Raw genomic sequence first — 72,089 nt, 5'->3', positions numbered from 1 at the left:
GTGCTTTTCATTACAAAGGAGATTGAAGAATTCAGATTCAAGGTTTCTCACATCATCTGAACCTTATTATGTCGTCAAAATTGGCACCAACGCAGCAGTCGGGAGCTTGAAGCTCTTGAATATCACTGCATCTTAAATTTGTCATTGGTTTGTTTGAAGACAGTTGAAAGGGAGGCAACAACAGACCTATGAAACATTTACGTTTCTGGAGTGACGGGACGAGCCAGGTTCCTCCCATCAGTCATTGTGGTGTTCGGCTCATGCGTCACAGTCAGAACAGATGCAGACAGCCGTGATCTAAGGACTGAGACCCAACTTCATCAATTCTGTTTGTTCAAACCAGCAGTTGAAGTTCCAGATAAAAGTCGAAACTTTAGGAATGCAGCTCTCTCTTCCTCCAAAAGGCTCCACTTAGAGCCTTGTATGTTATATCACTTTGTTTTATTTTTGTGTTTTTCTGATAAACTCCATCTTGGCAGCTGGATTTATATGTGATAAACCGGAGCCATAAGCGGCTCTTTTGACCTTTCACAACGGCTCTTAGTCACGTGGATAAAAATAATAAAGAACCAGTGTTGAGAAATGAATTTAAAATAGGCTAGTTTTAAAACTTAACATGTCTTGATTCAAAAGGCCTAATTGTGGTTTTGAAATTAGTAATGTATTCTGACTTTTTGACCTTTATGTTACCTGTAGTTACAGGAGATGGTTTGCTAGGATCGTTTGAACTGCCTTTTGTCTGTGGGAAAACAATACAGTGGAAGTTCCAGCTTTTCACACTCATCTGTGAAAGGCCGTAAACACGGCAGGGGTTTCTGGCTTGAGAGAGGGTCAGAGATAGCTCCTGGTTGGATGAGCAAAGATACGCCTTATTTGAATAAATTAAATACAAGAGGATAAAACTTTCTACACAGAAGTAACAAATCAGATTTGCTCTTGCAACTCTCCAAAGATGTCTTTGCACGTCTTTGCTTTCTTTCTTTCTTTTCCAAGTCTGTGAGGTAAATGAATGTATGTCTCCGTTGTTCTGCAGTTTCTGGTGTAAGTTTGTGCATTGTCTTACTTCTAGGTTTATGCATTGTCTTATATTGGATTAAACTCTGTAATTCTGTGACGTGTTATTTTCCTTGTGGCCACACGTGGCCTGCCGAGAGGACCTGGGATCCAGAGGAAGAGAGAGAGCCAAACTTTTTTCCAAAGTTAACCTATTTTAAGATTTCTTCCTTAACACCAGCTAATTTTATTTGAACATTTTTAACATTTTTACAGTGCACTTATAAATCATTTAAGATATGTAGCAACCAACCAACACCCTACCACTCTGTCTTTTTTAGGGTTAATATTGAATCTGACACTTTCCAGGGGAATGTAGTTTGATATGAAGATTTTCCACAAATGTTTTGAAGGAGGCTTATCTCCCACCCATTTGGTCATAGCAGCCTACCAGCCTGAAATACGCAAAAAAAAGAAAAAAAAGTAGTGTCTTTTCATGATTTTACTGATTAAAAAACCAGCAAATATTTTAAAATATAGATGCAAGTTTTGTCACAGAGTAATTGCATTGAATTTCAGATTCAACAGAAAGTGACATGCTGTGTATGCTGTATATATATAAAACATGACTTAATTTAACACCTTCAAATTGGGCTTCTATCTCTTTAAGAAGCTCCTGCTCTTTCCGATACTCCGCCTTCAGAAAGTCGTCACAACAACATTCCTCGATCAGGTGTTTACAAACATTCTTCAGAACACTGGACTGAGAAGGAGCTCCTATAATGAGCTCAGCAGATTATCAGTTCCACCAGGTGTTTGCTAATTGCTGCTGGCTAGTCTGAAGGAGCTGAGTGGGGGAGTTATGGGGATTCTGCGAGGCAGAAGCGTTTCCCGGAGCTGTGTCTCAAAGGCGGCACTTGGTTCTTCTACCGTTTTACAAACTTGAATGGTTGCCACGGAGATTAAAGGATTTCTCAAACATGCATGAAAGAATGAAAGCAACACTCCAAGTATGTTTCTGATGAGGGGAATAATGGTATAACATGATGTAAAACTAAAAAAAATATATATTTTACATAATACTTGTCCTTTAATATTTTCCTCAAAATATTCACAACATCCTTCTTTTGCATCTCTTTAAGAATGTCAGCACATCTCCTAGTAGATGTTGATAAAGATTGTAAGTTGTCCTTTTTAAACCGATCATGTTACATTACTGGTTCTAAACAACTTTTATTTAGCTGGACTGAAGGAAAAAAAATGACAGTTTGAATGGTAAAAGTCGCAGACCTCTGGACAAAGCAGTGCTTTAGTGTGAAATAAAACATTTTCTCCACTTAAAACTTAAAAGAAAAGTCAGTAGCCTTTCCCCTGACACTTCTAAATTAAGTCCAGTTGCCCTTTATAGGTCGCATAGTTGGTCAACAAATGGCTGCTATGCCATAGTTGCTCTCCTAAACATCAGAGCAGACCTGCATTTCCGTCCCTTTGTGCGTCTGAGTCTCTGTATTTATTCAGTCGTGACTGAGTGGACTCTCATAATCTACATCTGCATGTGTTTAATCAAGAGCGGCTCTATAAAACAAAGTGATGCTGATGGAGTGTTTCTTTCAACACTGGTTTACATTCAGACTGAGCTTTATGCGCAGCCACACAGAAACACAGAGATAGTCACGGCGATGGCAGGTTAGCAGGAGCTGATGCGGAACAATACACCTGATTGTTACATGTTACGCAATGATTACATGAGTTCATACTATTGTTATGGGAATATGGGACATTTAGATATAGCCGTCATCAGGCGTAACATGTTATTTTAAATAAAGCCCCTTGTGAATGTAGTCATACTCCTAAAGGTCATATTTAGTAACATCATAACCAGGCCCTTCAAGGGGTTTTAATGGGATTTTGTGTGATTGATAAACTTGATAAACTTAAACTGGTAGATTCTGAAACATCCAGAATCTACCAAGAAATGAGCATGATTCTGGAAAGCTGCAAAGATTCACAGGTCAGGTGGGGAAATCTGTGAAGTAGCAGGTCAGAGTTCACAGGAAGATAACTTATTTTCTTCTTATTTACTGGACAATATTCTAAAAGAGAGTTGAGACCGAGTCTACCTTCCAACAGGACAACAACCCTAATCCTAGACATGCACCTAGAGCTACAGCGGATTGTGTTAACCCTAACTCTAGTCATAGTCCAGACTTAAATTCATTTGAGACTGTTGTTAAAAACCTAGTGCTAACTCTGCTAGCAGAAGCTAGTGTCAGATGAAAACAAGGTCTGAAACCCTTTAAATAAAACCATGACAGCAAATCTTAGATACTCAAAGTTTCTGAATCCATCGTATAATTCTGAACAGATAATAATAGCTAAGTGGAGAAGTTTGGTTAACTATCAATTATTCAAGGCTAAAGATGAGCTTCACTGGGATCGCTACTGAGGATTTTCCATGTCAGGCTTGAAAATACTAACCTGAGCCTGTTGTCTAACAGTTTGACATGGAGGATTCAACGATTTTCTCTAAGCTGTTTCATGGAGCAGAGCTTTGGCTGAATTTACTGATACATCAATAAACTCTCCCACTAAATTTCCTCCACTCAACCCCCGCCGACTAAATAGCTGCTCTTTACACTTCTGCCAACCCCACAAAGCGTTCTGCTTAGATTCAGTCATTATGCGATCTCACAGTAGATGAAACGGTGAACGGTGACGATTTAATCAGCTGTTAGCAGGAATGATCAGGCGGCTGAATAATGGAGGAACTGCGTTCTGCTTGTTTGGACAATGATTCTTAGAAAAAAGGCAGCCGTTTCCAGAGCGGGATGGCACTGTCACATATTTCTATTTATACCTAAGAAGATCCATTACTCCTCATACTTTTAATAATAGATTAACTCTAAAACTTTGCTGACATTTGGAGTTTTTTGTTCTTTGTCTGTTACTTGGTATTTCACAATCGTCTTCAGGGGACAAAGAGCGCTTAAATGAGATTTGCTGGAGCAACACAGTGTGAATGAGTTATAGGCAAGGAGACACCTAACAGCATTTTGAACACCTAAGAGCTAAGGTGTTGCAATGGCTGAGAATAAACAGCTCTTAATTTCTCCTCTCAGACCTTTCTGGTTAGCTTTCAATTCCTTACTGTGTCTCTAAGCAGAGACAGAGTCCGGGGCGGTGAAAATTTTTCCAGATTTCTTTGTATTTTGCTTTTTTCTCACAATCTTTTTTATATGTTTCGGATTATCATCAAGTAATTTAATTGATTAAAAGAAGAAGGCTATCCAAACAAACCTGCTTCCATGAGAAAAAGTAATTGCCCTAATTGTTTTCTTTAAAATTATACTTTTTTATAAATTGTTTATTTTGAAAAAAAAAATGCACAGAACTTTTTGTTTTCAATTCCTTCTGCTTAACACGTCAATGTGTTATTAAAGTATTTCATAGACAAATTATCTCTTAGGTTTTAACAAAAATAATTCAAAAAGAAAAAGCACAAAAAATGTAATAGAAGTTTGATGATATAACAAATGATTAAAAAGTATCAGTATCGGTATCGGTATTGCCAATTTGGCCCTTTTATGTACTGATACCAAAATATGTAGTATCGCACACCTCTTCTCAAAAAGCAACAAATGATGTTCTCCTCAAAAAACATTGAAACATTTTTGAAAATGAATAAAAACCTGAAATGTGTTTTTAAATAAAAAGGTAAAAAAAAAAAAAAAGCTCGTTGAAACATCAAATTATAATTCTTTTCTGTTCTTTTATTTTGTTGTTAAGCTCCAAACTGCATGTTATTTCTTCCTTTTCCATATGTTTGGGATTTTCAATTTAAAAAAGTTTTTTTTGTCTTGAAAGTTTACATTTTTCTATATTCCAGTACTTCAATTTAGACATTTTTTGTTGCTTAATTTATCTATATAACAGAGAATTTTTAGAGTGGAGGTTTTTGAATTTTGGAGCTTTACAGCACTAGACAGTTTTTATTAATTAAGAATAAGGGCAACAGCGTCTCTTTGGTTTGTAAATGTCCCTAATCCTTAAACAATAAAAGCAATAAAATAAAGTAAAATTTCCCCTATCCTTGCCCTCCCAATAATAATAATTAAATCACTCTTTAAAAATTGCATTTGGCACTTCATATCTGACTGACTAAAAAAAAAAAGGGAAAAAAAGACATTTGTTTGCTATGACATTTTTAGGTTAGGCAAAGAATCAAAAATGGAGGAAATCTGCAAATACCTTTTCACAAGACGGCTTATTTACATGGGAAAAAATGACATGGCATTTTGGTTTCCATAGAAACGGGCAAAATAGCACACAACATTATAACTTAACATCTGCTGTGTGACTTCAGGTCGTTAAGAATTATCATGAAATTAACATCCACCGAATAAATGTGGAGATTTCAAAGCCATTGCTGATAATCTTCTTAAATGACTTTCTAAATTAACTGAAGCATCAAGAGACGACATTGTTTCCTGTGAAACCATTTTTTTTTCTTTTTTTTTTTTTGGTGAGTTTGTTTGTTTCTTTTCATGCTACATGATGAAATGCTGCAGAGGGCAGTATGCCGGTGCGTTCTTCTCTGAAGAAAAACAACAGAGCAGGAGGTTGAATAGAGGGTGAGCCGTTCTAATCGATAATTACGTGTCATTTTCAGACCAGAGATGAAAGCAAAGATGATCAGCCTGTGGAGAACCAGAGGAGAGATATTTGTGCTTTTGGCATCCATAAAGAAGAAAGCAGCAAACGCAAAAGCATATGTATGTACGTATTCCCATGAACTCTTCCTCCATTTTGTCATGCTGCAACCAAAACTGTCGTTGTGCTATATTGTGATAGACCAAAACAGAATAGTGCATTTTTGTTATGATTAAGGAGAATACTAGATAGTTTTTCTAATTATTTTACAAATATTACCTGAAAAGTGTGGATTTGAACCCTGTATGTTTATACTTTTCAGAACCACCATAAACTGGGCTCACAACTGCAAGTTACCCAGGTTATTTACACTGACCTGAACCAGCGTTCATACCAGATTTTCCATGTTAAAACCGCAAACATGAATATATTTTATTGGAATTGAATGTAAAAGACCAGCATAAACACAAAGCAGTCTACAGTTGTGAAGTGGAAAGAAAATTATAGTTTCCTTTTAACAATGGCTTTCTTCTTACCACTCTTCCATAGAGACCATGTTTACGCAGAGCACAAATACAGTGCAGTCACCAGACTGAAGGCAGAAAAAGGGTCTGAATACTTTCTTTTTGCACACAACAAATGTTAGAAATGCTTTGAATCATTTCTAACAAGAAATCGTTTTCTTTCCACTTAACAAGTGAATACCACTCTGTTGGTCTTTCACGTTAAATTCAATGAAATACATTCATGTTTGTGGTGGTAAAGTGACAACATATGGGGTGTGAATACTTTTGCAAGCCACTGTTTCTGCAAGTTTTCCACATCTAGATACAAAAATGTTTGCCAACTTGGTTAGATTTGGAGGTAGAGGGTCTGCGAAGATCAACTTACAAATTTGCTCATTGGATTTACATCTGGACTTTGAGTGAGCCATTTTAACACGTGGCTATTCTTACTGCTCTGAGTGTGTTATTTTTTCAGGAAACTGCCTATTTTTAGTCTTAAATTAACGATTAATTGATTGCTAAATAAGTTGACAATTCTTTCAGTAATCAGTTCATCACCTTTGATCTGATTAATCGTTTGAGCCCTAATATTGTGTGTGTAATTTTGCAAAGAAGTGTATACTGTACTGTGTATCCCTGGGAAACAGGAAGTCCAATGTAACATAGCAAATGTGACGTTCCTATATCTTCAGATCAATAACGCCCAGTAATGATGACCCTAAGTGCTTTCTGAAAATAGATGTTTTTTGCTGTGCAATTTGTCCCTCACTCAATAGGTGTACTCAAAGTAAAAGTTAGATTTCTTTTTCCATAACTGTTTCAGAGCGAGATACATCAAAGTAAGAATTTATTTTGAGGCTTTTTACCCATTTTGACCAGGAGTAAATGTTTTCTGCTCAAACTGAGGCAGTTAAAGCCGGGCCTCTCTTCTGACTGCACACACAAACCAACAGGGGGCACTGTTGTGTCACGGGCGCATCAGGCGGACGTCTCACCATCCTCGCCATTTTTCACTTAATGCTGCTCTCATCTGAGTTCGTAATTCAGACCAAAATTAAAGCGAAGCCGCTCCTCCGTTCGTTCAGCGCTCTACTTTACACATCAAAGTCAAAACGAGCTGAATGCTCAGGAAGGTCATGGCAAGGCCCGCTCTGCTATCATCCGTCCTCATCTGTGTATGCTATCTGTGCGCCACTCTCTGCCAGGGAAAACACATTCAACGAGGGAAGTGAGGGGGAGAAGCGACTCTCCACTCCCCAGAAAAAAAATAGGGTTCCAGTTTTTTTCCCCCATGGGCAGCGCGAACGATAGGAGTGAAGGGAAAACAGTGGGGCGATGTCACGTTTCACAAAGAGTAACAGTTTCTTATCACAGGAGAGATGAAATCCTGCTTTAAAGGTCTTAATATCAATAAGAAGTAGTGCAGGAACAAAGAGCAAGATGCTAGCAGACATAATAGTCATTAGCCAGAAGGACACTGCTGACCCACACAACTCGTGGGAGGCGACGCTGAAACCCGCTCGGCGAAACCGACGAAGCGGCATCCACTTAACACAAAACGAACGTGTATCACCTTATTAACCAACTATCAAAGCAAGCCAGCGAGAGTCAGGCTAACAGAGGGAGGCTGCATCAAACACTCACACATAAAAGCAAACTGATCATGTTTATTGTCTTGTCTGCACCTATATTGTGTTGTCAAGTGGGAACGCGCAAACCTCATCGCCTTTAACGTCGGAGGCCTCGCCAAAAAAAAAAAGAGCCGACTGCGTTTCAGAGTAGTTGTGATGTCTTATTACAGTTAGTCGCAGTGACAGTCTAAAGCAAATCAATCACTAAACTGAAACACGGCGCTTATTCACGCGGAGAAGCGGCAGCGGCGGGTGCCTTGTCGAAGCGTTTCAAACGTGCGGCACGACGCCATGACCCTAAAAATCTTAAATCAGCCGTCGCTGCTGACAAATGGGATTAGACGTCACGAGTCGGGAGCAGAAAGAGCCGCCGCGCTTGAGGATTGACTGACTGACTGAACGTCTCGCTTTGTAATGTATCAATTCAGGTCAGTGGGAAGAGAACAACAGCTGCATTTCATTATTATTCCCCCGTCACAACGCATCAGTCCTGCAGAGTCTTCAAACAAGTGTTTACTGTAATTTTTATGTTTTTTTACACCATCAGCTCAGAGGTGTGCAGCACTCTGTGGCTCATCCATCACATTTAATGCATGATGAAATTGCTGCTGGCTTGACACAGACATGTGCACGCACACACACATGCACACACACATCAACAGCCTATATTTATATCTGTATTCCTCCTCCTACAGCCTGTCTGATTGAGGCAATCAGTAACAACACGCGGAATCATCTCGAGAAGCTCTGCAGGTGTCGACAAACAAACTTTTCCTCCCTGGAGGGTTTGTCATGTGCGTCTTTAAGCGAGCCATGCAGGACTGGAAATGCTGCAGTCGGATAAAGCTCTGCCAAGAAGGAAGCCTTCCGAGGCCGGATCCGTCTCCGGTTGACGCCGTGATTACTTTATTACTTGGACGACTTGTCTTCCGCTATTGACCCGCTGTTTAATGGCATTTTTTATCATCAGTTAAGCTGCACTTTATTGCTCTTATTGTCAAGGCTTCCAATTAGTTGTCAGACGTCTTATCATTCAAGCTAAAACATTAGCTGTCGGCCTGGAGAATTACCCCCCCTGAATTCAGGAGTCAATTTTGGGAGCCGTTAGCTTCTTCATTAGCCTTCAAAAAACGAACTGTGATAGCTGCGTTCATGAACCGTTTACTTGTCAATATATATTAAGTCTTTCACAAATCATAGTAATGTACAGTTTTATGTAGTGACAGGTTGCTACAGTAATAAAATGCTGGGAAATAGATGGGGTTTGTTTTCTTAGCATTGCTAGTAGCGGTTAGCCTAATAGGGTACAGGTTAGCAGGTGATTCTAACTCTACATGTCAGCAACTTTGAGAATGTAAATGTAGTTAAATAGACAGACTTTATTATAAACTCTTACTTCAAATCACATAAAAATAATCAATAATAAAAAAAGAATAAGAGGACATAAAAATGGATATAGTAATTATTTGTAGAGAAAAACACATGAGTTTGCCACATACCATTGTTTTTATTCATATATTCTGAACAATACCCTTGTGTGTGATATATGTAATTTAAAGTTTTCTTTAGGATTACTCAAAATAATTCTCAAGTTTAACCTGTAAAAGCTAATTTAGTCAATTTACCCCCCACAAGACCACTTTTTTAATAAAGTCATATTCTTATTTCTGGCTACATTCTTACTGTTTCCATTGAAACGAAATATCCTGAAATAAAGACAGAGGGTTTTGTATCATTTGTGCTCGCCTAAGTCAAAAAAAAAATAAATAAATAAAAATAAAAAAATAAAAAAAGGCCTAATTTTCCACACTCTGGCCCATATCTAGCTTGTTAGCTTTGTATCCTGCAAAAATAATTAGCTGCCAAACTGTCCTGATAGCTGTTAGCGGATTCTGTTTCCAGTCCGAAATCTGAATCTTAAAGCTCAAAGTTTGGGGGTGGGGATAAAGTGTCATAGCACTCCATGATTACAAAATCATGACTTGGCAAGGCGGAAGTTCCTCACCAGGCCCTAACTCCAGTAGGTGGAAGAATCAGTGTTTTCCCCCCTTACTTTTAACAGTTTATATCTTGTTAAACTTTCAAAGGCTATAGCTCATGGTGTGTTTTATGGCGTGGTAGTGGTGCTCCATGAACAGTAGCTGTAGGTTGTTGATGCAGCAGTCTGAGGTTTGATTCCTGATGTTGGGAGCTGTGCTGAACATCCTGGTTCCACTGGTATACAAAATCTTTAAAAAAAAGGATTAATTCAGACATTTTTGGCGGGATACTTTGACATGTTTCATTGCTAAGAGGAGTTAGCAAATTTAGGTTTTTCCAACAACTTTAGTTTGGGTTGAGACGTTTCCAGACTTCTGAACTAACCAGAACCCAACATTTCTACTTTGCAAACCATGTAACCAGCTGGCTATTATTTCTTCTGCCCATTAATAAGCAAATACATATTTAGCAACATATGCTTCCTCTAACCCAAACCCCGCTTTCCAAACAGATTTTGACAGATTTTTCCAACACCAAATGTAAAACAAACTGATTAGAACAAATCAGAATGTATTCAGACCTCAATCTGACCAAAGAAAAAATATTTCTTATTGATGTGTTGTTATAATAATAAGTCAAAACTCATACATATTAATGTGCCGTATCTAAAATGGCTAACACATCCAGTTTGCTTGGATATGATCCATGATTGCCTCCCATCTATTTCTTATCATCATTATATTATTAAGGCCAAACTGGATAATTAATAACACTGTAAGTGTCCACATAGTGTTAGATTATGGGTGAATTACCAGCTGCAAAGCTGCCCTGCATTATGCAGAACAACCAACGCGCCATATGGATTTGAATATTGATAGAAAGATGCTCTAAGTGTGACGATGCGGTTAATTAGCCCTTAGTTTGTATTAGACACGAAAATACCAAACACTGCTTAAAGCTGAAGAAAACAGATGTCAGTTGCTGCTTGTCTACATGCTAGAGTATAACTATTGCAATTTAATCCAGTTTATATCCCACCCATTCAAGATCTTTAAGGCACTTTAAACAAAAATCTACATTTGTAAATAGCAATTTATAGTAAATTAAATCCAGTCATACAAAGAGATTCAAAGTCAACTACATAACTTCCATAATGTTCGTTGCTAAACAATGCAGTCAGGTTCAGTTTATTATTTAAATTAGTAAAAAGATTTTGGTCTAAGGAAACCCAGCCGTTTGCATCACAACACTGACTTTATAGGAATCCTCCCCCCTGAGCTAACAGGGTAACATCACATCAATGTGATATTGTTTAGTCACATAAACCCATTTTACCAATTGAGACTTACAGATTCAGAAGGGAAAGCCAATGATTAATTACTGCAAATAGCTACCATTTACTTCAGGGAGCCATATTAAGCCACAGGTTAAAGCAGGTTAAGGTTGGGGTTGAAGAGAAACCCTCTTCAAGAGGCTTTATCACTGGATAGTAATACAGTGGTAGTGTCTTACTGTTTCTGATTCAGTCTGTAGCATTCTTTCATTGTTGATTTTTCAGTCCAAGTCTGAAGAATCAACTACATTTGGACTTCTGGGTACAATCGCAGTGCCCAGTTTGCTCATCTGGGTATTTAATGCAATTAGGATTTATACCTAATTGCATAAAACCTTCAGATTGAAATTTGTTGAGATCTTTGGCTGACAAAAGTAATATTAGGAGGAGTTGAGGTATGGCTTTTAAACCAAGTGTCAACCATCAAGCATGGTGATGGGAACATCACGCTGGAATACTGGAATAACAATTACAGTTATTCCATAAATAGAGTTTTCATACGGGTCAATTTGAGAAGTCCAATGTTAGTTTTATTTTCTTGCTCAAAACCAGTTTGGATGGATTTTGGGAATTGAATTCCTGTCGAAAAGTCCAGTTTTGTCTAATTTCCAATCTCTTAGCTGTTGATTTGAAATGAAGTTGAAATTATTTATGATTTCAACAACCACCTCCATTTATTCCATAAATAGAATAACAAAGAAGAACCACCAAAATATAAAGAATAAGTAAATGTGAAACTGGACCACCTGGATCTTCGATCGGAACCAGAGCATCCAATTGTGTATTAGAAACTGGGTGCAGAAAGCACTGAGCTAAAACATAGCAAACTTTTACTGAGCCAGCAGAAAACGATGCCTTATGTTATAGGGACTTTGCGAAAAAGCCAAAAAAGGAAAACCTAATGTTTGCCTCCCTCTTGAGCCTCGGTGAATACTGCTGCCTCCTTCCTTTGCCGAGTCTTGCTCATAAATTCAAATTCAGGCTTCGTTGCATCCTTTCAGAAACCCTGCAAGGTGAGCTTAGTCCTCATTTATATTTCTATTTCTTCAACATTTAGACACTCCAGTGGCTGTGAGATTGCGTCTGCCGTTTATATAATCATGAAAGACTTGCATCCGGTCTCTCTTCACTCTGAGCTGCAGGTTCTCTTGCTTTCTGCGGCATATATGTAAGCAGGCGCGGCTCCGACCCCGCGGTCCATTCAAGCGCAGTGAACATATAATAGCTCAGAAGTGCCTTGATACAACAGAGAACATTCAAACACGACTGCGTTTTCAACAGCACACGGCCCGAGGGCAAATCATCACGTATTCCCCTTTACCTCTGTTTCCACGAGAACCCGCTCTTATTCTTTTCTCGTATTAAACCTGAGAACACAACAGGAACAGGTTTGGTTTGATAAGAGGCGCAGCCTTGTGTTCGCTTTCTCCTGAGAGGCGGTGACATGATGAATAGACAAAAACGATCGTGTTCCTGGGGCTTAGAGTGGACTATAATCAAGATGAATGTTTGCTTTTGATTGCCCACCGCTGTCGAAAAACTCCGAGACAGAGCAGGGTTTTTGACAGCAGTGGAAATGCTGGGAGAGATGGAACGGCAAAGAGGAGGGTGGGTGGGGGGACGAGAATCAATTGATCATCTATTATGTCCAGTGCTTAATGAAAATGCTGCAGTTGGATAAAGCTCTTCCAAAGGGAAGCTTTCAGAGGCCTTTTCTGTCTTTGGCTTGATGTCATGATCAGTTTAATACCCAGGCTTCCTGTCTTCCAATATTGATCCACTGCTTAATGGCATTTGTTTAACAAGCATCAGCTAAACTACACTTTATTGCTCGTGTTTTCATGGTTTCACGTTTGCTTATTCTTTATACTAAATTATTTGCAAGTATAAAGTGTTTGTTTACACTTTTGATGTTATGTACCTTAGTAAAACTTTCACAGATCGTTTCACTGTACAATCTCTGATAGTGAACATATTGTTACAGTTTCTGAATGTATAAAAGTATTGAGAAATATAGAATTGTTTTCATTGATAATAGCATTTAGCTTAGCTTATCAAGCTAGCTGGTTTATTGAGCTAAGTTATTGTGCTAGCTAGTTAATAGAACCAGTTACTTAAAGAGCTAGTTATCGAACTAGCTAGCTAATAGAGATCGTTAGCTTATTGAGCTAGCTGTTATCGAGAGTACCATGTGTGAATACACTTGTTGAACATTGAAGCAGATGGATTAAAGAACAGCAGACCTCACTAGACCTCCTGTTAGCTAAGAAAAGGAAACTGATTATATAATTCACAGTCGCCAAAATTGAACAAGTTTGAAAAATGCTTTCAGTTGTCATGACTTTCAGATAGAGTCCATATCTGCTGTAACATGAAAACGTTCACCGGCCCTGATTTAAACAGTTCTGTAATGATCAGAGTGTTCTGAGCCACACGCAGAATCAACCACAGAGCCATGGTAAAAGTTAAAAGGTTTATTTACAACAGCAGTAAGGAATGTACACTCGGGAAGAGCGTCAAGACAAGAGACGTATCTGGAGAGAACATAATGGGTCAGGAAAGGGAGCGGTGTTGATGACGTTTCCAAATCTGAGTTGTTTTTCTCATTTTGATCATTTTGGTGAGCAGATAGGCGAAGAGCATGAGGATGGTTGGATCTTGGAGAAGTTGGAAAATTTAATGCAGGTTTTTGGATGATTCACTTGACGTTTGGGGTTAAGAGAATGAATCTAGGAGTGAACCATTGGGGCTGAGATCTGGTGAGGACATCCAGAAGGACAAAGAAATCAAGGAACTCTTAACCTGTGAAGAACAGAGGAAAGTGGTGAGTAACTAGGAAACACTGGAGGAATCAAACAAACTTCAGTAAAAGAACGGATTGTGGCTTGACTCTACCATTGTCATTTAACCATTAAGCACTGATTGATTGTCTGACTGCTCCTTCGGAACCTTAGCAAGTCTCATTTGTTTGTGCTCAAGTGCAGCAGGCGCCACATACTCCATCAGATGTCCTCTGTAGAAAAGACCTCACACTTACACACCACACTTCCAGAAATCCAGATTGCTAACAGGTTCTGGCTAGTGGCAATGTTGTCAGTATAATGGGTATATTTCTATTGCCACTATTTAGTGGGGTCTTTAGTTTAGCTGATACTTTAGTGGCATCAGCTAAACATCATTTAAACACCATAGTTTACCCAAGTATTGCGACTGACCATGCCTGTCTCTTTATGACCAGATTGTACCCATTTTCTGATTCCTGCTTCCAGCAGGATGACGCACAGTGCCATTAAACTCAGATTATATGAATTGGCCTTTTGAATATGGACCTTCAATGGGCTTCACAGTCACCAGACCTCAGCCCACCAGAGCACAATTCACATCACTGATCTACAGCTGGCAAAATCTACAGCAGCTGCATGATGCAACCATGTGCGTATGGTGTAAAGTCTCTAAGGAGTATTTCCTAAAACCTATTCAAGATTGATCTAAACTGGTTTTATAAAAGCGTAACTAGTAAAATAGCTGTTGCGTATCTTCTTTGCTGCTTTACTCAAGGTCCAAATAAAACCTAGTTGATTCAAAGGCTTACTTCTCTGCTTCAACTAGTTGTTGACGAGTTATTAGCTTGAACTTCAGGAGGACATTTAAAGGTCAGGAGTCCCATTTCTCTGAAATAGTACCTTGCTGCACATGATCAGGTAGGTGGAACACCAGTGTTTGTTTGCTGGCTCTTACAGTCCCGATTGTCCCAGCCAGAGCATCTGTGTCAGTTTTGTGGATGACTTGTCCGTCATAATGGCTGCAACATGCTCCCTGGTACAAGTCCAAAGTCACTGATCCAAATAGAATAGAGCCATTTCTACTGATAGCAAAATTCATTTTCAATAAATGTTTATAATAAAACGCTGAGCAATTTCCTGGGTGAGTGGACCAACATTTCTAAGCACTCTGTTTAGTTTAACTAAGACCAACTTTTAAAAAGTCATCAGTTACATTTACTTTGATGGCATTATTAGGTTATTCCAACAATTGTGGCAAATAACTTTTTTAATTTGAAATGCTTCAAGAATACAAGATGAAGTTAGAACATTTTAATCAACTTCATAAGGGTGCGTATAATGGGCTCAGCAGATGATGTTCTATCAGGTGTTTGCTAATTGCTGCTGATTAGTCTGAAGGAGCTGAGTGGGGTGGGGGTGGGGGGGAGGCTGCTCTGTGAGGCAGAAGCTTGGGAACTCCAGCTTTGTTGTCGAAGGCGAGGTTAGGTCCACCCAGGTGTTTTGCACAGCTGAGTGGTTGCCATGGAGATTAAAGGATTTCTCAAACATGCATGACATAATCAAGACAACACTCCAGGTATGTTTTGGATGAGGAAATATCATTATAACATGGTGTAAAGCTGAAAAAAGTACATTTTATATTACTGCCCCTTTAAAAGGAAAATCTCCGCCTTTTCAAGCATATGCCTTTAACTAGCCTCCGCAGGTCCATGAAGACGGTTCTTGTTCTCACATCTTTGGGAAGAACTGGTATATGAAATGGTAGATATGAATTCATATAGATTTTGTGCCAAGCTCCCGCATGCAGGTTCCAGTCTCTTGCCAATAGCAAGAACAGTAAAGTCTGCCGCAATTTACTGTCCTCCCGCGCCTCAGATATACACATGGCCTGATTTGGTACAGTATATGAATATATACGTCTGCCACTACCTGCAGAATGCACGTGTAAATCAGTCATCCTGTGGCTTCACTGGATCTCTAATGCTGTCTCGGGGGTACAGCAAAGTGGAGCGGCACCACCGCGTAGCGTCCTTGTTAAAGAGGTCTCTGCGGTTTATGTGTCCGCTGGCACTGTGAACCATGGCCCAGGGATTTACAGCACCTCATTACCGAGTCATCATAAAACCCTCATGTTTGCAAATGTTAATGCTCGTGATTTATATTTAAATGTCATCTTATATGTCGCAGTTAAAAGGCGAGTTAATGACGCGGCGGGGGCAGGTGACGGAAAGACTGACGGAGCGACGGGATGAGCTGTTGTCGGCGGAATGAAAATGCATTTGCCGGGCCGACTTTTGCTCCTCCATCTTTTTGTTCTCCACTTGATACTCAGCAATTTGTCATGACGGTCGGCTTGTCCCTTGTGGTGTCTCTGCCATCAATTAATTCTGAGCAGCGCTTCTTTGGCCACAGAAAAGGACTGACACTTTCGTTCTCTTTCAGTTTTTTGCTGCTTCTGCTTATTTCTTGTTTTTCTGATTAATAATCTGAAGTGCAGCAGCATGTGTGTGTGTGCGCGCTTTTCAAAGGGCTTGAAAAAGTATACTCTTTTGGCATCTTTAAGATTTAGTTATGTTGCAGCCTTTCCGAACCCATCACTAAATACTCTGTTAGACCAACTTTTCAGGGCAATAAAGGCTAGATGTCTTCCTAACTACTGGACGCAGTTAAAGCTGCGGTATGTAACTTTTACAAAAATTAGTTTTTGTAAAAGTTATTCATCAAATCTGTCACCATGTCTGTGAAACAAAATCTAACTCCTCTACTTCTTCCCGGTGGTACTAGTGAGGTCTGCAAAATTGCATAGGTCAAAAACAGCCAATCAGAGCCAGGAGGAGGGTCTTCGTGCTGTCAATCGGCCTCCTGTACCCTACTGAATGTGCTCGTAGTGAAAAAGGTCTTATGATGCGTTAAAACCAAATGCGTTTTGAACGTCAGGCGCATCTGGTTTATATTCAAAGTCTATTAGAGGTGCGTCGAGGGCCCGTTGCAGCTTGTTTCACACATCTAGCGTGACACCATTTGAACCATTTGGAGTGTTTGACGTGTTGAGAGTGATCAACGCATCCAACGTGTTTGACAAAAGGACCGGGAACTGAAAACAATGGCTAGAGAACATTTGCTGCGTGTGACGCGCTCTCGACGCTCCTCCTCATAGACTTTGAAAGTAAACCGGATGCGCAAAGCGTTAGGTGTAAAGCAAAATGTCAAACTTCTCCATTCAAAGTGCACACAGTCAACACAGTGAAACTGCGAATGGCTCGTTAAGTCATGAAAGACTTAAAGGTTTAATATTGACTGTATGTTTAGGGTTTCTGTCCAACTGGACGTTGAATCTCTTCCACAACTTCAAGTCTTTTCCAGCAGGTTAACCTCTGTTTAGCTCCATCCATCTTTCTGTCAACCAGCTCCTTTTTAAAAAAGTGTGGAAGTCTTGGTTTTTGAGCAGGGTCTCTGAAAAGAAGCAACAGGAATATCACAAATCTCAAGCATTTAGATTAAGTGTTTGTGGAGAGTTTGAATACTGGTACACAGGATAAGGTGGCCTTGGAGAGACTTATGGATAGCAGAGGAGGTGTGGAGGATTCTGTAGAGGGGGGAGTTGCTAATGAGGAGTGGTCAGGGAATTTCAGGATATGCTTGGTTTGGTACCCAGGATTTCCTTTCCATCAGAGATGGAAGGGGAATTTGAAAACTCAATGAAACTCAGAGGAGAGGGAGCATAAAATGTGAAGCCAGAAACATAAAATAAAGAGCACAATAACAACTGGCTTGATGCTGCCAATGTGGGTCAGCACTCAGGCAAAGAGACGCCGTCTGGCTCCACCTGCTGGTCGCCTGATGAGATGTTTGAGCTCAGGTGCTCCAGCTGCTGCTTTAGGGTGGATCTGCATAGGGGAAAAAAAGCAATCCACACTAAGTATGGGTTTTGGCCTCTATTTCAGATTTTTTCATTTTTGGTCTCCATGTTAAATCCTTATGGTTCTTTTCCCAGTTAATATTTACTTCTCATTTCCTGAGAAGTAAATATAAAAATCAGGATGACCAGGCTTTCTCTGTCGTGGCACCCAGACTCGCTGCCACTAGTTTGAAGGAGCTGAGCGGGGGAGGGGTGCTCTGTGAGGCGGTAGTTTGGCTTTGTTGAAATTTCAGCGCTCGGATTGACGACGTGTTTCTACATCCTGAATGGTTGCCAAGGGGAATTTAAGGATTTCTCCAACATGTATGGAAGAATCAAAGCAATACTCCATGTATGTTTAATAACTTTGTAACACGATATAAAGGTTAAAAAGTCAATTTAACACATAATAAGACAACCCTCTAAGACAACTTTATTCTGGAAGACTTTCAATGCTAATTTTTCTAGATTTCTAACTTTTCCTTTTTTTCTCTATGCTTAATTATTTGTGTTTTTGAATTATCTTTAGCTGCATGACTGGCTGTTTTATAAAGGGCTGCATAAATCAATAAACAAAACTAAATAAATAAAAGGGTGGATTGCTTAAATTTCTCCTCATCTTGATTCATGTCCTGTTTGCTGTGTCTCTTCCTCTTCATGGTCAGGGTTTCTTCAGGTTTCACCAACTCAAATTCAAGACTTTTTAAGACCATTACAGGAATTTAAGACCTGTATCTCCACAGAAATGTATGAACTTCGTCCAGCCAAGTAGCAATAAATTCCCACTTACTCATGACAGACGCAAAAATATGTTTTAGTTTTTAAAATATATTAAAGATTAGTCACCATTGTGACTATTACTTCACATAAACCTAACTACATTGTGTTAGTCTATCGTCAAAATCCCACAGGCCCTTGAAGAAAGTTCAAGGGCCTGTGGATGCATTAGCAGGGGTCTTCATCTTCCTTTGGATGAAATGTCTTGTGTACATAGATGTTATCAGTCAGAAACAGGGAAAAAAAAAATACAACAACAGAGTCCCTCCCTCTGCGCCTCTCCTCAGGAGGTGACACACTTCCACATCAAAGTGGAGATGTAGCTTATTAGTGCGGCTGACTGAGACCGGTAGTGCGGTTCAAACGCTGCTGCTCTCTTTCAATTACATTTTTGGAGATAGAATCTTATTTATAACCAGGAGCAACGTGGTTCATCAAACCAAACAAAGCGCAACTCGCTCTCTTCCTCGCTGGTTTAGGGAGGGAGCCTGAACTTTATTGCTTCAGGGTTTAAGTGCAGCACATCTCTGCTTTGGCCACAAGAGTCACTACACATAGGTAAACAATTGTAATGATGACATTCCAGATAGCTGCAGAGAAGAAGCCAAGGTTGACCAAAGTTTAAAACCTGATGGACTTGATAAGAGTGGAAACGAGTTGATTTCCTGGAGGACGGAGGGTTACATGTTCTAGATTTTATTTATTTTTTCATATTTATTTTTTGTTAAGAGATGTCATTTCACTGCTTGAACAAAAACATGACCTTCTGGGCTGTCTTTCTTTCACTTCCTCCAGGTCTGGCTTGACCAGCAGGATTTGCTTTGCGTCTCCCAACACGACTCTGGCTGATCGCTGCAGCTCCCTCTGTGCTGCATTTTTCTGATTCAAGGAAAAACTCAAATTTAGACTAGAGGCTGCACAGAGCTGAGGTCATTATACAGACACTCGCAGGAGAATTACAATTCCTTGAATTATTCTTTTTATTTATTATTTTAACATGTTAATTTTGTTGGGATTTTATGTGATGGGCCTTCCACTCCAATTACAACGGTTTTATAAATCGAGTGCCAGATCCGTCTGTAGATGGACAAAGTCACTTTGTCACGCCAATTCTCTGTTTTCCCACAAACACACACAAACTAAATACAGAGTTTTCTCAAATCTTCACTTTGCCAGAGTTTTTATAATCGTTGTTAATGACTTCAAAGTTTTTGTGTGGCTGAAAGACCAAAACACATAAAAATGTACTTGTTTTCTTAGACGTCTGGCTACTTGTGGACTAGACCTTATTCTGATGCAAAAACACACAAAACTGAGACACGCCACAGAAATCTAAAATCATTTTTAACTAATTCCAGTGTCTGTCCCCTGAAAACACATGAATAAGGGTCAATGTAGGAATTGACCCTTATTATCCCATGCAAGGCATCCCTGTGTAAGAACTGTGAAGCCATATGGGTCGTAGATGTAGGATATTTTATTACCAATTTGAGACCCAGCAAACATAGTGTGCCCAGCTGATTTTTACCAATGCTAGCCATATTCAGTCAAGTGAACCCTGTGCAAGAAGCAAAGTGGCTGAACAAATCCACATCCTACCCACATAAACATGCTAGTTGGATCCTTTGAGCCTTTATTTAGTCTTCATCTACATTTGAAAGCATTATGTGGCTTTTTAGCAACTAAATTCTCCACATCCTTCTTCTTAGCTTAGCCTACAAGGAAATAAACCGTCTTCAAAAACCCTTCCGATTCTCCTTCAACAGAACCGCTGCGCCGTGTGCTAATTGTCTAGACTGCTTCATAAACACAGCCCCCTTCACCACACCCCCTCCATCATTATTCACCGTTATCAGTTATATAAGAGCCTTTATTTGGGGCAGCTTTAGTTTTGGCTTCGATGCTGAGCCATTGTGGTTGGCACTTGGATGAACCGCCTCAGCCTGTCACTCAGACTTTATTTTAAAGTCATTCTCCTGTCTCAATCTGCGAGCCGAGATCCAACAGTCTCCCGCAGTGACTGCATCCCTTCATGATGGTTCCCACACACGCTGAGCTCCTTGACTGCACGTCAAGTTTAAATGGGGAGTGGGGAATGAGACAATCACACCTATAGATTCACTCCGGGGAAAATGTCGTTTTTTGTTTTTTTTTTCTTCAAGAGGAATCTGTTAAAACCGTTTCAACTACGTTACTTCCCCCATAATTCTGTGTTATTGTGGAGCCTGAATCTGTGTGACATGTTCCTGTGGTGTCACCTCATGACAAACCGGGCAGAATAGAGGTGCAGAATGCGGCGTAGACGTTTCCGCTTTTAGCAGTGTGTTTATTCCCTCGCCGCGCGTGGCCGTTTCTCATTCCCTCGGCGCGAGCGGCCCTGCATGTATCTGTTGTTTCCCCCCTCCGAGGCCTCTGTGTTGCCGTCCCGGTACGTTCAAAGTCTTGAAAGTGGTCCGCGCTGGTGGTCCTGTCATGCTGCGCCGGAGCGATTGGCTGAACAGCCGGGAGATGAATTGGCCGGGAAGTCCTGGTGTCAGTATAGACAACCCGCCTGCGGTTCCTTGGAGGCGTCCTTATGAGATTGCCACTGGCGTTGCTGTGTTGCAAAAAACCTTTGTCGGGTTTTTTTTTGCCCTGCTCTGTTCCACTATTGCTTTTTGCATGGCTTTTTTTTTTTTTTTTGGTGGAAACGGGATTGTTTTGGAAGAGCGGGTTTTTCTTTTGTGAAGTGGTAAAGCATGAATTAAAGATGAACTTGGAGTTTTGCTATCACAGTGTGGTTCTGGCACTGAATAATAAAAAGCTGTATTGCTTCACATCTGAACACATCCCATATTCTGGTGCATTTTACAAGAGTCCCAGCTTACATTTTGAGCATTGTTTATGCTGTGGAGCACCCAGACTCCTTAAAGTCCTGGTTATAGGATAAATAGAGTCGATCTATATCACGAACAAGCAAACTTCCAGTGTTCCGGCTGTTGTCATGGCAACTATGACCGGTTGCACCCCTCCAATCTGCTTTCAGAGAGAGTTAAAGAGCCAACAATAAATTTCCCAACTGTTTACCAATTGAAACCCACAAAAATTCAATAAAAAAAAAGGGAGAACAGTCCTCTTTTTTCAATTTTTTTCACCTTTGGATTTTCCTGCATCCCAACAGCACGACCACAGACTCATGAAGCACCATCAGAGGATGTGTGCAGGAGAATATTTCATGGCTAATTGAGCCGGCGTGATGCCGGGCAGTGCCATTGTCGGGGGAGAGATAGGCACCGGGGCTGCAGAGGAGAACAATCAGAGAGGCTTAACAAGCTCTCACCGGCTCTTCTGCTCAGTGTAATTAAAAGCAAGTTGGTGGGAACGGGCAACATCCCACCCACCCCCACCTCTCTGATCCACTCACAGACAGACGAGAGCGGGCACATGTCCATTCACAGGACAGAATTTGATTTCTGCAGGCTTGCTCATTTTCACACTGCTTCACCATGTTCAGTCTCTAGGAAAATAACATTTCCAGAAATCTGTGCGGTCGTGACAAAAAGCTATGTTTATGCCAATTTGGGGACATTGTAGTTGGTGATAATACAGAAGAACCTGCTAAATCCTGTGGTTTTCTTCACTGTCTTTGTCAGTAGCAACATTCTGTTGTTGATCATGTGACTTGTGTGATACGAAAAAGTGTTTCCATTGCAGTTTTGCCAAATACATCTGTTCATTCCAGCAGCAAAAAAAAGGTTTTATTAAAAAACTTAGGGTTTTTCAAAATTGCCGTGTTTCCATTAAAGGAATTTATTTCTGTAATTTCTATTTTAATGCAAACATACCTTGTGAGAGGTTGCTTGAAGTAGATCTGAGGCCTGCAAACTGCCAAACATCCTGCTTTTTACAAAAGTGTTTCCCCTGGAAGATGAATCTCATGGAAGGAGTCGAGGTGTACACAGTTTTTTTTTTCCCTTGACTAAACCAACAGTCAAGAAAACTTTTCTTTCCCCCCGTTGGCTCGCCATTAACACCAGTGTGAATGCACACATAGGTTGTGGTAGCATTGTGTAGCCATCAGCCAGAGTTGCCTGCCCACAGATACAAATTAGCTTCATGAAATAATCATAGCCAACTGTCAGCCCCTGAGGGAAATCACACTATGGGCAGTCAAAATAACTCACCGCCTGTTGAAAATATGTCAAAACAAAACGTTAAAGACTGACAGAGTCAAAATGCACTAGACTCGCCTCCCTTCCTTTATGTTTCATATAGATATAAGTTTTAGTCAACTGACAAGCCCTCTGAGCAGTGTTGCTGCCAGGAATTCATTTAGGTCCAAGGCTGGTTGGATTGTTTCACAACCGAGGGGAGAGAGAGAAAAAAGGGGAAAAGTCTGAGATTTTTGTTTTTCTTTTTCATTTTTGTAATGGTTTCTGGACACAGACTGACAGGAACCCCCCCGACGGATTCCTAACCGAGGCCAATAAACACAATAGATGCATAAATACACACGTATTGACAAGAAACACTCCGGGAGGCGATCCAAAGAGTTAACAAACAGCATACTTTTAGAACACAGGAAACCTTTGTTTTTAAAGATGGTAATGCATACAGTCTCTTTGTAAGTGAGTAGTTTTCCCAGACTCTTGTTCTATTCCCTAGTTCTAATGTTCTTTCTATTTCCACTAATGTATGATGTCAACCATGAGCTTAAAAAACATGTCAGTGCAGCGTTTTGCCAAAGAATTAATTCCCCTTGAAGTTGTACAAAAACAACATTGGTTATAATCTGTAGTGGTTTGTTTGACTTACGTTCCATTTGTGTCTCCATTTAGATTATTTCTTTATGATTTATTTGCTTAGATATTATTATTTTAGATTAGCTGCAGTTCTTATCATTTCTGCTTTGGATTTGTTTGCTTAGTTTAGCGTTTCTTCTGTTTACCTTTTATGTCGGGTTCAGGTTTTTTCCTCTATGTTCCTTTTGCTTCATTTATCTTTCACCTTTCCCTCAGCTTGGCATTCTGTGCCCCTTCCCAGCTGTTTATCATTTCCTCATTTGCCTCTTTCTGCTTCCTTCACCAGCTGCATTCACACACCTGTAATTAGCTCTTCTGGTGAGTTTGTCATTTCCAGCTCCTCTTTCTCTGTCCCTCCCTGCTGGATCCTTCTGTTACCCTAGGAGACATGGAGGAAGTTTTTTTATCTTGGAAAATTATTGGATTCCCTTGATATAAAACTTCTGATAACAAACAAATGAGATATTAAGATATCTCAAATCTTATTAAAGCCTTGTATTGTGGCAGAAAGACTTTCAATATTCAAGATGCAGTGTGAACTGACTAAATACATTATTATTAGGGAACGCTAAAGTATTGCGAGGGAATGCAATCAAAAAGAATTCCCCCATGTTTCCTGCGTTTTAGTCTTATGCAAACATCACTCAATCTTTCGACATCTCACAGGACACTTCCATCCTCCCAAAATGGAAAGACTATTGTACAACTGCAATCCTACTAAGACGTGGTCATCCCATTAGACAGACAGGCTAAGCGGCTCATGGTATCTCTGGAGGAACTGCAAAAATCCACAGTTTAGGTGAGCATAAATATGTCAGAAACTTTCTGTAAGAAGGAAAAAGAATACATCCAAACTATTCTGTCTCAATTTTGAGTTATTTTCACAGGATAATATCGCCATCTGTCGAGAGGGAAATTATTGAGTAGGAGCTCCACAAAAAGTATTTTTACAAGACAAAGTGTCTACCTTATCAAGTTCCCTAAGTCCTTAAATCTCTAATCTTATCCCTGTGGTCATGTATCCTAACTGTTAAACCCCTTTTCTCCGTTCCCTACCTCCATCTGTTACCAATATCCAAGAGCTGAAGGAGAAACTGATTACTTTTGTGGCCCCCACTTACCCCACTGCTCTCATGGCATTGCCTGAACTAAACTGACTGTAATACATGCCACTTACCAGGTAAGTAAGGCCGCGGTTAAATGGTGAGGAAAATGCATCAGGAGGATGACATCTGAAATCTGCTCTTCTCGCTGTGTCTTTGCCGCTGGGTATCTCTCTGTAATGGCCTCATGCGGGGAGCCGTTTTACATCATGAGCTACCCGTCTGATCTAATGCAGGTAGAAGAAGCAACCTCACGCTGTTTGGAAAAGAACACAGGTATCAGTCGGATGACATAACTAATACCGGTGTCTCGCGCAAATGCTTTTACATTGATTTAGCTTTCAAACCGTGGGCTGTAATTGAGTTCAAATCGCATTTTGCAGGCAGGTGGTGTCATTGACCTAGTTACAGTGTGTTGCACTGACGTCTTTTAACAGTTGTCTGTAAGCAGCTTTGATGTTTGGAAACCTTTGAAAAAAAAAAGTCTTTTCATCTGTCCTATTTCACCAAAAGGTGACTGTATTCAGAGTGACCCAGTTTTGATGTTCCAATTACCAGAATTGCGTGGAGCTTCCAATTTTTCCCTTTTACTGTTGGCATCATTTAGTTTTTAAGAATTACATGTTGACCACTGACAGGCTTAGTAAATAACCCAATATTGTCTTCAGCATGGCACCTGTTGGCGAGGAGGAAACATTAGAGAGCAGAATGTTGTGTCCTCAAAGTTTATGTCAGAAAGAGGAAAAATGGGTAAGCATAAGAATTAAAGTGAGTTCAACAAGATAAAACTGTAATAGCTAGATGATTGGGTCAGAGCATCTCCAAAGGCTGCAGCCAATGGAGATTAGGAGAGGTGGTCAGTACCTGCTAGAAAGGTCCAAGACAGGAACAGTGATGGACCAGTGCCAAAACAAAATGGTGAGAAGTGAAGACTGGTCCAATGTTAGCTTGCCATTATACGGGGGACCAGGTGGTCCCAGGAGTGTACTAAGCACTAAGGAGTGGAATCTTTTGGATGATACAGTGTTCAAGAAGAAATCTTTGGTAAATCGACCTCTGAAAATTTCATTGCAGAGACTGATTTACCAAAGACATTTATCGGACCATTGTCGTGTCATTGTCATGTTGTGAAGAGCAATGACCCCAAGCTGTTTGGTTTAGTTTGGTTTTTCATTGGGGTTGCAGTTTGTAGCACTGTTACCTTATAGTCAGAAAGTCCTGGGTTTGAAACCCAGCTTGTGATCTCTCTGCATTTTGCATGTTCTCCGTGTGCATGTGGGTTCTCTCTAGGTATGCCGTCTTTCTCCCACAGTTCAAAATGCGACTAGGTAATTGGTCTCTCTAATATTGTCCTATGAGTGTGTGTGCACGGTTGTCTCTGGTGTGTGTCTTTATATTGAGCTGGCGACCTGTGTAGAGTGTACCTCGCATCTCTCAAGTTGACCTCTGGAGACTAGCTCCCCATCTCCCTGTGGATGATGAATGGATGGGGTTTGGAAAGGATTAGAAATAAATTTGAAGTTTTGCTTGGTTATACCAGCATAGATGCTATGTTCAAAGGCAGACCCTAAATCCAGGCTCTCTGTCAGTGGAGCAAGAGTCAAAGTGATGAGTGAGCAGGCGAGAAATGCTGATGTTTCCAGGCCTGAATATCATCTCTGAAGGAACGAACAGAGAAGGAAGGAATCAATGGCAATACCCTGTTGTGCTTACAAGGATTTGTTTCCACTGCAGGGCTCCTGCATTTGCCCTGGACTGTGATTTTTTTTAAAGGGAATCTCTGACATGTAGATTTTGACTTGGCTACAGTGAGCAGAACTTTCAAACCGAGGGAAAGCATATATCTACCCTTTAGTTTGTCTCTAATGTCTTTTTGGACCAGTTTTCTTCTTTCCTACAGCCCGAGTGTCCTCCGAGGATTGACTGATATGTGAACCTTCAACAAGTTGGCTGGGGTTTAAAACTCCATGGTTTTTATCTGTCAACACTCACATTGCTGTATTTCAGATTTTCTTTCCACAGTGGGGACTTTCATGGACAGTTCTTTTCCCCGGTGTGTGCAACAGAAAAGGCAGGTTGATTAAACCCATTCAAACCTTCCGATTTTTCCAAGTTTTCGTAAAGAACTACACTGTTGAGCCTTCAAGTGGTGGGGGAAAAAAAAGCATTGACAGTAACGGCATTAATCAGAAGGCTCTACGGTGAGCCGCTGGGATGTTTGACACCTTTTTCTATTCACTGAAAAGCCTCTTTTACTGGAGAGACTCACACCGTCAGTTTGCTGCTGTAATCAAAAAGAATGGAACTTTATGTCTGTAAGTGTATTTCAAAGGCCTGAGGAACATATGCATCCTCTCTTTCAACTTTCCGTTCCTGTTTATTAAAGAGAAAATATCAGTTTGTCGCCTTCCTTTAGGCTCCATTTCAGTTCCCTCTGGGTTTATGTCTCCTGCAAACAAAGATATTAGGACCAGCAGCCAGAATCAGTTCGTTGGACCTTCAAACGGAGATAAAAGACACATTGTAACGTCAGAAGATGAAGAAAAAATTTAAATAAAAACAGATTTCACATTCAAGTGCAAAACACAGTGTCTAAATATGCATAATTCTTTAATATTTCCACATTTTCACAAGCTTGAATGTATTTAATGAAGATTTGATTTGATAGACTAAAGTAAGGGTCTCTTACTAATACTATGAGATGACTTCTGAAGGCAACTTCTGCATTTTATTTAAGGGGACTAAAGGGGAAGGAGTCGAATACAAACGGAAACCAATTTTTAGATTTTTACTTAAGAAAATTTGTCTGCATTTGTGTACCAATTATTCACTATCTTTTTTATTGGTCTGTTAAAAGAAAAATCCAAGTAAAATATGTTTGAGTTTGACAGAATATAAAAAAGGAAATATCTGAAGGTGCTACGACAGTTTACACTGTTCATATACATGAATATTTAGGAATATTTTGTGTTTTTCAACTTTTACAAAAGGCATTTGTTAGCGTTTTAGTGCGGGGTCTCATGTATTCATTCATTTCAGGTGTTCACGGGTGTCCACTGTATTTCTTAACCAAACTACTTCCTGCAATAATTTATCTTTTTCTGATACATGCTGGTTCATTTTGCATGGAAAAGACATGACACTCTAAAAAGTGTTTTGACTAATTTGATTTTCTGTCATAAAAACACCTTTTGTCATTTAGTTAACTGGCATATTAGTAAGTGCCTAAAATACATGACCACGTGTATAGCTGTGTTTCCATTACAAACGTGCACAAATATACCCTGATAATGTCGAAAAAACATAATTTTGCAATTGCCGTGTTACCATTAAATAATAAATACAGTTAAAAATCACACGTGAATACGTTTGTTCTTGCGATAAGTCATTAAAAAAACACCATCCTCCTACCACTTCCTGTAGTCATCTTCTCCATAACATCCTGTTGTTGATCACGTTTCCATTGTAGTTTTGTGAATTAATTTTTTTTTAATGCGACCAAATAAAAAAACACCTCATCCTAGCACCAGAAATAAAATAAAAATAATTTAAAAAAATTTTCTTTTCTAAATGTGAAGGTTCAAAATTATATTGTAAATGGTAATGCAGCTTCTGAGGGATTTTTACTTTCAGGAAGCAGCATTTAGCGTCAAATCTGTATTGTTCTCTGAACTGTGTTAACGTTCCAGTCTCAGCTACAGTATGTACAGGAACACTTTGGCAACATTTTGTATTTTTAACAGTAACAAATGTTTTCTCCAGCACATTTTCAACATCAAACCGCACCGTGGGACTGCCGCAGCTGAACCACAATCCAGGCTCCTCTGTATTTAGCTGATCTGACCAAGTAAATGTTGTCTTTGACAACAACTCGCCATTAGTTTGTTCAGTGAAGGGAAGAATGAACAAGGAGCAGCATGACAGCAGGCAGGTAGGTAAACAGAATTGTGCTGCTGCTAATGCAGAGATCTTGTACCACAGCATAACAATTTCTCTGCATCCTTTCTGTTAAAGCTATATTGCTGCTGACATCAAACAACCTACTGTATGTCGTCGTTTCAGTGTTATGTATTGTAATAAATGTCATGACGGCAAATTATCTCACACAAAAACAAAAACAATTTAATGCTAACGTATTAAAATAAATCTACTTTTTATCAACATTTTGGTCAGTAGTGAATTTATATGATTTCTTTTGGTTATTTTTGACCACACACTCTACTGTATTTTAATATATTTGTAAAAAAGCTTAGCGTCCATGTGAACTTGTAGTCGCATCCCTTTGTTCTATTTTCAGCAGTTTATTTTCTTATTTAAACGAGGTATATTTGACAAACAATTTCAATTCATGGGAAGGTAAATTTCATATTTCCATTAATTTCAAATGTTAAAACACTTCAGTAAAAATACAATAGGCTGTTTAGTTTTTGTAAATGCAAATAAAATGTTTCATTGTGGCCACATAGATGAAGTATGCTAGGTCTTAAAGATGCTTCATTGTCACTTTAAATATCCATTTATTAGCTTTCAGTTTGTTTTGATTTCATGTTAGCTCCGTGAAATCAAAACAAATTGTTAGCTAACTGTGCTAGCTCCTTCTGTTGGTGTTAGCTCCTGCTAATGGTTCTAGCTGTAGCTAATATAGTAAAAAGTAGCTCACAAGCTGTTCACACCAGTTTATTTCAACATTTATCTCACGTATAGCGACACATGAAAACTTTGAGGCAGTTTGCCTCAATCCAGACGTTTTGTGAGTCGACACAGTCAGCTTCCATGACCTTGACTTCTTGTGTTTTGTATATGAACTGGGATCCACTTTAACCAAACTTCCAATTCAAAGGAACAAAACGGCGACAAGTACAATAAAAAATATACAATTTTTCAAGTAATTAATAGTAAAATTACAGCATATTTAAGACAACATGGTCAACTAATTAGATTTACACTGAGATTTTTTTTTTTTTTTTTACATCTGAAGACTGGTTGCTTTGGATTTCATTTAGTGAATAATACATTCAGATGTTAAGGTGTCAAAATAAATTTGTAAATCATTCACGTTTTTTCTTCTACTACACAATTATACTGTATTGAATTCAGAATTGAAAAAAAATCAAGTTTGTCACTTGACAATAGATGAGAAAGTTCACTGTGATATTTGATTGGCAAAATCTAAAACCTCCAACTTCAACCTCAGACCTCCAACAGATACGTTTCCAGGTCGTCACAACAAGTTGGTGCCACAGTGCAGCTTCCTGTGTGTCTTTCCCCTCTCTGTCTGCGTCTCTCCTTCCTCGCAGTGACTCTTCTCGGTGATGTATTGGATCCTGAGAGAGAAAAAGGTGACTTTCTCCTTTCCATGATCCAAAAGCAAAGGTCGTGGACCCTCTCCGCCTGAGGTGCTCCCCTTCAAAGAAACTCAATTTTCACTTAAAAAGGCGGACTGATCCACTACCTTCTCCCGCTGCTTCTCGTTCTCACTCCGCTTCCTCTCCTCCCTCCCCCTTCCCGTCATGTGTCCACCGAGTTGTTCCCCCGGCCCCCGGACAAAGGACGATTACACGAATCCGTCACCCAGGAAATCCCGACACTTTATTTCCTCTCAGACAAAGAGCCAGTGACGGGTGATGAGTTTGTAGCTGCTGGGGGATTTGACAGACTCCAGGGGAATAATAAAGCAATTTCAGTCTGCCAGAAAAGTCAGAGGAAGGAGAGACAGAAAGAGAAGAGTGTGGGGGGGGAAAAAAAAAGAAAAACCCACACATGTGGAAGATATAAATCACTACTATGATAGCTGCAGTTTTTTTGGCGGAAAAATGAGACAGTTAAATTGCACAGAGACATGACCGGTCCTGATCACGGTGGAGATGTGGTGCGGAGAGCAGTCGCAGAAATATGACTGAAATACAAGTTTATTATGGGTTTTATGAGACGATCTGTATTTTCAGGTCAAATAACTGTCACATAGTCAAAAGACGTAAAAATAAAATGACAAGATTTTTAAACGTTGGCCACTAAAAATATAAAGATTTAAATACAGACAGTATAAATTCAGATGGTAAGCGTACAGCAGTGCCACAAGAAAGAACTTTACAGTTTAGTGAGTTCTAGTTTTACAATTAGGTGTGTGTGTGTTGCTTACCGTCCATATAAAACCCAATGTTTGTTTGGATTTTGGACAAAACATCACCAAAGCAACAGTTTTATAATAGTTTTGGGTTTTTCATTATAACTTAGTTTTATTTTGCTGTGATTTCTTTTATCTAATTCAGTTAGTTTTAGAGTGTGTTTGCTAGTTTCTTTTAGTTAAATATTGTTTAGTTTTAGTTTTTATTAGTTGTAGTAACAGTTTTAAAAAGCTCAAAGTGTTGTATTGTTATTTTGCATAAATCAATTTTGTAATGAAAACTTGTTTAAAAACAATATATGTTCAATTATTTTTGAACAACCGTCTGATTGCCGTTTTCTCCCAACTTTAGCTTGTCACCATTTTTCGGACCAGCCTAAAAGGCACCAGGAGGATTACGGAGCCACGTCATTTGCCGACAGCTGACGTAAACGGCTTATGTGGCGGGGAAAAAAAGACCAATTTCACATTGGTTTGAAAGACAGAAAATAGATTCATAAACACAAAAAACAAAGGATATTAAATCTATAATCTATAAAAATTCTTCAGTATGTTTTAGTTTTATAAACACACAATATAGTTCCATTTACTCACCATTGTTTATTTCAGTTAACAAAAATGATTTCTCAGTTTCAGTTTTTTTTATTTTGCTTGATATAATAACCTTTCAAAGCTTCAGAAAGTATAACATTGCCTGTTTGATCCACAGCTTGATCTGCTGTGTTTGTAAAAACACGTTGCCAATGAATTCTAACACTGATTAAAAACTTTAAATCGTCGGACATGTTGATTGACTTATTTCCCCTCTAACTTTGCACTTATATTGCCATTTAAAAAATGTTTTTGAAAACCACAAACTATGGGTTGTTTGTTGACTATTTAGAATCTTTCCAGTGATATGTAAGAGATCGCTACCGACTGGCTAACGCGACGCACACTTTAGGATTTAAAGCTTCACATAAACTACAGATAAACAACGAGCATCTCAGCTCTTTGTCTTTGAGCAAAGCAGAAATAAATATGCATTCTGAGAAATAAATATGCATCATGGAATTTATGTGTTGTTATCACTAACCACTTCAAAACATGAATCATTTAACCAATCACCAGCCAATTCATGTGATTTTTTTTTATTTTTTATTTTGGATGTTCAGGACTTTTTTCAGGGCTGTTTATGTTCGGAAAAAAAAAATTGTCACTGTTATAATTATGTACTTTATTCTGACACAGGAGAAAATGCGTGATTTGATTGCTGATTGCTAAGACCAAGTGCCCTTAAAAAAGAAGGAAAAATAAAGACATCAGCAAATAACCAGGAGTCGGATGCAGAACTGATGTTCTATCAAACGTTGCACGAAATACAGATAAACATGAAACATCTCAGTCTCAGTGAAGCAGAGATAAATATGCATTTTCAGGATAAAGTTTTACATCTAATTCTTATTTTATAAGACGATCTTAGTTAATGACACCGAGTCATCTCACTCTGGAAAACACAATTTAAATAATAATTTAAAGCCCAAAATTGTTATTAATTTGTAGTAGAGACGCAACAATCAGATCTTAATATCTGTGTCAGCCCTGATATAAAAAATCTAAATGTGTCAGTGATGATCCATAAGGGCAGATCGACTCAGTCTAATTCTATGTTTTGTGCGTTGAGTGACATCATGCTTTATCACTTATTTTACATTATATTTACAATTCCTATTTGCACTTTCTGAACCACCTGAAAAATGTATTGCAGTTTTTTACATGTTTGACCAAAGTAGTCAACCTATTGTTTTTGTCAGCTTCAGTTTCTTTATTTTTTATTTTACGTTGGCTGTTATACACCTTATTGCATTGACTAAACAAATTGAAGCTCTTATTTTTACATTTTTCACCAAACTGGTGAAGCTATTGGTTTCAGTGTGTTGTACTGGTGCAGGGTTGACAAATAAATGTCTAATTCAGTACACTTATGTGTTGTGTTTTAAAAAAGAAACATTTTTCAGTCAGTTCAGCTGTTTTTCTGCATCAGATCAGTATCAGATATCGGGTATCGCCAGTGTAAAAAAGTGTAGCTGCAGCTGATTACCTGCAGACAGTTTTTTCAGACTATCAGGTCGAATTCCTGAAGCAGCGAAGTTTACTGATGCGCCGCACGAACTCAGACAAACCTCTGTCAGGACCAGCTGCTGTTTATCGGCCAACAGCTTTGAGTTGTCGCTCCGAGAGGAAAATGTTTCCTGGAGTTTTCTTGTCTTTTACCTTAGTTCAGCATGTCCACAGCTCTGCAAAGTACAAGTAGATGCCACTGTAATCACCTGAGTTATTGACTATCTGACAGCCAGCCAACGGTTTAGGTGCGTGAAAAGGCGGTGTGTGAGTGTGTGTCAGGTTTTGAATTGAGCTAGGACACGTGTCATCTTTAGAAATACTTAGAGGACTCAGCGGCTTGTAAACAGGAAGTAGAGGAGTGAGTGGATGGCTTTGTGGGAAGCAGCGGTAACAATGTTGAACTGAACGTACGATGTGTTTTCATGTGACGTTGCTTTTGGATAAATGACCTCTCTGTTGCTAAGTGGCCTTTCGGCTCATGTCAGAACTAAACTTGTTCCCTGTGAATAATGACATAATGACTCTCTCTTACTAGTTTCATCCAGGAGCTTTATACGTTCTTTTGGTTTGGAGTTTATACACACATTTTGGACCAGAACTTCATCATCTCTGTCTGCATACAATTGATTGAACACATGCGCACTGCGACTTCAACATAAATTATACTCCAGGCCAAATCACCGTTTCTTTCCCTGATATGTCTGCTGATTTACTTTTTATACATTTTAATGGCGTCCTAGAATGTTGCAGTATTTATTTTTATTTATATTTATTTATTTATTTATTTATTTATTTATTTTAAATTCTACCATCGTTCCAAATATAAGTAGTTTTAGTTCAGGTTGAGTTTGATTTAATAAAGGCAGTGAGGAAAATGGAGAACGTTAACTGTCTGGTTTCAAGGACATGCAATCCAATCAAAAAAAATAAAATAAAATAACAACAATAATAGACAATAAATGATTTATAGTAATGTTTTTGTTCATTTAACATTTTTCTAATATCTGCATGCTGTTCTGCTGGTTCACTTGTGTAGCACATTTCAGCAACAAAGCACTTTAAAGTGCTTTACACCATAAAACCATCACAATTTGAAACAAGCAAGAAACATCACATTTGATCAAATATCATCATCAAAATCACCAAGCAAATACGCTGATCAATGTTCCGTTTATTATTTGTCAAAAGTAACTCTAAACCGGTGGGTTTTTAGCCTTAATTTAAAGGAACTTGGCTGTGTTGCAGTTTCTGGAAGTTTATTTCAGATTTGTGGTGCATAGAAGCTGAATGCTGCTTCTCCATGTTCATCTGCTAAGGCGAGTGAATCTTCATCAGTGCAGACAGAGTGTCTGCATACGGCAGCATGTGATTAGATAAGGTATTAATGACATCTCAGAGTTGTGATTCTCATACTGTGGAAAATTTTAACTCGGTGAAAATGGAAGCACGGAAAATTACACAAAAGTAAAAACTCAAACTAGGAGTAAGAGACTGTAAGGATGAAAATACAGCATTAGACAAAACTACTGTACTGTCATTAAAACTACGATACTTGAGTAGTTGTACATACACTGCAAAAACAGCAGCAGGCTATTTATAAGAATGGAAAAACTAATTTTAAAAACGTATGGTTTCCTTAGGTGTCATATTTCTTTTAAGAACATTGTTCAAACACCAGCAGCATGCCATTTTTCTGCAACACCATGTAATATTTTATTATCCATACATTAGAACAAGAATATGTATATATGTTTGACACTGAATTGGATTTTCAGCTCCTGTAAATTCAAAAATTTAAATGTGAACCAATTAAAAAAAATAAAAAAATTGGCCTGACCCTCATATAATAAGCAAAGCAGGTAAAAATTGTGTTTAGTAAAATTTAGATTGGTAAACATAGTAACTATAATTACGATTAATATTACAATCATTAATACTAATTGAAATATTATTCTGAATAACATTACATATGCTGAATAATATATACTGATACCTGAAAAATGTTACAATTGTTAATCATAATAGTAAAAGAAAAGCGTCTCTGGTTTTGTATTTTTCAAAAATGGCACTGAGAATCCAGTGGTTTCTTCAATATCAACACTGATTAGTAAAACTATCGTCAGCATATGTATTGCAACAACAACAGCAAAAAAATCTCAGTGAAAAAGAGCTTAATAATATTTAATGCTTAAAGTGTCTTCTCCAACACCGTAAACTTTAACGACGTTTAACGTGCACGTCTTCACGTTTTCGGCACGAGAAATAAATCTTCGTTTGACAAAAAAAAAATCAAAAAAAAAAAACACACACACACACAAAAGTACCTTATTATGATAAGTTATGGCTCACAGCAGAATGGTTTCCAGACTGCTGTGCGGCGCAGACAGCTGCTGCGCGTTGTTTACTCGGATTAAAGCGGAGGGGGGAAGTGAAATGAATACCTGCAGTTCAGACAGTTGCATAAAAATAAAAACTGAAGCAACATTTCTGACTCAACGTGTGAAAGCATTGGGGTTGTTATCATACATCACTGTAAACAAAACTAAGCAGCATATCTCATTACGGTGCAGCTGCCGCCTGACTACAGGCGCCACAAAAATGGAAATTACCTCCGTCAGAAACAGATACCACACGACTCTTTGGCTTCATATTGTAAATCCACTGATAGAGGATTTTTGTTTGTTTTTTTAATTTTTTTTCTGTGGCGACGCGTCTTGTATCAATATTTCACGGTGACAGCAGCAACTACTATCACTCGCTTCTAAGCTTATCATGGCGTTTTTCATTTATTTATTTATTTTTTCTCCCCTCTGACGTCCCATCCATCACGGCCTGTCGGGTTATAAAGTTCCAGCAGAAGAAAAATGTGTTGTATTTTTTTCTTCTTTTTTTTAAAAATCTCTCTGCTCAACAAACAACATCACAGCACTTTTCGGTTTAAACTGTCCAAATTACAGCTGCATCAAAGCAACAGCAGGGTTGTTTGAGTTTAAAAAAAAACGAAGGGTGCTCTTTATTATGATAATGGGAGCCTTTCAAAAACACCACCCCGAGGACCTTTTGCTATTCAGGTACGTTGCCTTCTTTTGAGATGTTGCTTTAATGGCAGAGCCGCCTGCATAATAAACCACAGGCTGACATTTAAAACACGAAAATCACAAATTATGCAACTGCCGAGGTCCATTGGGTAAGTGGTGGAAGTGGTGTTTGGGGGTGGAAAATGGGGGCCAGTGTTGCTGACAGGTGATCTTAAAGGGACAACTCTGAATTTTCACCAGTAAGATTCTGGTGCAACATCATTAGCAGCTAGCATGCTACATACAGGATGTTTTGATTTTTTTTATGTATTTTACAGCCATTTGGTGCCACTTTATAGCACAATCAATTCACTGTTGACTTCAGCAGCTATAAAAATGCAATATATATCAAATATGATTTAAAATAAATTCTACTTTGCGATTTAATGCCTTGAAATTGGACCTCTGTCTCTTTAAGAAGCTCCTGCTCTTTCTAAAACTCCGCCTACAGGAAGTCATCACAGCATGGCTCCTTTATTAACCCCTTAACAACATCTTTACCAGCTGATTAGTAGCTCATACAATGAGCTCAGCAGATGCACAGTTCCACCAGATGTTTGCTATTTGCTGCTGGCTAGTCTGAAGGAGCTGAGTGGTGGAGTGCTGTTTTGTGAGGCGAAAGCTCCCCTTGGAAACTGCATCTCAGAGGAAGAGATTTCTAAAACATTCATGAAAGAATAAAGGGAACACTCCATGTTATGTTTATGATGAGGGAATAACATTATAACGTTATGTAAAGCTCCAAGAAGTCGATTTTACGTGATACTGCCTCTTTAAATTCCAATTTTGACAGACATGGAGAGTGAAGCTAACAGTCAAAAAATAGGGGCCTAAACAAAAGCTAATGTCTACCATCTTAAAACCACTGCAATCAGTAAAACGTCACTGTTTTGCGAGCCTTTAAACTGTTGTCACGTTTGCATTTGGGTTGTGATTGACAGGGAAGCTGCTGAGAGCAAAACAAGCAAAAAGGATTCTGAGTAACTCCCTGATTGAAAAGGCAGCGTTTGAATCAATGAAATTGGTTGGCACTGGAAGCGCAGTTTATTTCTGATATCAGCAGTGCAATGCCTTCTACCTCTATTCTCTGTGTAAATAATAATCATCTTCTCTGCAAATGACAGCCAAATGCAAACATGATTATGGTCTGAAGGCTCATAATGCAGGGTTCACATGAAACACTGGCATATCTGACAATCAAGCCGTTTTCAGAAGGTGGAAATATACTGTGGCCTTGACCCTTCTCAGATTAGCCATTAGCTTTAGCATCTGAGACCAGAAGGCTGCACAGCCTCCAAGCCTGTTCTATGTAAATTTTGTCATCTGTATGTATCCACTCTGCTCACAGATTTTTATGATTAAGCTAGCTGTGTGCGCAGGCAGAGGCAATATTACTCGTAGCCAGAGGGTAGAGCTAAGCACACAGCAGACAAAGAAAATGAAGCCTCAGTTGATGAGCAATAGAAGACAACGACAGGAAAGCTTGTTAGTTAAGATTGACTCTTGGAGACAATAAGGGCATGAAAACTGTGCTGGATATTTTTTCTTTTAGATATTTTCTTCTTCTCGTCTTCTGGGTTTACAGTGTAGCAACAGTTTCTTTTGGTTGTTCAGCTAATCCAAAGCTAGCATGAACAGCAGCAGCCTGCGTGGACCATGAAGCTCTTGTACACAGATTCAGTGATGTAGTCGTTTATTTTGGTAACCGGTCCTTTACGGTGAGCTGTAGTTTTGAAGCAACTAGTTTGCCTTTTAGACATTTTCTGTTTTTTTTTTACTAACACAGACTTGTGGCCATGTCTCTGTGAAGCACTGACACTTTGAGTTTTACTGCAGCACCTATAATTGGGCAAAACCTAACCTGTAGTTCCGATGAGTGTGTGTTGAACATGCACCCAAAGTGAGCTGCTCTTTACTTTGTCAGCAAAAAACCTGCAGGGGAAGTTTCTTCCCTCGTGCTGTGGTTTCTTTATGACTGACCATCTGATTCTGAAAAAGATTAGCATTACTCTTTTTTCATAAGAGCAATATATTTCCTCAGTATTTCTGTGCTTTTTGACATCCAGTTTTTATTAAATACATTTCAGAGTAGCACTGAATTGTCTATGAACCAATTATTTTTTTCAGCTACAGTTTTTTTTTTGTCTGCTTGTATTCCAATTTTCCTGCTCATAATGACGCCTCAGTCTCTCCATCTATGACCACGTTTTGAACCTACAACAGAAAACTGACACTCAGAATACCTAAAATGCTCAATTAAGGTGCACTCAGCAAATTAAAAAAAACAAGAGGCCCTTTTCCTGTCAAATGAAATGATATCTTTAGCCTCCATAACACACAAGCAATGATATTTATCCTGATGATGACACTGGACACAAAGCCCAGTGATGCAGTCGGACCTTGATGTTCATGACGTCCTTCAACAAAACACTAACAACCTCATTAGCTTGTAACTGAAATGTCCCACTGAAATGTTTGTTTTTTTCTTTTAGCTTTTCTGTTTGTGGGAATAGAGTTGATGAGAGAGGAGCTTCTTTTGCCATTTCGTAGGCTTGTAGTTTACGAAACGGCAAACAGGTCTGCGTATTGTGTAGCCAACATAGGGAATGAGGAAAAAAAGCAATAGAAGTGGTTTTGAATTATTCTTCAACTGGTTTTCTGCATTATTTTCCCTTTGCTGTGGCGCGCTGCATTACATTAATAATACCCACATGTCCATGTTTTTGTTTCTGGATGTAAACAGTGGCATTCAGCGTGTCTAAGTATGCTGTTCCAATTCCATAACAAGAAGTCACACAGTACGGAACAAAATAACAAATATATTTCTCGCTCGTACCGTTTTTAGGAGAACCCAACTATTCCTTTAAGCTCAGTCTGGGTGCAGGGATGTCTAAAGTAGCTATTTCCATTTTCTTTTAATTTGCCCTCATTGACTTTATTTGGCAGTTCTCATCAGAGAGGCAGGAAATTAAAGCAGATAGTGAGATTCCTCTGTATAATAATCTAAAGAGGTGCAGTACTGACGATGAAACGCAAGACATGCCTGGTTTCTGTGGGATACAGCCACAGATTGGAGGACACTCGGGGGGTAGAAGTGGTTTGATGAAAGGTGGTGCCGTGAGTAATACTCACACATGCGGATAAATAAATCTAAAGTCTCCCCCGTCACACTTCAGATTCCACTCTGCTGCGCCACAGCAGAGCAGTTCAAACCTCCCCAGTGGGAGGGGGTCGAGACGAGGCCGCTTCCGCCCTGGCCAGCCATTGGAAACTCATTATTTCAGTACTAAGTGATGGATCATTTCCAAATGATCTCCATGTACACCCCAACAATTAAGCCACCAGCAAGGCAATTATAGATCAGCAATATAGTGATGGGACACTGATATATTGCCCGGCTTTAACCTTTGGGCGCATGGACAGATTCCACTTATTAAGCCACAGCTTTATTGGACCAATAAAAATGGTTGTGCCGCCAAATCAGCTCCCATAACTGCAGGCTGGAGATTCTTCTTCTTGCGGGAAGAAACATTGGCATAAACTGTAGCTGTCTGGGAGAGCAGCAGAGAGAAGATTGTGTTTTTTTGGTTTGCGCTTCATGAATCACTAAGAGTAAAAAGACAAAAAAATTAACACTTAGAAGTAGCTTGGTTCAAAAAATTAAACTTGTGCATATATAATTTTTTTATTAAAAGGGCAGTACTATGTATTTTCTAGGCATATAGTTTCACTATATAACACAATGAAGTAACCGTGTTACTTTCAGTTGTTATAAAAATGCTGTATATTTTAAGTATGACATACTATGACGTAGAGAAATTTGACTTTGTAATTTAACGACTTGAAATTGGGCCTCTGTCTCTTTAAGAACTCTTTCTGAAGCTCCGCCTTCCAGAAGACATCACAACATGGCAACCCTATCAACCCTTTAGCAACGTTTTACCAGTGTTTCACTGCACAGTAGCTTGTATTATGAGCTCAGCAGATGTTTACTAATTGTTGCTGGCTAGTCTGAAGGAGCTGAATGGAGAAGTCGCACTGACGTTTGGAAGAAACTGCAGCCTTACGAGGAAGAGCTGTGTCCTCGAAGGCAGAGCTAGGTTCGCCCAGGCATTTTGGACACTTGTATGGTTGTGGAAAGAATCAAAACAACACTCCAGGTCTGTTTTTGATGAAGGAATAATATTATAACAATGTAAAGTTCAAAATACTGGACTTTACATAATACTGGCCCTTTAAGCTATTTGAACTTGTTTGTGAATAGCAAGTTATGCAAAAACTACTGAAATGTTCAACTGTGGACATGTGGACTTAAAAGGTTAAAGAAGGTCATCTGTAAAAGTTATAGCACACTTTAGTTTCAACTTAAAATTTCAACCAAAACCAAATATTCCTTACTTTTTGTGAGTAAGGCCTCAGTAATATGGAGAGCCATTTCAGCCTAAATATAATATATTATCAATTTCTCAATTTCCCTTTTTCATTTATCTTTCATTTATCTGTTTTTCATTTATCTATTTTTCATTTACCCATTTTTCATTAATCTATTTTTCATTTAACCATTTTTTAAATTTAGCTTTTTCATTAACACAATTTTTCATTTATTTTTTATATTATCAATTTCTCAATTTCCCTTTTTCATTTATCTTTCATTTATCTGTTTTTCATTTATCTATTTTTCATTTACCCATTTTTCATTAATCTGTTTTTCATTTATCTATTTTTCATTTACCCATTTTTCATTAATCTATTTTTCATTTAACCATTTTTTAAATTTAGCTTTTTCATTAACCCAATTTTTCATTTATTTATTTTTCAGATTATCAATTTCTCTTTTCATTTATCTATTTTTCATTTATCCCTTTATCCATTTAACCATTTTTCATTAATCTATTTTTCATTTAACCACTTTTCAATTCCCCTTTTTCATTAACCCAATTTTTCATTTATTTTTTTTTTCAGATGATCAATTTCTCTGTTCCCTGTTTTCATTTATCTATTTTTCATTTGTCCATTTTTCATTTATCCCTTTATCTATTTACCCATTTTTCATTAATCTATTTTTTAATTTAACCATTTTTCAATTTCCTTTTTCCATTAGCCCGATTTTCTATTTTCCAGTTTCATTAATCAATTTCTCATATATCCCTTTTTTATTTACCCATTTTTCTTTTATCCATTTTTCATTTAACATTTGTTTGAAATTTTTTTAAACTAGAACACATCCTGGCGGCGTTCAGTTTGTCACCTATTCCCGAGATAAACTCAAGACCTTCTGCGATCATAATTGAGCACCCCTATTGATTAAATATGACTGTAGTTTAAAAACAAACATCAACGTTAGCTTACCGTGCAACGTCTGGGCAATCGGAGGACTCCTGGACGGACAGCAGCGGTGCATGTCTGAAAGATGGCCTCCGATGCAGATCTCCAAGGCTTGCCACTCTCATTCTCTCAGCTCGATGCTCCATAGAGCTGCCTCTGGATAATGCAGTTCACTTACAATGTACAGAAAAGTCTGCTCTTTATAGTTGGATCACAGCTGGTAGCTATGAAGGTGTCCCGAACCTTCAATCGTAAGCCAACTTCAGCGGCCACTTTGTCCAAACTATAAAAACCCCTGATGGTGAAGCTCTGAGTTCATCAGAGCTGCAAACTGAAACACATTCTGTCTGAGCGGCCACACGAAAAAAAAAAAAAGTCAGGAGTAATAACACTATTTTCTAATGAAGTTAATGAGCTTCAGCTTATTGATAACCCGTTAGTAGGTCGCCATCTTTCTTGAAACAAAGTACAGTGTGACGCTAACCAACCAATTGGGGAAGTTGTAGCCTAATGACGTACCTCTCCTCATTTGCATTTATTCTTTTTCTAAGTTTTGCGGGGAAAACAGAATGTGATAAATAAGAAAATAAGGAAATACTAAATGAATAAGGGAAATTGGAAAATAGGAAAATTAAAACTTTTTCAAACAAATGTTAAAGGAAAAATAGATAAATGAAAAAGGGAAATGAGAAATTGATAATATGAAAAATAAATAAATGAAAAATTGGACTAATGAAAAAGCTAAATTATTTATTTAACACATTTTTCATTTATTTCACTCATTTTCTTCATTTATTGATTTATTTTACTCACTTTTTTATTTATTTCACCCATTTATTTATTTATTTAATTTTGGCTGAAATGGCTCTCCCTCCTACAGTAGCACCTTCTGATTACACTGGAAACTGGGGCTACAATACCTCGTCCACACAGATAGTCACATCAGCACTTAAACGGACATAATTATGTAAAACCAAGTTTTTTGAGTTTTCTATAAGTTGTTATTCCCTCATCAAAACACAGCTGGAGTGTTGCTTTGATTCTTTCATGCATGAGTGAGAAATCCTTTAATCTCCCATGACAACCATTCAAGATGATAAAACCCTTTGGGTGACTGAGCCCCGCCTTCCAGTTTAAGCCAGCTCCTGAATTGGGTGCTCCTTCAGACTAGCCAGCAGCAATTAGCAAACACATAGTGGAACTGTGGATCTGCTGAGCTCATAATACGTACTACTTCTCAGTGAAAACGCTGGTAAAAACATTGTTAAAGGGATAATAGAGGAGTGATGTAAAGACTTCCTGAAGGCGGAGTTTCAGAAAAAGCAACCGATTTTAAAGAGACAGAGGCGTTAAACTTTGAAGTCATATTTCTTTTAAGTCATATTTGATATATACAGCATTTTTATAACAACTTTTGTTAACATAGTTACTCTATAGTGCTGTAAAATGATGCGATGTGTCTGGAACACATAATCCTGCTCCTTTGAAGCTATTGCTAAAATCTTTTCAGTCTACTGCACGAGTTTCCAACTGCAGTCATTAAGAGTAAACTTTCAAATGCACCCCTGCTCCAACACACCTGAATGAAATGACTGCTGTCCTCCTCAGCATGTGTCAGGTCCTGCAGTGGCCATTAATGAGCCATTCATTTAATTTAGTTGTGTCAGAGGGAATCCATCAAAAAGCTGCAGGATTGTAGCTCCTTAAGGTGGAGATAGAGACACCTACCCTACAGCCTGTAACGTTACATGACCTGATGAGAGTTTAGACTTCTCCTCTACTTGAGAAAACACACAAATGTTACACAGTCTAGCTCATACTTTCACGTACAAAAGGTTCTTCATGATTTATAAATGAAACAAGCACACATCAGCCAGCTATAGTATCAATCAAAAAAGAATACCACTGAAATTGGATGAATTATTTAGCTGAGCCGAGACAGACTCTGCACCGTTTGTTTTATTTCTTTCAATAAAATAAAAAAACAAAAACAAAATTGACACAACCGTCAAATCTTCCAGAAACCGACAAACCGAAATTCACAGCTAATCTGCTGCGACAATAACTTATAGACAAACTCGCATAAAGCTATCAGCTGAAATTCCGGGTGACAAGTTGATGGCGGAGAAATCAGTTTATATCAATCTGTGCGCACGGCAAGAGCGGCGCGTGAGGCGGCGGGGAACGGGGTTGAGAGCGAAACGACAGGAATAAACTGACAGCCGTCTCCTGGAGTAATGAGGGCGGATTAATTCAGAGCCATACGCCGCCACTGAGGATCTTAATTAACTGCCTCTGTGTGGAGACAAAGTTATGAGTTTGGCAGCAGCGCCGTGTTACTTCTCCTTTGTGTCCCTCCTTCAATTTTTTTCTCCTGTCGATCTTCCCGTTGAAACAGTTGCACGAGCTCCGTTCCCAGAAACACCTGGGAGAATTTAAAGAATGTAACATGAAATGATTCTGCCAAAGGAAAGGTGGGAATGTCACTTTTTGAATCTTTTCGTCTGCGTCAAAGAAGTGGAGTTCCAAGACTTTCTGGGAAAGAAATCCCAGTTTGAACAAACAGTCCATGAAAAGGGAAAATGATGAAAGCTTTCTGTGCTGGCTCCTGTCACCATTTCTGAATTTGTGAGCATGTTGTCTGAAATTATGTGGAATTTTGGGGGTTTTGAAAGTACAATCCCAGCTGCAAAAAACTGAGGTGGTGATTGGGTGAAAGTCTGGTGACATCAGTTTCAAAATACATGAACATAAAAACCCCAAAAAACTAAAGGAACGCAACAAAAACAAAAGACCTTAAGACAGACTTGGGGAACAACTTAGATGGTGAATAGAAAGGGAAGAGATTTGTAAATTTAAACAAAGACGGACACCTTTGGGTAAAATGAAAACTTTAACCCGAGTTCAGAGGCTAGGAGTTTTACTAAGTACAACTTTCTGCTACAGGCTGTGTGGATTTACATAAAAATGAAACTTTGGGAGATCATCACCACGCCGTTGCTATGCTTCTTTCTTTAGCTTCGTTCTGTGAAGCCCTTACTCCTTGATCTTAACTTTTTTCACTCATAGAAAAATAGATCTCGTTATATTTACGTTCCAGTTATTCAATTTGCCACTGATCCATTTCTGCTAAGCTGTTATGTAACACCCTGTTATAAGTGACATATAATCCAATGTACCATGACATTGCGGCTTTTTAGTTTCTTGCCTTAATTTTGATTTTATGTTTAATTTGTTTAATCTGCATCCAACAGGAACGGTGACTCACTTTTCAAACTTGCTCTCATGGCACTTTTCTGGACCCGCCATGTTAGCTTCCCTTCATCACTGTGTATTTGTTTTCCCACAATGCACCACAGTCATTTTCACCTCATAGATTTAGTGCTTTCAGTTAAATGAACTGGCACTAATCACCTCTTCAACACGAAAGCCATCCGTTTTTAGTCCTTTCTTGTTGGATCTTCTTATTTGTTCTGTCCTTCCAGAACATTGTTGCTCCTCTGTTCTTCCTCACTTTATTTAATTAAAAAAAAAAAAAATCAGCTTCAATATGAGACTGTCTTTGGGCGACCCTCCACTACAACACTTAATTTTTTTTCTTTTTAAATTTTTAAATTAATTTATTTACAACAATTTATAACACCTTTCTTTACGAGTTAAATATTCTAAAAACTATAGTTATTAAACATCAATGTGTTAAATTAGGCCTGAGAATAAAACTGAATATGATTTAAAAATCTGCTCTGGATGTGTTGCATCAGTGAACATTCGGTTCAGTGATTTTTTCAGTCATTAGAGACTCTGACGTGGTTTGACTCAACTAGTATAATCTGTTATCTCACAGATGATGTTTCTAAGATAGTCAAAAATCATTTTATATTAATGACCCTGAAGCCTTCATGAGAAACGGTTTATTTACATGGATGTTAAAATGTGGCCTGAACTGCAGTTGTTAGCAGTGTTACAACAATAGCTTGGTTTCCAAACCTAGCATGAGGTCTTTTGCATACTTGTATTTTCTCTTTAAATTCTGACTTCCCTACAGTTCAAAAGTATTCATGCCAAAATAATTGGTCTCTCTAAACAGCGGTTTGTCCTCTGTGTCTCTGTGTTGTCCTGTGAAGAATTGGGGTCCTGTCCGGGGTTTACCCCGTTCTTTTTGTTTTTCTGCCTAATGTCCTGCAAAGTTCCCACCAATTCTGTTTGTTTTTCCTTAATGCAAAACTGTTTTTCATAGACGTCAGATACAATTTGGGATGAAACTGATCAAGTTTAATACACAAGTAGAATTTCAGTAGCTTATTAATTGCTATAACTTATCAGAAGTTGTTTTTTTTTGCAAACGTGTGCAAAACTTAAACATGTCAATATTCTGCTAATGTCAAATGAACACAATTTCACAATTAAGTGTTTCCATTAAATAAAAAAAATGCAATTAAAATCGCGTGAAGAAATTTGTTCACACAATGTCATTAAAAAACATGGCTGCGCCATCATCCTTTTTATCGAAGAACATTTTATTTTTTTATTGACATGTTTCCATTAACCAAATTTATTTCTGTAATTCCAATTTCTGCAATTTTATGATCAATGGAAATGCAGTCATAGTGAAAGAAAGTTAATGAAACTACTACTATATTAATTAACTTATTTTGTTTCAAGTTAAGGCAGATTACCTCAAGTTGGTCATCTAAACAGATAATGAAGAACAAGATGAATATCTGGGAGATAAAACTACAGCAGAAGCTTCAAAATTAAATTTCATGTTGCTTTTCTTTCATTCTATGGAGTCGCTGCTGCTCTTGTATCTGATGCATTGTCATATATTGCAGGATAATGATTGGTGCAGCAAAACCTGTGGTGTTGTCGTTCTGTAATCCACACCTTCGTTTTTCCTGTCAAATGTTGGCACCTACAATACCCACAATGAACCCCGACTGCTGACAGATCAGCCGGGGATTTCTCTCTCTCTTTCTCTCTTTCTGTGTGTGTGTGTGTGTGTGTGCGCGCAAACATGTGTTTGTTTGTAATACCTTGTGGGGACGATTTTCCTGACATATACTATGTTGTGGGGACCAATTGCTCCTCGTGGGGACCAGAGCCTGGTCCCCACAAGGGGAAACCCTGTCTTTGGGCCAGCAGTCAGATTTAGGGCTAAGGTATGAATTGAGTTTGGATAGGGTTAGGGTTAGGTATGTGATGGTTAGGGTTAGGAAAAGGGTAAAGGTAAGGTTTAGGCTGTAGAAATGAATGGAAGTCAATGGAATGTCCCCACAAAGATAGCCATGCAAACATGTGTATGTGCGTGTGTGTGTGCTTGCAGTGGTTATTAGCTTGCTTTGCTTCCTTCTTACTAACTCCACACTTTTTTTTTTTTACATTTTCAAACAACTGACAGCGACTCGAGGGACTTCGCCTCCGGCGGTGTATCAGCCTTTTCAGTCGCTCCCTCCTTTTTTCGCATATAGAGCGTGGCGTGGCTGTATCCCTCTGCGCTGTCAAATAACAGCAGAAAGCCAAATGCATAATCTAAAAGAAACTTGCAATGCAAAGAAAAAAAAAACAAAACCTGGGAAGCAGATTTGAGTTCATTTGACCTCACTTTTTTATCATCTACTTGAACATTTAGCGGTAGCAGTAAATTTGTCAGGAAACCTGTTGGGATTTGTCAGAAAGATGCATATGTAAACTCCAATTGCATTCAGATACTTGCATGAATAATTGAGCAGTATTAGTTTAAGTGCATGTATGCTCACAAGCACATGCAGTTAAAATAAATGGACAGTTTAGAATGAAGGGTGTATTATGAACGGCTTTGGTATTGGATTCTAACTTAAATCCACAATTTTGTGTACCAGAAACTGTAAATCTTAAAAATTAAAAATGGGAAGGATTTTAAAAGCTGGCTTTACTACAGACCTCCGTTCTTTCCTAAGCTCATTCAGTCAAAACCAGATTTATGTACAATATGTAAAACTTATTTTCTTTGTAGCAATCTTTCATTATGTCAGACTAGACTTTTCCTGCTTTTTTATTTTTTTATTTTATTTTTTTAGATTTTTTATGTTAAGTCATTTGGATGTGTTATAAGAGAACAAGTGAAACAAACAGCGTTTGAGATAAAATTTTAGGAAAATCCAAAGAAAAACAACAACAAAAAAAAGAACAATTTGGGACCTTCACAAATCTTTCTAATAAAATTTCAAGATATCTAAAGGAGCTTCATCCATTTGTTTAAACAAATTTGAATTTACCCTAGAAAACAAATTTAATGACCTTGTGAAGATGCTGGTTAAAATAGAGTCTGTTCTTCATAGTAAAATAGTTCCCACTCTGACTTGGTCTGAAACGCCATGGAGCGATGAAGAGGAAAAAAAAAAAAAAAAAAAAAAAAAAGCCAGATTAGAGTTTGCAAATGCAATCAGAAAGCTCAGTTCTAAAGGTGAGTTCTTGGGTCTAACGAGGCTAAAATTGAAGTCTCACCTGGGCCGGATTTATTTTGGACTTTTTTGTGCAATTTTAAAAGTTACTTAAAAATTTCTGGAGAAATGTTGTATTGTTTAAGCACTGAATATTTCCTGATGTGAAAAAAACTCTCTGGATGTTCTGATGCAGGGTAAACTCAGATTAGCTAAACCTGCTAGCTGAAGCTACCGTCGTGTCTGAGAGGATCCAGGAACAAAACGGATGACCAGTTTCAAATGTGTCTTTGTCTAAAATGCTCACTAAATAGTACAGTACATACAGTAAAAACAGAACAGAACAGGTTTTCTTCCAGGATTTATATGTAATTAGCTCCATCCATCAACTGTGCTAATATAACGTACACTGTTAGCATGTTTCAAAGCTGCCATGTTAGGGTCAGGGTGGTGTGTAGTATTCATTTTCCACCACAACTGTTGCGATAAGTAATTAATTAATCACATGATGAATTAAAATAAACCTGATCATCGCATTACTGATACTTTTTGAAGGGTAATTTATTTTAGAGACTCTATAATCCATTTTCTTTATGGTTTCAGTTATGTGTGGCTTTTATTTCTGTTTTCTTTATTGTTTTTGGTTGCGTTTTATTTTGGATATTCAAAATGTCTTCCTGTTCCAGTGTTCAGTGTTCTTTACTAAATTGGTCTTTTAGAGGATGAACTTGCATTATCGATATCACTTGAAAATTGTCTCAGAAAAACAAGATTATCGTTTATCGCAATAATTACTGGGGCAATTCATCGTCCAGCAAAATTCTCATGACAGACCTATTTTTGACTGGCAGTCATTCAGCGTAACATCAAGAAGTTGGCAAAGCTGCTCAAAAGAAAGCTCAATTAAAATGGAGCACAAACCAAAAGGTCCCAAAGACGGTTTTCTGAAAACGTCTCTCGTTTTTCAAAGTAAAACCAGTTTGTCTTCATATTTAGTGCCCTGGTTGAGCTGGAAATTATTGTAATCGGGTAAATCAAGATGTCCAGCTGTCAGAGCAAAAAGAAGTGTGGCAGCCAGAGATAATGAGAGTCTCCTTTAGTGTTTCTGGCTCTGTAGTGGAGGCCGCACTATTGATTACAGCGCTGTGGGAGAGCATTGATTTTTATCTCAGAGTGAGTGAGTGAGGGGACTGATTCCACTCAGCGCAGGGTGGGGCGCTTCAAATTCAACAGCAATGGCACAATTGAGCTTTAATAGGGTCATGCTTGAGTAAGTGAGTGAGTAAACCACTTTCTTTTCCTCGTCGAGTTGTAGTAAGCCTTTTTGTAACCGTGACTGTACTTTTTTGGAGTTCTCTTTTGACATGAAAGATGTTTATGGCTGTGCTTCTTTTGCCTCTTCCTGAAAGCAATCTGGGTATCGCAATCAATCAGAAAGCTCTACTTATCCAAAAGGATCACAATTTTTCCATTTTAAAAAAATGATGATAAAGCAGTTGTTGGAAAAATAGATTGCAAAGTAAATAATAGAACCTTTATGTAAACGTTGCACTTGTGTGAATCCTTCAACTAAAAGAGCACTAAACCCTTGTGTCTAGAAATGGGATCCAACCGACCCCACACATGTAAAACTTGTATCATTTGCCACAGTCCTCACACGCACAATGGTTAATTTCTTTCATGAGAAAGTCATGTATGTTAGATATTCATACTTTTGTTGCTGCTTGTTTCCTAGATTTATATTGTGAACTATCAAATGCTAAAGTTCAGGTTAGCAAAACTTTCTGGACTGTATCTAGAGCTGTCCTTCTATTTTTTGAATAAGTTAAAATGATGACTGTGTTGCATAATACGCTAGCTTGCTGCTAAATGGAGGATAGTGTTGTGTAATATGTTAGTTCTGCTAAATTGAAGGTGCTAGCTTGGATAACAAATATTATTGAGAAACATTTTAATGTATAAGTGTTTAATAATGTCAGGTAGCTGTAATGTTGGATTTAATTGTTTATGGAATGACAAATATAATAGTCCAAAGAGTTACATGAAGAGGAACAGTTAGCGATCGGGTCCAAACCCTGCTACTCAACAACACTCTTCACACTGACCAGTATTTCAAGTTACTGTGTAAATTACCTGAGGTTTTACCAGCTGCAACTTTTTGCTTTCGTTTCTTAAAAGTTGCCAAGTACTTGCCTGGAGTCAAGATCTTTTTTCCCCCATACTCTTCTCTGCATTTACAACTGGCCCAAGGACATCTCTAGAGGTTCGACACACACGGGCGAACAAACCATACAGCATGGCACGACAGCAATAATACACAGCACATTGAGAAAGTAACATTGTTTTGCCCCAGAGTAGTTTTAGCCGCCGTGTTCAGCTACAGGCTCCACGTATCAACCGGGATCTCTGGGATGAATGTGCAAGTGAGCCGCCCAGATGGATGGATGGATGGATGGATGGATGGACTGATGGAAGGATGGAAGGAGCACCGATAACTGTGAGAAATATATTCTGATGACCCTGGAGCAGATAAGCACAGCCCATAGGCTATCAAATGATGACTTTCTGAGCCCCAAGCCAACAGCCTGCATGCTTAAGTGAGGCGGAGAGCTGGAGAGAGCGAGCCAGATCGTGAAAGAAAATGGAATGGAGGATTTGGGAGGCAAGGCGGCTAACTGGATTAGAAAGTGTAATAATACCAGCAAAGGTTAATGTTTACAGATTCGGAGGGGCTAATGAAGGCCAGCACTGCTTAATAGATGGGACAGGTCAATGTCACTGGTTTAATAGTCAAACCAAATGGCTCGTGATTAGCGTCTAAGATCTCCTGTAATAGAGCGTGGCCATTAGATTTATGGAGGAACAAGTGATCATTTAGCTCACTGGACTTGCAAATAAGCCAAAACACTTTGCCAAACAGACAACTCTGTTGTAAAGTTCAACAGTAATGATTAATAATTATGTGTTGCACCAGTGTTTATATTGCTGAATAGACTGGAAAGTACACTCAGTGGAGAAATGCCAAACCACACCGAAATGGTGTAATTTGTACACATGGCAGACAGGCAGTAGGCCGCCACAGGCAATGGGGGCAGGGGCGTGGTATAGGGGGAGAAAAGTGATGACAATTCTAGGGGCCCTCACCAACTGGGGTCCCTCCACAATTTATTTATTTATTGTTCATAGAAATTAAAAAAAATTCTATGCTTGGAGTGCTTGAGAGTGACGTCAGTGGAAGACACGAACGATTGTGGCACGATTGTGGCAGTTACTATGCTTCTAAGAAAAGTTAGAAAATCAGGTTTTCAAAAAGAGAGAGAGAGAGAAAAAGGCAAGAGTGTTAATTTATAACCCAGTTTTTCTCCAAGAGAGGGTAGACTGTGTGAGATTATCAACCATTTAGCATAATTAGATTAGCTACAAACTACTGTTTACCTCCTTTTCACTAGCACTTAATGAATTAAGGAAAAAAATTACCAACATATTCATATATTGAACTTGTCCCTGGTACCTTTTACCACTTAACAACAGATGAGTCGAGTCAGTCAGCAGCAGCTCTAACCCACGTCCCTCCTGATCTGTTCTCTCCTAAGTGAAATTAAAGCTGCAGTATGTAACTTTTATAAAAATATATTGTTTTCCACATATTTGTTAAAACTGTCATCATGTTGTGACAGTATGGTATGAGAGGTAATCTGTGAAAAATCTATTTCCTCTGCTTTCTCCTGGTGCTAAAAACAACCAATCAGTGGCAGGAGAGTTTTAGTGCTGTCAATCACAATTTCATGTGGCTGCTCATCCTCCCTCCCCTTGCTCTGTGCTATGCTGTAGCTAGCACAGCCAGTTGTGAATGCTTAGTCTAGTAAGCACAGCTACCAGTGATGGCAGATAAACGATTTTTCTGTAACAATAAGTTGTTTCTCCACCATTAGCACATTTAGCAGTGAGTGAATGAAGTTGATTTACAGCACTAAGAGCGTCCTACTGGTTCTAATTGGTTGTTTTAGTCAGAACGGTGCATTACTTTAACCAGTAATAGTAATTCAGGAAGGAGATGGAGGAGATTGATTGTTTTCATAGATTATCTGTCTCATAACAAACAGCTACGACATGGTGACAGCTTTAACAAATATGGAGAAAACACACTTTTTATTAAAGTTACATACTGCAGCTTGAATAAAACGCAACTACATAGCATTTTTTGAGAAGTCTGGATTGCTTTGTGTGTATTTTGCATGTTGCCTATGACTGTTGCTCATGGGGAGACATTTCAGTAATCTAAAACTAATAGAAAAAATTTAAGCAACCTACTTGCACACTGTATGCAGACTGTATGCATACTGAATTTTACTCTTGCATGTAAAATCGAGCAGTAAATATTGTACTCGTTATCAGTATTGGACCAAAGAAAGCAAGGCAGTTGCAAGCCTTTGAAATTGTGATGCTTTTGATGAGTCAGATAGACTCAAGAAACTGTAACAGCAGCTACGTGGGGGTGGGGGGGCAATTAAATGTTTTGTCAGGGGGTCCAAGATTCTTGGCAGCGCCCCTGAATGGGGGTGAACATTGACAGAGTGCAATGTGTCAGCAAACACCAGCTGAAAAAGAAACAAATGTTGCAACTTTGGTCCACTATCCAACCAAGCCTACTGAACTATCAGGTGTGAAAACACCCAAAGTCTGTAACGGAATCCGATTCAGAAATTGGAATCAAACCTGAAAATGCTAATCAGCCATCCAAGCTGACTAGCCTTGGGCTTTTTTTCAAAGAATAGACAAAAACTTTGAGTAATACCCTCAAATGTTGCAGCTAAAACAGATTTCACAAAGTCCTGAATATTAACTGCACACTTTTCAAATTCTGCCTTTTAAATATTCTACGCATCATTTTCATTTCACTTCACAATGACGCATGGCCTTGTGTTGGTTTATGAGACAACATCCCAATAAAACATCGAGTTTTGTGGTTGTAACATAACAAAACCGTTCAAAGTGTATGAAAACTTTTGCAAGGCATTGTAGATCAGATACATCTGGGTAGCTCGGTTATTGGTCCAACTTCATTTATATTACTTGCACTGAAGTAATATAAGTAATATAAATAAATCTTTCAGCATGTTTCTTGAGTGCAAAAAAATTTGGGGTCATTTGAATTGACAAAACAACTTAATTACCCATGGAAAAAATATGCAAAAAGAACAGCCAATAATATTAAACAACATAAAGTAATATCATCATTCCCAACTCCGACTCTGTACAAATAGCCCTTATGACTCAGGGATCATATTTTTATCATCAAAGCGGCCAGCATTTGAAGTTTCTTTTTTTTTCTTTTCTTTTTTTCTTAATTCTGAGGCAGAATTTCTGTGCTGAAAGCCATCTTTATTGTTATGAATGTATGTAATTACTTGGGCTCAACGACAGGGCCTGCTCATTTCTCAGCCTGTATATTAACAAGGCTATTGTTGAACTTAATCAATGCGGCTCTTGGGGAAACGATGGGGGCTGTGGGTCGAGATGAATAGGCCTGACATTCTCAATTTAGAATCCATCAGAAAGTCATAAGTGTTAAGCAGGGTGAGAATCATTTCATGGAAAAAAAAAAAAAAGAAGAAGAAAAGTTCTCCTCTTATCCATGTGGGTTCATTAGGTGTTTCCAGATCATTAAGTAAGCAATCCCCTTTTCACGGTGAACGATTCTGTATCGGTTCAACAATATAGAAAATATCTGCTCTCATTTTTAAGGTGTTTTTTGCTTCATCCTTTTGTGCTTTTTGTTTCGTGTGACAGATAATTTGGTTTTTACATCTTTCAGCATGATTAGTGGCCCCTCATTTGCTAATCAGTCGAGGCCCTACAATGACGGAAACTCGTGTCTGCTCGCTCCTCAGTCACCAGTCGCCTCGGTTATCAGAGATAAAGTATCAGCTCATTTTCAAAATGAAAAGAAAGAATAATTAGCTTGATGGGTCTTCTTTTGCGGGGAAATCATAATTACCTTGCCTTCTTACTTCATTAAGAAGCAACATTCATTATCGTTAAACTTTTCTTTTTTCTTTTTCCTTCCTCACAAGTCACTAAAAAGGATTCCTCTCTCTGTTCCTGACAGTGTTTTACTGAGCTACTCTGACATTTTTTTAACAATATATTAGAGTTTAGAATTTATACCAACAGTACATTAACAGGAATTATATCCATTTATAAATGTTTCTAAGTTTTTGATGTCACAGCCACATATGTGACATGTGATAAAGGTTTGCCTTTGTAGCAGTAGCTGCGTTTCCGTTACAAACAGGAGCAAAACTTTGTTGGTATATTTTGCTAATTTCGAAAACAAAAAAATTGCAATCGCAGTTTTTCCGTTAAAGAAATGTGATCAAAATCACATGTGAACAAGTTTGTTCATTAGCAGCAAGAAACATGACTGTTTCGTGATTCCTTAAAGGGACAGTATCAGGTAAAATCGACTGTTTTTTAGCTTAAATTTTTCCAGGTTTTCAAGCTTCGCCTCAAAGTTTACCCCTCTGTGGCACTCCAGTTAGCTCCTTCAGACTAGCCAGCAGCAATTAGCAAACACCTGGTGGAACTCCGCACCTGCTGAGGTCATTATAGGAGCTACTTCTCAGTGAAAAGCTAGAAAAATACATTCTTAAAAGGTTAATATAGGAGTTATGTTATGATCACTTCCTGAAGGCGGAGTTTCAGAAAGAGGAGGAGTTTCTTAAAGAGACACAGGCCCAATTTCAAAGTATTAAATTGCAAAGTTGCATTTATTTTAAATCATATTTCACATATACAACATTTTTATAACAACTCAAGGTATCATAGTTCCTTGATTTTTCTCTAAAATGGCACCATGTGCCTGGAAAATACATAATCCTGCCCCTTTAAAACATGTAATACACATTGAACAAGAACTACAAGGGAGTGACATTTATGATCGTGTTGTAAATTCATAATCCTTACTTTTAGTCACTTTACTTCTGACTCTGTGCTCCCGTTCAGGGGTAACGCTGAAGCTGTATATTGGTGTCGTCCAAAAAGGGGAAGCTTATGTTTTAAAGCTGTTCTCAAAGAGAGAATAATGAAATGACAGCCACTGGTTGTCTCAGTGACAGTGCTGACAGGGCTGTTCCCTGTGTGCGCTCATCACACTCTCCTACCTACCTGCCATAATAGCCTCCAGCCAACGCCATCTCACTCATGTGTCAGCAGTTGGCTGAAACTTTGCAAATATATGGCAAGTCTGCTATTAATTAATGGTTAAAAATGGGTTTAGTTTGTACACAGGTCCTCAAGTCGGCTGTTTTAAAGCTATTAGTCACTACATATCGTATATCTGAGTGTGTGCGAAGTTAAATTTCAAGATTTATTTATAAAGATCTTCAAAATCAGATGTTTACATACATTTCCTCAGTATTTGGTAGCGAAGTCTCTTGATAGATAACGTACACTAAGCTGCTGTAATTTCTAAGTTTGTCATCTTCCTTGAAGTTCCCAATGCAAAACACACAATGACTGTTTCCACAACAGCGCTTAATTCAAAATTTCAAAATTAGACTTGAAACCAAACCATGGGATATTATGTTCACAGAGCATGAAAAACATAGTAAGGATGAAATTGCTTTCAGAAGCCTGGGAGGAAGCTGAAACATAGAGACCAGAACAGAGGGGGAAATAAAAAGCGACCTGTGACAGGAAACTGGTGAGTGAGCAATAATTTGAGTTTTTTTCTTTTTTTTTCCTCCCACTGACGGTCGGCGCCAAGGAGCTGGAGCTCTTGATGAACGGAGCCTTTAATTGAGTTTTGCGACCCGGGACAGACGTCGACCCATCAGTGGGTGAACTGTTGCAAAGTAACCAGGAGCTTTTGTTTCCACCGGACTGCCTGCCGTAAGACCAGACAATGGGCCAATATGTTGGTATTTCTCTGCTCTTCATAGGCTGTTGAAGGTAGACGAGCATGTTTCTTCCACATCTGGATGGGTTTTTTATCTGTTTGGGCTGCTGGAGTGTTCAAGTTCATTTCAAGCTGGTTTTTCCATGAAAACAACATGAACACAGTGTTGAAAAAAAGAACTAGAAGAACAGTTTTGTCTTCTGACCGTCTTTGTTTCTTGATCAAAATCGATCGGTCACTCCAAAACATTGACTTATCATTCTTAGACAACTTTGCAAACTTTGGAAGATGCTTTAACTTCCTGGTTGACATCTCAAGATACCGTATTATCAATATCTTGACATCGCGATATCAAGATGCAAGCTGAATTTTATTCAGTTTGCAGCTTGAAAATGTGAATTTGGAACCATGTTTTATTATAGACAATGGAAATTAAAATGATTAGTTCCAATCACCCACCCGGCATTGTTATTTTCAATTTAATTGTAATTGAAAACAACAATTAAATTGAAAATAACAATTTAATTGTTATGCTGGCCAAACAGCCAAACGTTTGCTGTTTGGCCAGCATAAGAGTGTGGTTACATTTCCTTCAACTTCTCAGTTTTGTATGACATGGCCGTGTAAAACCTGCTGAGTTGTGCTCCACAAGCGTTGACACCATCCAGACAATCTTAAAAACTGGCAAATTTATTTTTCTTGTAGTGAAAGGAAAAGGGTAGCAGACTTATTTCAGCCAGCTGGTCAGCAGGGGGTAGCACTGCATGACTCTGTGCCCTGTTAAGCTGGAAAACCACTTCAAACCATAAAAATAATGATTGAAAAGTTTTTGGGTTTTTGAAGTTGAAACTCTTCAAAACCTTATTGTACCTTGATGTCGGTAACCAGACCAAATCATAAGTAGAGTTGTATCTCTAATAGTAGCTTTGAATGTTTTTCCAAACATTTCCCAGACGTTTAGCTAAGAGCTTTCTGGGAAATAAATACAAAGGGCTGAAAAACATACAAAGTTTTATGAAAGGCAAATTGATGCAGAGAGATTAAGGCTATATGCCTTTAAAAAATGTGTGTGAACAATTCAGAAGACTGTCAAAGAAATAAATGGGTTCAGTTCCGGTAATACATTCTGTTCACAAACACAGCTTTGGGTTTTGGGGCATTACTAGGAGGTTTTTGAGCAAAGTAATTGTAGAGAATTACACAGCAACAGAAACACGGCAGCAGAACAGAGCAGCATTATGCAACCGCACTCGCATTAGACGGCGAACAGTCGAGGAATTATTCCCTCAAATTTCTATTTATTCATTTCCTTCAAAGAGGCAATTTAACGCGTGACTTAATCCATCTTTGTGATGTCGCTGAAGCGCCTGCTGCAGCGCGCGCGACAGGCGCAGCATATTTGGGCCGCAGATAAACATCCACAGCCTGAAAAATATACAGCACTGCTGCGGAAGAGCAGCGGCGGCGGCGGCAGTGAGTAGGAGGAAGGTCACAGATGCTAAGCCTGGCAATCTCTCAATCTGCGGCCGTATATTGGCCACTTCAGAGACAGGCACTTTTTTAAAAATTATTTTTATTCACACACGTGCGAGTTAAAATATACCAGCGACAGATTTTCTTGTGGGTGCCCAACCTGCACTGATCCACTGAAGGGCTTTGATAGCTCCAGACGGTCCAATCATGCTGCCAAAAATCAAAGGAGTGTTCGTAGCTTATCGGGGCCCAGCGGCGCGGGGCGGCGGGGAGACGCAGATGACATACCTTCAAGAGGTTTAGAGTCTTGGTTGAACTCTAAGACTGCAGCAGGCGTGTCAGCCAGTGCTGCGTCAACAACCACTCCAAGTGCAGCGTCTCCGACTTCCTTCACTGCAGCCGTTTGGAACACACCTTTCTCCGCCAGTTTTTCACACAGCGTTTCCTTCAGTTCTGATTTTCGATCACTGCAAGCAAGACCGTAGGAACGAGTCTGTCATTGGGGGGGACGCATATCGGAAACCTGACAGATGAGTAAATAGCTTGAGCAGAAATGTCAAACAATGATGCCATCAACACATCAGTAATGCGTTACTCTAACCTGACCCTTGTTTCAGTAACAAGTATTCTAACATGTTACTATTTACAATCCAATAATCAGATTAAAGTTATGCATAGTATAATGACTGTCATTCCAGGATGAACACTCACTTTAGCATTTGCTTCACAACTACCGTGTTTCCCCGAAAGTAAGACAGTGTCTTACTTTCTTTTTATCCCCAAAAGCCCCACTATGTCTTACTTTCGGGGTATGTCTTATATTGGAAAAAAATTGTCAAATTTTTTGTTTTAACCATAAAATTAACATTTATTAACAACCTGAACAGTATTGCATTCAGGCGGCGCTCATTAAGATCAGAGGGAGGTGGCAGACGCGGCGACGTATGGAGAGGGGGACGGTGCGGACGTGGGCAGGAGGCGGCGCTCATTAAGATCAGAGGGAGGTGGCAGACGCGGCGACGTATGGAGAGGGGGACGGTGCGGACGTGGGCAGGAGGCGGCGCGCAGCTAGATGAGAGGTGTTTCCCCGAAAGTAAGACATATGTCTTTCGGGGGACGGCTTATATTAGCCGACCCCCCTGAAACCCCCGATACGTCTTACTATCGGGGGTGTCTTACTATCGGGGAAACACGGTAGCAAGCTAAATACTCTGGTAGCACAGACAGGCTACCAGATTCTGATATATTTTATTGGTCAAAAGACATTTGATTATTGGTCAAAATGCATTGATATAATTTGACTTGTAATTGAACTGGTTCTACTTCTTTCTAAAACCAAAGTAGAAAACAGCTCATAAAATAGGACTCGGCAGTTTTAAACTCAATACAGCAGTTTGACCAACAAAAATAAAATCTACAAAACTAGTTTTGTTCTTCTTGAACATCTCTCTACATCAGTGCAACAGTTTGATCTACAAAATAAATAAAAATGATACTTTTCAGGTCTAACAGACCCTTAGCTCCTCACTTTTAACTCAGTCTCACTTTCCAGCACCGCATTCAGTAACTTACCAGACATGAGCCATAAAAAACACTGAGGCAAAAAGTCTAAATGTTTTTTTCCCCCTGTCATTTTCAGTCACAAACGTTTAACTAAAATATCTACAGATATGCGTTTCTATCTCCGCCTCCCTCTGACTCGCTGCAGCCTGATGTTCCTGCATGAATTTATGTATTTACAACAGACACTACAGTAATTTACAGTGTCAGAATGTGAACTAAATATAAAAAGTATATTTTTATCATACAGAATGAGAATTTAAACAACTTAATTTTCAGATGTATACATTATTATACATCTCAACTCTATTCTCAACAAACAAAAGGAAACTACCTAAATATTAACAGAGTTTACCTAATTGAAAGTAAATAAACCAAAGGACAAAAACTTACCTTCCTAATTAAGAAAAACATGAGAAGACATACACGGCAGCTCACTCCTACACTCCAGGACGCTGACAACAAGTGAACAAAGGAAAGAGGTGTGGCCGGTGGAGATGAGAAGAGGATGGAACACAGGAAGTCCGCTTCAGCAACTTTTATGTCCGTCACTTCCGAGAAGCAGCCAATTGGACGTATCCTTCGTCGTCTTGGAACCAATCAGGGACAGGCGCCTGCACACTCATGTTTAACCTTATGATGTGAGTCGTAACAGCGCCGCTATCCTGACTCTGTTCAACTTAAAAAGTCAAAATTATTTAACCATTATGGTCTACAAAGTGCAAATGTGAACCTGTACTGGGCTGATCCTGTGCCTTCAAATAATTTTAACAGCTCCTGGGGAAGTTTCAAAACTTATAAGTTTTCAGGTCTGAAAAAAAACGTGTGCTACATTTAAGAGAGATTCCTTTGATGCATCAAAGAGTGATGTCATCACTACCATTGAAACGGAACATTCTAATAGAGCATTCACACCAAACACATTTTGAGCGTCAGGCGAGTCTGTTTTACATTCAAAGTCTATGTGGAGCGTCCAACGCCGCGCTAGACGCTTGAAACATGCTGCAACGGCCGAGCCAGGCATAGACTGGCCTTCACGCCAATGCCAACATGAAGACCCTCCATGCAGGCAGTGGAGGTTGGTCGCATGAATGTCAGTCTTTCCTCGGACCTCCCTGGTTGATTGGAGGTCTGTCTTTTCTTGGTCTCCTCTGTTTGTAATGAGCCTTCTGTTTGCAACCTGGATGTGGGTCAGTGCAAAGGCCGAGCCAGGCTATGCACGGAGACCCCTCGTTGATTCAAGGTCTGTCTTTGTTTGGTCTTTGTTTGTAGGGAGTCTTCTGTTTGCAGGGGGACCTCTGGTTGGGTGGAGACTCTATGATGGCTATTTTCCAGAGCAAGTTTCAACTCCACCTTCAGGTCTGCAACCTGACCCTGCAGAGATTTCACTGTTTCCTCCTGTGCTTTGAATTTGGAAGCTTGCTCAGAGTGACTTTTGAGCTGATCCTCATATTTCAGTCTCACTCTGTATTCTTCAACCATAACTTCTACCAGATCTTTATTGCGGGAGGCGTATTTTTCAGCCTCCCTCTTGAAGTAGTCCAGCTGTTGAAGAATACTCTTGTTGTAACTTTGGAAAAGCAAGAAACCTTTGATACACCTGTAATCTCTGGTATGTTTCTACCATGGTTCACGTTTGACTTGCAGGCGATGTTCTTTATCCAACATTTTTTGCAGTTTTTGAATCTCCTCTTGCTGTGATTTGACTTCAGCCTGATATTCAATCCTTCGGTGTCTTTCCTCATGGAGTTCAAAAATCTTACTCTGCACTTCTTTTTTAAGATCGTCTACCTGCTTTGTGAGATCTTTGACGTATTGGCTCGTCTCGTTCACGTCTTCCACTAAGGGGGTGATCTTGAAGCCAGCAGAGGGAGTCGTTTCCTGCTCGACTTCCAATGATCTTGGACTCTCCAAGTTGCCGGAAGAACCTGATTCCCCCTGGACCTCTGCTGATTCATCTTCCAGGTTAATGGGGCTGTCGCTGTCATCTTCCAAAGGGAAAATGATAGCACCGTAGTCGACTTGGATGTTGAGGTCCATCATGTTGACCCATGAAAGCTCAGCTGGAAAAGCTTCATGTTCACAAGTAATCTGTTGTTGCTTCATGTCGATATTCTGGTAAATTCTCACTTCTATGAAAGGCGTGTAATATCTGGAATCGATATCCGGCTCTTTTCGATTAATTTCGAACGTGCTCTGAAGAGTGATCTGTCCAGATAGAACTGTGGAACAGGTTTGAGAGAATAGTCTGTGAGCTACATTCAAGAGAGAGATTCCCTTGTGATATCATAGAGTGATGACATCACTGCTGATGTCATTGATACCATTGGAACTGAACATTCTATTGTAGCCTGACGTAAAAACATTTTGCTAGACAATGTCAAACATTGAGAAGTTTTAATTTTTGTTATCAAACATTATGAAGTCAAAAGAAGAAAAACCTCAGAAATATACAGGGTAGGGTTGCCACCGGTCCGTAAAATACAGAATCGTCCCGTATTTGATAAATGTTGTGTCCCGTATTGAACCGACATGGGACGCGATTTGTTCCGTATTTCTATAAATATCCAACAGACATGCCTATCATACACAAATCAAACACTAAGTGTAACAATGATGACCAAAATAAAACAGGAAATATTAAGGTCAGCTAAATTGTCGTGATAGGAGATAAAAGACCCCCGAACTCCTCAGAACGCTGCGGTCCGACGATGTTTCACGGTTGCCTAGAGACGGACACTACGCAGCCATGGTGGGTTGCTATCGTCCTTTAAAATGTCCTCGACCCGAAACTCCACCATCCTTAGAAGTAAGAACTCTGGCAGAAATAAAGACGTGAATGAAGAGACGCACATTCCAGGCTAAACAGGCAATTATTTAAAAAACATCGTGGTGCCGTTTGCTGCTGTGTGATGTGATTGATATCAGACAGAATGGATCAGGAGAGGAACACTGCAGACCCGTTCGCATCTCTTTATCCCTCAATCATCTCCTGAGGCTGATACGGTACAGAACGTTTTATTATTGTTTCAGTTTCTTATTGTGCTTTTAAAAGACTATTATGAATTGATTATTTGCTTAGGATGTTGAGTTTGGATGATAATTTATTTCACATATAATAGTATCAGAAAAAGTAATATGAATGGCAATTTAAAGAACAAATCATACTAATAGATTAACAGTACAAACCTAAATATTTCCTACTTTAAAACAGTTTGTTTCTGTATGTTTTATTTAGAAATGTTGGTACATTTTGTGAATAATTGTTCAGCGTTCATTTAATGTATTATTTAACTTTTATTTTATTAACGTGGTTTACCAGTTTGGATAACTTGACTTTCGATCAATGGAGAAAAAACATGCTAACCAAGAATACACCAGACACAGACCTGCAGCCCAGGGGCGGTTCTAGACGGGGGCCAACAGGGGAACTGAAGAAATTATACTAAATAAATGTCTTTTTTTTATATTGAGTAGTAGATATTTTTAACCTTCACAATTTTACTTTCACAATTGCCAGTAATAAAAAATTAGAATTCTGCACTAGCTGCTGTATGGAGATAGGATCACATTTTCCTTTTGCATCAGCTAGATCAGGATCTTCAACCAGAATCTGGAGACACAAGTGGCTCTTTGGCTCAGAATATTAAATGATAAAATATATTGCTCTGTTTTATTTTTGTTTGTTTGTTTCATTCATTTTTAAGTGCTCTCCACAAATAAACACTGACTGCACTGGCCCTCCTGGTACATTTGGTCTAGAACCAGCCTCCAAACTTAACTCCTTATTTGTATAAATATTTTGGTAATACAATTTTTAATATCAGAATTTTCACATAACTTTTATATTTTGGGGTCTGAGGAGACATTTTGAATATTAAATCAGGTGTTATGATCAATTACTCAGTACTTGATTAGATTTTTACCAAATACATTTTACACCTACTTCATTAAAGCTTAAATAAATCTACTTGAGTATAAATGTGTTAAAGGTATGCTACTCTGATTGGAGTACAATTTTGGCGGGCGTCCCTTATTTTGATTTCTGAAAGGTGGCAACCCTAGTAGTATGTAATGTCGTATTTTGAAAAAACAAATTTGAAACAATCAACAACCAAAAAATATATACTAATGATGGCTGTGAAACAAGAAAATGAGCATTTCTGTCATTTACCGACAGGCAGTATGATATATGAACAAAATGAACGCTCTGGTGGGAATGGCCAGAGTTTTTTTTTCCCCATCTCTGCCCATGCAGGAAAAAACAGGGATTACATTAATCCAGTCACAAAAACCAGCTAATTATTTTCTATAGTTGCCAAAAACATCGTTGGAACATTTTCACAACAACCAGCCTCACAGATGACGGGGCTGACGGCGCCATCGAAGGCGACAGCTGTGGCTGTGGTGGTAAAACATTTTAAACCTATGAAGATTTGTCATATTGCAGTCATCCTCCTGTTAGAGCTTGATGAGGCTTCCTGCTGAGCCCACAGCACCTTAAGTAAACTCCTGTTTATGAGCATTTCTGGATTAAAAGTCCCCGACGCCTCTCTAATCCCCCTCTTCCTCATTTCACTCCACTAACCACTGCAGGACAAGTGGGACAGACTTTGTTTTTTATGTAATATTTTGTCTAAACTCCTCATATTTAATGGGCTAATAAACCCCAGTTTTGCTCTTTGGGACTGTCGGATCAATCACTAGATGATATTTGACTACTTAGGTGACCCACTTTTCCTCAGACAGAGCTATTGAATCACTTCCTGTGCTGCCCAAGACGACACAAGAGAGCAAGACTAATTACTTCCTTTCTAATTCTTCATGGTCCATCAGGAATGAACTGTAAAGTTTTCATTACTCCTTGAATGAAGATTTGGAGTGCAGAATAAAAGTAGGCTAAATTAGATAAGGTTTGTATTAGCGCTTGTACTCTCTATGAGTTCAACTAGCCATCATGAGGATGAGGGGGGGAAAAATAATCTGTAATGACTCTTTTATCAAAATATAGTCATAATTCTGCCTCTATATTACATAACCCACCCTAGACTTTGCTTGGGTTTTCTCAAAATAAGGTCAAAATAGTTTAGTGTTCTAGAAAATAAACAGTCCGGTTCCTTCTTTTTAAGTGCTGACTGCTCTGTGTGAAGGTGAAGGTATTTTATGGCTAATTCCTTGGCTATTAAAGTGATTAAATAGATTCCCCCGCTTCTTTAAATATAACCCATGATGCTTTGCGTAAATTTCATTCATGACTTCCAGACCAGAATTCCAATATGAAGCCAAGTTATGTTCCTTCGTCTACATAATCAACTGCAGTGCTGAAGATGGAAACTGCAGGTAGAAATATAATATAATTGATTATAATTGAATTCAATGTTGAAATACTATGTTTTCAATTGCTGAATGCACATTAGTTGTGTATATGAAAGTTAATTTGCTGTAACAGGCTCCGGATCTGGTCAGAGTTTTATAAAACGGTGCTTCATGGGTGAATGTATTATCACCGATCTACTCTATTCGCTGTTTCTGAAACCCCACAATGGGGAAATAAAATCATCACCCACATTTGTCTTGACGATGGAAAATAATTACCACTGATAACTGGAATAATAACTTTTCACTTTGGGTGCGTGTTGCAGTGAAGCAAAATGTCACCTGATTAAATATTCAGAGAAACTAATTGTCGCTTCTTGATGTGCTTGAGTTTGGGATTTTTCAGACTTTTTCAGAGGCGTGCGATGGTGAGTATTTGAGTAAAACTTGAAAGTTTTAGTAAAGCTCAAAAAAGTCGATTTTACATAATACTGCCATTTTAATTTCAGTCCTTTTGTCTATCAATATCAGTTGTTGTGCTTTTGAAATATGTTCATTCATGCAGGGAAATCTAACACTTTATTTTAAAGAGTGTGACTGACATAACGCCTGTCAGGAACATGAAGGAGTCTTCATGAATGTTTGACTGTTGTCATGGATTGTCAGTCATTGGCCTGTCGCGATAAATGATAGATCAATTAATCACACGATAAATTAAACCTATCGACCTCATTTTAATTATCGGCTTTATCGTCTCTTCCTGCCTTTTTTCTTTCTGTTGATGACACTGGATAAAAAAAGGCTCAACTCCGGTGCTCTTCACTGACCCTCTCTTCCTATTTCCTTAGTGTAATGTCCAGCACAGAATACACGAGTTGTCGGCCGACTGTCAGCCCATTTTCAAAACCTGAGAGACCACCATTAGCCAACACAAATCCTAGGTATAACGGTTCGATCGGGTTTGTCGTGCCGTGTGGTGTCCAGCCACATGGGCACAAAATAATGGCTACAAGTCCAGTTAACTAATTTTAAAACCAGGTATTAATCAATGCTTTACTAGAATCTACCTGTGATGCATGCGGCTAGAGTCAGGGTAAAGTCCTGGCTGAATGAAAATCATTATAACCTATTTATGTCACATTAACAAAGAACAGCTGTTTATCAACTGCGGTAGCAATTTGGCTCCAACTCCTCCCCTTCTCATTTCTATATTCTTTGCACGAAATGTTGAATAAATATCAATGTTGTTTCCACATATCATCTACAATGTCCGCTGGACTTCTGGTTGCTGTGTCAGCTGTTTGGGATTCCCCTCCATAATTTCCCTCAGAAAGCAGGAGGAGAATCCGTGCTTTCTGATTGGCTACCTGTCACATTCAACAGGCTGCCTTAAGCTCCCAGTCCGGGAAAACCCCTGACTTAGATCGGAGAGGCCACGACGATCTACAGTAACACACCACACACTGCAGGATGATCAGTTACGAAATCACCAGCGACAATCTTAGATCGGCCAACGTTCTAAGATTATCGTAAGGGGAAAATAGGGGCAAAAAAGTGTGTAGTATGATTTACTGTATTAGGTAGTCGGATGTGCCCATCTTCTCTATTTAAATCTAGTGATTACTGAAGGGCAATATAGTATACAGACTTCATAATCTGCAGTCTTTTGGTTGAATGCAGTATTTATTTCCACTTTGGCTTCATGTTGTTTAGTTTTTATTAAAGTACGTTTTTTGTTAATGGAGACTGAGAATCCATTTTACTTTTGTTTCTGGTTGTTTTGTTAATTTAGTTTATCAGTTCCAGTGTTATGTGTTCTTTTGAAAATAAAGTGTATCTATGGCAGGAAATCACCTGCATTATTAGTAATTTCCATTAAATCAGTGTCAACTGGTCTTGAAACAATATTATCGTTTATCGCAATAATTTTTTAGACAATTAATCGCTCAGCAAAATTTGTTATCGTGACAGACCTAGTCAGTCGGTAAATAATAACACTTTTTCAATGCAAAACACTTTTATTGGATTTTTTAATGTAATGTAATGTAACTTTTGTCCAAAAGTGTAATTATTTTCTGAATGAGACTTAATAACAGTCATAAACATTTATGAAGACTCCTTCATGTTCATAAGAGGTGTTATGTCATGCTTATAACAGTGTCATTCCATGCCGTTCAAATAAAGTGTTACCATAGAACCTATCAGTCGTGACTTTGGACCAGGAGGAAGGTGGAGTACCCAGAGAGAACCAGTGAATGCATCAGAAAACAAAGTCAGTTTTTAAAAACCCCATGGTGGGAATCGATCCCAGGACCTTCCTGCCAGCACAAAAATGATCAGAAATATCCTCTTTTTTTTACTTTTCAAGTCTAAAACTCCCTGGAAAGATAATTATTGCTTCAGATGAGATTCCCTTTATTCCAACGAATCCAAAAGCACTGCTTTTCCTCCCGAGAACGAGAACCTAGTCTGTCATGACACGAGGCTCAATCAGCCGTTTCTAAGAACGGCTTCCTGAACCCGTTGCCACGGCCGCACCGCACTGCTGTTAATACAGCTGGAAGGGATTTGTGGAAGTGCTTCGGTGCCGTTCCAGCGTCATTCTTCCTGCTCCTCCTGCGGCGCTCAGCCGGTCGGGGGAGACATTAGTGGGAGGAAATATATAGCGCAAACTCTCATCAGTCTTCAGAGAGTCGTGAGTGTTAACATCGCTTCGGAAGAACACATCAATCCGCGGCCCCGGCCGGCGAGCTGGAAAAGTTTGTCAAACCGGTGTCTGCAAAGTTCTTTGATCGCCGAACCCAAATGGATCCAGTCGAGGGAAGAAAAAAAAAATTCACTGATCCAAAATTAACATCTTGAGTCAGTGGAAAAACAAGAGGAAAGACAGGTTGGGATATCGCCAATACGCTGTAGATCCCTGGAGTCTTGTCCGCGAGAAATTACCTTCAACTTTTCTGTCAAAACTAGTGTTTTTTTTTTGTCTTGTTGTTCTTGTGAACATTACATTCTTTTTCTTTTTCCACAGCTGCTACAAAGAAAATTTGAGTCAGAGTTTGGGTGTTTTCTCCCTGTTCCATAACTCAAAACGCAGGCGGCAACGCGGCACAAAGCCACATTAAATCAGACGACGGTTATCTGATGGGCGCCACGTTATTAGGCCCGCCGCCGCGCTGCGCCACCTCAGCAACAACAAAGTGTGTTTCTCTGTCGCTCCTGGCCTCTCTCTTCGGAGACGGGGTGCAGAGAGGGTGATTGCAATTTTTGCTTCCTCCTCGGCTGCTAAAATGGATGTACGGCATGTTTGGGTCCATTAAATTTTTACTGCACACAGATGGGGGGTGGGGGTAGGGGATGTCGGTGGAAGCAACCTGGCTGCCGCACACATTCCTCAAAGCCGACTTTACTGCTCTGCTGGGGGAGCTGTGGCGGGCTGGTGTTCACTGAAGGTGGAAGTGATGACAAACAGTATGAGAATTCATTAGAGGAAGAAGGAAGAAGGGGGAGCCGTGCGGCGGCGGCGGCTGCTGTCCTTCAGGCTTGGTGATGGGGGGTAAAAAAAACAAAAAAAAAACGGTGAAGCGAATCAGTCGGCTTCATTCCGCGTTTAGTTTGCGGACTTTGAGGTGGAATTAAGCAACAAACTAATGAACACATCGGTGACGCTTAGCCCGAGGTAGTCAAGAGATACAAGGCGTCATTAGGAGATAATCAGGCCATAATGATGACTATAGTGTTTGCACATATTATTGGCAAAAAGATCAGGGCTTGTACAGACTTATAATGTTCTATTAGAAGGAGCTTGATTGGGTGTAACAGTAGTAATTATTTATACGATGATAGTGACAGGACATGCTAATGAACTTTGATGTCGATAACCCTCCATTTATCGTCCTTTGGTTGATATTATTGACAAAGAAAGCGCTATTGTTACTCTAAAAAAGTTGAAAGCCCAAGTACCGGTTGTCTCTACGCCTTCGTTATGGATGTGTTTGCTCCTCACCCCATTAATATGCAATATGTAGATACACAGCATACCGTGGCATACTGTGGGAGCGGGTCAAGGGGAAAGCATTAGCCATGAATGTAATGCTCCTGCTACGGTCCATCCATCACGTTCCACAAAGAGGAGCTTCTCTAAACACATTCATTGGTAAACGTACGGGGCCGGCGGCGTGAGCTGCACCCAGCAGGCCTGGGGTGGAGGTGGGGGTAGGGGGTGATACAGAAATAGAAGAAAAATATGTATTGCACCTCAGACTGCTGGCTAAGTCACATTATCTCCCCGATGTCTTTTCAATGTCACACTTCATGCTTTTGCCCCTTCCCGCCTTCTAAAAGCGGCGCTCTATCTCTCAGACGCGTGCACAGCGGAGGTTGAGTCGCCGCGTCCACGCATGTCACCGTGTGAACACGTGGAATAAATCCCAAACATCGTGAATAACAGGTGACACATTCAGCGTTGTGTGTGAAAATAGATGCAGAGCAGTCGGACAAGTGAGGCTTTATTATTTTCAAGCCTCCCTGGCTTCATCGCGGGAGATGACTGGATTTTCCTCGCATTCGGCTTATTTATGTTTTCTGTGTTCAGACAGGCGGAATAGGATTTCTGAGTCTGTACTGAAAGTCTTATGATTTTTTTGATGTTTGTACTTTCAGTTTTTATTTTCTGTGTTGATTGTTTCTTGTATCTTGACCTCTTTGTTGATTCTGTTGTCCCCATTAGCTGCGCTTCCATTACAAATGTGTTGATATTCTGCTAATGTTGAAAACACACAATTTCACAATTTCATTAAATAAGAAACGCAATTAAAAATCAACATGTGATTACGGTCGCTCATGTGATAAGTCGTTAAAAATCATGCCGCGCCATGATCCTCCTACCACTTCCTGTCGTCTTCTTCCTCTTTTCTGCCAGTAGTGACATTCGGCTGTTGATCATGTGACTCGTGTGGTGCGAAAAAACTTTGATATGGCTGAAAAAATACCCCATCAGAGCGCTAAAACTTTTATCCATGTTTTCATGAAGCAAATTTATTTTACTTTCACTAGAATTCACTAGATCAGTATTATTTCTGTTTATGGTTCAGGTTTACCCTTTCATTCTTCCCGTTCCAGCTGGTAACCATTTCCTCTTTTGCTCCTACCTGCTCCCTTCCCCAGCTGCATCCAGTTACCTGTCATTAGTTCTTTTGGTTCTTTTGTTCCCAGTCTCATTGCTCTCTGCTGACTCCATCCATTCATCTCTGGTTTGGCCCACTTCTCCCTTCCACACACTCTTCACTGTTTTTGTACGTTTATTCCTTCATTGCCGTTAAATTTCTGAGATCCTTCTCTGTTCCTCTCTGGATTTTGGTTCAGCCACAAACTCACTCATCACGTCAGAACGTTTTTTTTATTTTATTATTTATTGTAAATAAGATCGATTATAAATGCCGGTTCAAACATCTTGGCTTGCGACAGACTGTTGGGGCCACGCCGAGACAATAAAAGCAATAAAATTACAAGAATAAAGTATTTTATTTCTTTTAGAGAGCTACTTCTGCTCACAAAAGAATCCAATATTCTGACTTAAAGGAAGAAGAAAACAGACATTGTTCAGAATCCGTTTTAGATCACACCCGGTTGTTCATTCAATTAGCAGGCGGCTAACCCCTCGGCAGCCATTGTTGTCACTGATTGTTTTCCTGTTCCTTGTGAGCGGCTGATACTCTCCGTCTCCTCTGTCTTCCTCGGCATTGTGCGTCCCTGATAACGCAGCTCTGTTGTTTCTGAAAGGTTTCCGTTTAACAGTTTGACTGAGTAACACCGCCAGCACTGAAATGACTCATTACAATAAAGCAGAAACCCTGCAGAGAGTCACCTTTCATAAGAGGCCTCGCGTTCGGATAATGAAACTAGGATGAGTGCAGCAGCGCTTTCCCACGTGAAGTTCCTCCGGATGTTTCATGATGAAATCACAAATTCAAGGAAATTAAGGAAGGAAGGGAGCAAAGGAAGAAGAAACAAAAGAGAGAAGGAAAAGACAGAGAGGAAAGGAGGAAGGAAGGAAATGAAGGAGGGAGGAAGGAAGAAACCAGAGAAAGGAGGAAACGAGGAAGGAAAAAGAGGAAACAAGGAAAGGAGAGAGGAAAGGAGGAACAAATGGAAAGAAGGAATAAAGGAAATGAGAGAGGAAGTAAGAAAGGAACTGAGAAAAAGAAAGGAAATGAGGAACGAAGGGAAGAAGGAGTAAGTGAAGGATGGAAATGGAAAAGGAAGGAATGGAGAAAAGAAGTAAAGTAGAAGAAAAGGAAGGAAAGAGGAGGTCACAAAGGAGAAAGGGACAGAAAAAAGAGGAGGCAAGAGAAGGAGGTCGAAGGAAGAAAGGAACAACGTCTGCATGGATAGACAGACAGTCAGATGGTAGACAGATTCAACTTTTAGAACAGAAAAGGAGCAGACTTTCCTGTCCTCCATTTTGTTTTTCCATACAGAAAACACCTTCATGTTTGTCCCTCACCAGACTGAAGGAGCTCTGGCTACAGGATGACATGATCATGGTGATCCCACCATCAGCTGCATCACTTCTCTGTTGCTTCTGTCTGATTTATTTATTTTTCTTACAAACCTTCTCCTTCCAAAATAAAAAGCTGAAGAAAAGGAGTGAAAACTCTGAAACTGATGGGACGTACAGTCTGGAAACAATCCCACCTAACGCCACCGCTGCTCCAAAAAGCTTCTGCTTTCTCATTTTCCTCCAGCCTGTGGATCCCACTAATTCTAAAACACTTTCACTCGTCGGTGGAGCCCGGGCCTTTTTGAGGACAGGGAAAATCCCTGCGGCTATTGAGTTTTAGGATGGCATTAAATGCATGGGCAGCCAAGAGAGCTGCGCTAACTCCAAACATTTACACTCAGCACAAACACATGAAAAGACAAACTCACTTGAATCCTCCGCCGCCACACAGCTGTGTGATTTGATAAAGCACTCGGTAGGACCCGTGGCTGACCTTTCAATCTGTGCTTAACGCCGCCACTCCGCGAGGTAACCGGGCAACGGAACGTCTTCTGAGGAGGACAGGGTCTGCTCTCTGAGGCTTAGCGGTGTGGACAGTGTCAGTGACGTCGCTGCTTTTTGGTAACTGTGCAGATAGATAGGAGGTGTTTAACCTAAAAAAAAAAAAAGGTTATATTTAGCTGAATTAGCATAGCTCCTGCTGATAATGCATTTCTCCTTTAGAGTTTCTGTTAAATGTTTAAATTAGAGAAGACCAGAAGAGGCCAACTTTCAGTTTCAGCGCCCCTGACTGGTGACCGGTGAGTTGTACATTGATAAAACCTATTTTAAACACATCATACTGAGGGTAGCAGTAACTAGTGTGCTGAAGCTGCAGCATGTCACTTTTATAAAAATATATACTTTTTACACATTTGTTGAAACTATTGCCAGTTCGTGACAGTATGTGAGACTGATAATCTGTAACAGCCAATCAGAGCAAAGAGGCGGGTCTTGGTGCTGTTGATCATCCAGCCGTGAGGTGCTGTCATAATTTTTGCCTTTTTAAATAACTGAAGTTTCCAGTTTTACAGGGACTTATTTTTCACACACACACACACACACACACACACACGCACGCACAGTGTGACATCACCTCTGCTCTCAATAGAGCAGAGGTTTTATTAAAGCTTTTAAATAGAAATCAGATTTGACTAGAAGCTTTCTCAGCAGGTCAAAGCTAAAACAATTTGAGTAAAAGAAAATTTAAGATGTCCTGAAACCTCCTTATTATCATATATTAAAGATAATAAGTAGCTACTTTCAGCAGACAAGTTCTGCAGGAAATATAAAACCATAAACATCATCCATACCATAGGGTTTTTAAAATATTGTTGCTCAAAATGAATCAGGTCTTTGTTTTTGTGCGACTGCTGTAAAGAGCTACACATTTCCTTTCAACTTACTTAAAAAATTAGAACAAAAAAGAAGCCAAATATGTAGCAAGAAGACAATAAAAATGTAAGATAGCAGAAAACTGTCGCCATTCTTTACACAGTTCATTCGTTTAGAGTAAACATAATCTACTCTGATGATCTAAAACATCCTTTATGTTCTCACTACTTGATAGCACAGAAGATATTAATCATCATAGTGGGAGAATATTACTTCCGTTTCTTGGTTTTGATTTTTTTTTTCCTGCTCACAAAAGGATTTTGGTGTGACAACCCAGTGTGATGAGTGACCCTCTCTAAAGGTGATGCTTAATAATGATAGGTCAGATCCCCACAGTCACTCTGCGTTGTCCTTCAGCCCAGACAAATACAATGTGTGACAACGTGTGGGCCGATGATCAGGTCGTGATATGCTGTCTGCAGTG

General features: G+C 39.1%; 2 long non-coding RNA genes across 2 annotated transcripts; one reads left to right on the top strand and one right to left on the bottom strand.

The window, feature by feature from the left end:
• The first annotated feature begins 7,416 nt into the window (after positions 1 to 7,416).
• LOC103149676 (uncharacterized) lies at positions 7,417 to 9,441 on the top strand. Its single transcript, XR_477495.2, has 2 exons — positions 7,417 to 8,208; positions 8,476 to 9,441. It is a non-coding gene; the product is annotated as an uncharacterized LOC103149676 (long non-coding RNA).
• Positions 9,442 to 28,424: 18,983 nt separating this feature from the next.
• Positions 28,425 to 41,351, bottom strand: LOC107838264 (uncharacterized). Its single transcript, XR_001664329.1, has 3 exons — positions 41,089 to 41,351; positions 41,005 to 41,011; positions 28,425 to 28,436 (listed from the first exon to the last, which is right to left on the bottom strand). It is a non-coding gene; the product is annotated as an uncharacterized LOC107838264 (long non-coding RNA).
• Positions 41,352 to 72,089: the final 30,738 nt, after the last annotated feature.

The sequence above is a fragment of the Poecilia formosa genome, unplaced genomic scaffold, assembly GCF_000485575.1.
Source record: "Poecilia formosa unplaced genomic scaffold, Poecilia_formosa-5.1.2 Scaffold233, whole genome shotgun sequence".
NCBI lineage: Eukaryota > Metazoa > Chordata > Actinopteri > Cyprinodontiformes > Poeciliidae > Poecilia > Poecilia formosa.
This window is presented reverse-complemented; position numbering and strand designations above follow the sequence as displayed.